Consider the following 63,751-nt stretch of genomic DNA (forward strand, 5'->3'; position numbering starts at 1 on the left):
TAAGCCCCTGCATTATTCCAACCCTGCTGGTTCCACAGCCTTTTTAGGTAAGATGCCCACATGCATTTGGGAGCTAAGTTTGCTCCAAATATTTTTTTTCAGTTCAGGTAGGCCTAACACGTGGACTCAGTTACTTAATAATTAGTTGAAACAACTAGACTGTTTTCTTCATTGTGTAGTTCTAAGTCTAATACTACCTTACTAGTACATAGTAATAACAGAATAGTACTTGACCAATAGCCTATGGATTGCCTATAGAAATGAAGTGCTATTTGCATGTGAAAGTAGGGCGGCAGGTCACCTAGCTGTTAAAAAGGTCGCTGGTTCGAAATTCCTGAGCTAACTGGGTAGGTCGGTTACGTAACTATAATTGCTCCAGTAAGTCAGAGCATCTGCTAAATGACTAAAATGTGAAGTGTCATGGGATACATTTGCTTCATTGTTTACCTTTTAATTAGGCCTAGTGTTCTACTCTTTGATGGTATGCACGTAGACTACAGACTGTGGCTCGTCTTCCGCGAAACAGAAGCTTCTATCCTATATTCGCTTTTTACGCCTAACCGCCATAGCCAATCAACGACTATATTCAGAACAGAAGCATAGGTTGTCCAATGGAAGAAAATCTGCAATGTGAAAAAAAGAGTGAACGTGCACGCACAAGAAGGGGGCGTATTGGAGGGTGGCATTACCGTCAATGCGCACAGCTGTCAGAATTCTAGTTCGCTTGGTCGACATTCTGTTTTAGAGCCACGTGCATGCAACTTTCTGGACTGCTTTTTGTGATTTATTTCTCAGGTGTTGAATTAATCTAACATCAAAAAATTGTTGCTATTCATCAACAATGTCTCTCATTGAGGAATACGAGGAAGGGGAATACGAGAGAGCGCCTAAGCGTCTCAAGACGATGGATGTGGAGGAGGGAGAGGATTTGGAGGAGGGGGAGGATTCAGATACAGCTTCCGCGGGGCTGCTAGGAGATGAGGAGGATGCTACGGGGACCGCCGGGGAAAACCGGGCCCGGTGGTCAACAAAAAAATATGGGTCTGGCAGAAAGGTGGGTGTAGACATAACATTTCCCATTGTCTTAGATGGATGCTTGGCTTTGAAAAAGAAAGTGAGCATCATCAATGACCATATTCAAAGAAACAAGTCAGTGTTGTTTTCTATCTCTATCTCTGGGCAAGTGACAGTCTTCAATAAAGTTTTTTTGACTTGGATTGACAGATGGGCCTTTGATCCAGCTGCAGTTCTGAGAATCTTTAGGCTACTTGATTATTTAAGGACTGATTTCCAATAATGACAATTTAGTTTTGTGTCCAATATATCTAGCAATTTTCTTTAGAAAGCTTACAAAATAAAAATGAAAGCTCTAAAATTGTCCATAGAAAGTGTGTGGAGCTGTGTAGCTCATATCTCTCAGAACACAAGACTTGGGAGTTCTCTGCCGAACGAAGCACACTATTTAACTTCGTTACCCCGTAATTTGATTTTACATTAGTGTCCCCGACAGTCTGGCGGCTTGAAATCTATTTTGTCTTAATAATAATGAGACAAATAATACGCAGGCTACCATCGACTTAGAGACTGCCCCCCGAAGAAATGTATCCGTGGGTGTCTTAGCTTAACTAAATTTAGACAAACGCTATGAACTGGGGCTTAAAATATTTATTCTAACATTTGGATGAATGTCACTGTGAAGAACCATATCCCATTTCTCACCCAAGGCTAACATTGTTTCACCAAAGAGTATGACAGAGATGCTCTGAAGTACGTACATTCACATTCACATTCGCAGTCACAACATAATATTATCCTCATAAATATGTATTTACACGGTTATATACAAAACTATGAACATATATGTTTATCCACAAGCTGAAATAGACTTCAAGACCCAAAGTATTCTATATCTAGATTTGTGGTCTAGGATCCTTTATGAGAAATACAGGAGGGTTAGTTTAGGATTCCAAATCACACATGCTGCATCAGGTCCGTCTCCAGAGAGAGCGTAAGAGAAATGTAACTATTTGAATACAAAGTGGTCATGGAGTCTGCCTGGTTGAGCACTGCTTATCTTGCCGTATTTGACATTTGCTGCTCCCTGTGAAGCCACAGATAGTGCTATCACTCGTCCAATCAACCGAAAACACACACTCTTGTTCAATCTTTGGACCAGTCAGTACCTTTGTGGGCTGCCAAGTCACAGTCAAAATAAATGAAACATTAATTTTAAACATTTTTGTCCTAGTCCTGGAGTAAAAAAAACATTCTCAATGGATATTTTCAATTGAAAGCACTTTTTAGTCCAAGACTCGGCCTAATCTGTGTCTGAAAAACTGTCCCAGATGTTCTCAATCTTGGATATTGGATATCCTTCCCCAAACTGTTGCTGTAATAATATGTGTTCTTAGTCAACCTAGTACTTAGTAAATTAAGAGTTAATAAAATAAAATAGATTTTGGCATTTCGCCCTGATGCCTCAAATTGGTAATTTAATAAAGAGTTAAATCAAGAGGGAACACTTTTCCTCTTTGGCATGCTTTGACCGTAAAGAGCGCCCTGAGAGTCGGGAAGCCAGTACAGGGAGTGAGTGTTTTAATAAATAAACAAAACAATAGCCACAACCAACGCACCGACATGAAACCGAGTCAGTAACACCTGAAAAAAGAACCAAGGGGAGTGACAGATATCGGGAAGATAATCAAGGAGGTGATGGAGTCCAGGTGAGTGTCATGAGGCGCTGGTGCGCGAGACGATGGTGACAGGTGTGCGGGATAATCAGCAGCCTGGTGACCTAGAGACCGGAGAGGGAGTATACGTGACATCGACACGTCACACACCTCCCCTGTGTTGAACTGTAGCACCGCTCCCCTTTTGATAGATTGTCCGTTAAAGGATTATCAATAAGAGTCCAATCAAGGGGAAACACTTTTCAACCATGGTATAACACATGACATCACACCCTCTCATGTGAGTAGCATGTTGCTACGGTTACCTCTGCTCCTCTTTAAATAGCCTGCCTGTTAATCGGATTATCACCATCACCCTCTGGTAACTGATTGTCTATCATTTTTTATTGGCACGAGGAAGGGGGAAGTGGAGACTTCCTATATGGTTTTATTCTCTACACTTTTTTATTGGTATATCAATCTCCTACTTGGCTTTGCAACAATAGCTCCTCAGTTTGGGCAATGGCAGCCAGTTGCCTCCCAAATGTCAGGGCCCTGGTCAAAAGCAGTGCACTATATGAGGAATAGGGTGCCATTTGGAATGCTACCAGATAGCGTCCCTTATGTGAAAGTGATCCGCAGCCCTGACAAGCACATCAGAAGAGCCTAGGTGGGCGGCGGTAGGCCTTATCGGGGCTCAATAGAACATTAACATTTTTATTACGTGCCTAACAATGAGCCTCGTGGGTGTGTTTGATAGGGAGAGATAGATCGAGGTGCAGTTTGCATTCTTAATCGTATCCCATTGGCATATGCAAAGAGGGAATTACATCGTGGTCTCGTGGATGGTAGTAATGCCACTATGGCGCGACGCTAGGCACTATCTCATAAAGCCAAGGGCCCTGGCTGATAAACATCTGGGTGCGAGGCAGAGCTTTGTTCAGATGCCGGGATGGATCTCCCAAATGGCAAAATATTCCCTATATAGTGCACTACTTTTGACCACAGACATATAGGCCCTGGTCAAAAGTAGTGAACTATATAGGGAATAGGGTGCCATTTGGGAGGCATACAGTCCCTCATGGGGTTTCGGTGTATAACCGTTGGCATTTTGTGGGCACAAAAGATGGCAATGTTTGCATTTTGTGACAAGGAATGAATCATTTCCACAGAATATAGCATGTTACAAACGGCGGCTCATACCAGTGTGACTAAAGCCTCAGCTTTGGGCTGCATGAAACCTGTTTTCAAAGCTGCGGTAGCTTAGCTAAGAAATTAGCTTCAGTGTGGATCTGGGTGACACAGCTCTGGAAGAACTTTGACTGGGACTATATTCCAATATCCATACTAACTGTGGACATTAGATCGAACGCTACAAACGTACATTTTCTCAATTCAAAACTTTGCTCTGCATATCCCCTTCCAATGTACATGTGTAATTATTTTACTGTAAATTAGTTTGAGTGCCTTGCTTGTATTTACATTTCTGCGAAAAGTTATTCTATTTTATTCTATATCGCATAAACGGATCTAGGACCAGGCTAATTTACCAGTGTCTGGTCTACTTCCTACACTAGATTTGGGAATTTTAATGTAAAAAGACCCATTAGCACTGACATGAGAAGTTCACAGGAGCACATCACATTGTGTGTCAAATGACATCTAAGAGTAAATACCTTTTGAGAAATTGAGGCATAAATAAATCTCTCTACATTTTCCATCTTAAAAATGAGGAATAAGCAAAGGCTTTGATTTCTGGTCAAACAGATGGAAAATGGATCTTAGAAAACATCCAGCAAAAACAGTATTAAAGGGTATTAGAAATACATCAAAACACAATAATGCTGAAGTAATGTCCCCCCTACCAACTAATATCATTTATATTTAGTTTTGCCAAAATGATTTGCCATCTGTAAGTTTAAGAAATATTGCCTAGTGTCTTGTCATTCTGTTACCAAAACACCACATATCTTTAAGATATTTTCTCATTTCTGTCCCTCATGAGGAGGGAGGATGATGAAAGTTCACAGAAGTAACAAGTACCGTAAAGGTAGACCTGCTAATTAGTGATAGTGTTTTTGCGGATAACATTTGGTTTATGATTTATTATGTGATTATAGCGTGTTATTCTGTTACCAAATCAGTAACAGAATGACTGAACTGAAATGGCTGCAATGAGCATGTATAGTAGTCTCAAACCACAGTTGGGTTACCTTCTACTGTCCTCCCTTCCACTGGCACACTGTTATGTTCAGCCCATTACTGTTTACTTTCTCCTTCTGTCTCATGGTCAAACCAAGAGTGTGAAAACAGTCTGGACACCACCTCCCTCTCTCTCTCCCTGTCTATCTACTCTCTCTCCAGTTAATGTCACCACTTCCAGCTCTTATTGACACTTAGGGCTGAGAATTACCAGGGACCTCACGATACGATATTATGATGATACTTAGGTGCCAATATGATATGTATTGCGATTCTCACAATTCTATATGTATTGCAATTCCATACTGTGATTTATTGCGATGCGATGTTCCAAACATATTGCTCACCACATGTCTGCTGCGGAGGGACAAGAGAGAGCCATGAGAAAAACTAGCTTTGATCAGTCATGGAAGTAAAAGTGCCGAAAACAAATTGGCTTCCTGTTTAAAAAGAAGATGGAGAACAAGCTATGAAGGTACAGCAAACTAGCGCAAAAAGTATATTGCAATATTGTCAAAACATTACTATACGATATATCGTCAAATAATATACCAATATGTAACTGTATAGATCTTTCCCCCGTCACCACTGACACCTACCCATAAGCCCCCTCTCTTTCCATGTACTGTAGACAGCCCTCTCACTCACTGAGCACTGACCGACACCGGACATCCCTGGACATTGAAAAGTAGTGAACATATGGTCAGTTCAAATCTGGACCAATCATAGACATCTGCTTCATGTTTGAACAGCACAATACACTACAGTAGAGTATAGTATTGGTCAGTGCAATAAAGTACAGTACTTTACTGTACAGTAGATAATGGTTTAGTACAGCACAGTAGAGCACACAAGTAAAGTACAGTATAATTTACTGTATTGTACTGTACTTTACTGTACTAAACTAGCTTATAGTCTACTAAACTGTACTGTACTGAACTCCACTGTATTTTACTGTACTGAACTCCACTGTATTTTACTGTACTGAACTCCACTGTATTTTACTGTACTGAACTCCATTGTATTTTACTGTACTGAACTCCACTGTATTTTACTGTACTGAACTCCACTGTATTTTACTGTACTGTGCTCTACTGTGTTGTACTGGGATGTCCAAACTTGTGAAACATAGACGTCTATGATTGGCACAGATTTGGTCCGTTTCGGACCAACCAAATGTGGTATTATTTGGGGTCTGAGCTCATTATAATAATAGCTAGTGTGTAGAATAATACCCAACCATGCAAAGGAGGAAATATCATTGTTCTAGCTTTGTGTACCTATTCAGGAAACACCACCATGCATCTCTGTATAGTACCGACCAGGGCTGGACCAATGATGTCACTCTGCTACCATCATTCTGTTACTGGGTGTTAATCCACTGCACTTACTGTAGTTCAATAACCCAAATAGATTTTGATCAAAGTCAAGGTGTCATATCATATCTGACACCCCATTCTTTATGCAGACATCTTTGAATATTACTTTGGATTAAATGCAGTATTTGATAGAGTTGTTGGAAAACGTCATTCTGTTACTCTTCACAGTTTTTCGATTAAATCTGTTTTGGTCAAACGTTCTGTTGAAAGTCCTAGAGTTGTATGGTTTGTTTAACTTTGAAATCAACAGTTTTTGTTTGGCATCCTTTTAAAGTGGAAAAGTCAGAGTCTTGGCGTCTTTCTGTCGCCGTAGAATTGCCCATTTTGTCAAAGATGGGCTGAGCCCACAGTCTCTGCCTCCTGACATCCTGTCATTCTGAGGCAGACTGAAGTATACCAATCAGTCTTTGTCTTGGCCTGTACCTGTATAAAGTATGATGGTTTGCATTGAAAGTGATCCAATCCCAATGTGTTGTCTTCGATCAAAATAAAATCTGAAATCGTATGCTTTTATCCTGTCATGAAGATGAGTGTCAGGGACAGGCAATCGGTAATCTAGTATTACACAATAAAAAAAGAGAATCATTCAGGAAATATGTTACATTCAAGGAGCGATGTAAAGTTGTTAGAAACTAAAAACCTACGGTTGAGCTGAGATAAAGGAGACTCCAAGGGGTTTCATGTTTGACGAACCAGCAATCAACACTGTCAAGGTTGAAGAACATGTCTGTGTGTTGCTAAGTGTCGTTCTGTTCGCTCATTTTCCACATTCCACCGCAAGGTAGTTACAACGCAAGCATCTGTTGACCTCTTAAGAAACACTATTACCTACGACAGATGCTGAAGATGCCAAAGATGGTTTATATTAAAGTGGTTGTGGCTCATTTTTTTCTTCTTTCCTTTTGACTTCCACGCACCAGAGGAAGTGTTCAACTGATGCTATCTTTCTTAGCTTCGCTGTTTGTGCTTTCCAGCACTCTGTGTCTCTCTCTCTCTCTCTGTCTCGCTCTCTGTCTGTCTCTCTCTATCTCTCAGTCTCTCTCTCCTAAATTCATTGAGCTGTAGTGGGAAGGCTTAATGCTCCCAGGGTGGTGTTTGAAGTGAATCATTATCGTCAGTTTTTTTTCTATCTCCTACCCTTCTTCTTCTTCTTCTTCGTCTTCCTTGCTGACAGGCTCTTGGGCAGATTCCCACTGTGCTGATGTTATCAGGAGTCACTTAGGAGCTTATGATTTAAACTCAGCCGAAGCCTGAGTGTAACGAAATTCTCCACCTTTCCCCATTCTCTTTCAGTCTCTCGATCTATTGTCTCTTCCTTTTCCTCCAGTAGCTTAGCTGGCCCCATAAGTGTCAAGCAGTGAGGCAGCGAGGCAGCTATGCCCGCTGTGAATGCCTTTCTGTGAACACTGTCACTATTGGACTGTTTTCTATTTGATATCATTTTGTATTGCTCCCAAATCAGTAGGGGAAATGAGGTATTGCAGTCTAATCCCAGAACTGTTTGTGCTCTGTAGCACTCCTATCACTAGAAAAGCAGGGCCTCGAGGGACCCCGCTTTGAGCCAATGAGCGGTCATTTTGACTGCGACATTCAAGTATAAGTCTAATAGACACATTTCATATATGCTATCGTATGTGCTGTTTGGTTGTGTTTGTGGAGGTGTTTGATAACATTAGAATAAATGAATACATAAATTCAAAGAACACAATGGCATTTTCATGAAGTTATTGTAGGCTGCCTGCTGCCACAGGTTCATTATGTGTAGTGCATGGAACAGGGGCTATTCTCTGAAAAAGTGACATTTTGAAATAGAGCTAATCTCTTCAATCTTGAGAGTTATTGTCAAAGGTCAGTGTTTTGGAAACTTCGGAATCTGCTCTTTCTGATAATATCTAGAAATCAAAACGTCTTACCTGCATGTGACTCTGCAAGAGGATTTGATGCTCTGCGGAACATACCTGCGTTAAATAGACTTATTTAGGAAAAGTCGAGGAAAGTGGGGGGGGGGGGGGATGACTTTAAAAAGAGAGATTTGAATTTGAATTGAATATGCAGTCAACCTTTCTGCCTCTGTGTTTCTTGTGATATGGCCGTTAGCATGACAGCGCAAAGAGATACGGGACCATGCTAGAGCTGTAATGCCACAGAAATTTTGAAACCTAGTCTGTAAAGATGGCCGTGATGTTGAGATCGCCTAAAGCTATTGTCCCTAAAAACAGGAAAACAGTACTACTGTCCAATTGAAGAGTGTAACAAGAACTGAGAGGCTAGTGCTGTGAAGTGTATTCCCATCGGAAATCACTGTGCAAACAATTGAAAAGGCAAACATTAACAGACGACTGTAGCAGAGGGAGAGAGGGATAGGATTTTTGCTGGTGGCTTTGTTGACCGTCCCTCTTCATTACCAGGATAAGGCTCTCTGTCCAACTCGCCCTCTCTTTTGCAGAGGCCTCCCCCTCTGCCTTGGGCCTCTCCCTTTCTCCCATTCTCCATCTCCCTTTTCACTCCCTCCCTTTCTCTATCCCTCTCTCCATCTCTCTCTCCTGTGAACACAAGTACAGCAGTAGTTGCAGCGTCACGGCCAGAGTATGCCAAGAGCTTGCGCTTGATGAAGCCACTGCTGTAAGACATGGGGAATAGTGTGAGTCCGAGTCCGTTCCCCCTTCCAAGACTGACATGGCGATGTGCTAGGAAATACTGGTTAAGATCTCTGATGACGGTCGGTGAGGCTGAAATGTCGGCATTCAATAAATAAGTGATACTCTGCAAGCGCAGTGAGAGAGCGCTTCTTTTCTTTGGACTGTTATTCAACATGTCCTGAGGCTACACACCTACAAAGCAATGCCTAGATGTAAAATTGCAGTGCATTTCCCCTATTTTCTACGGTGCCAGTCAAAACAAAGCAACATGGAAAATCTCTTGAGGCAATACTGGTACCCCAGATTTTTTTTTGAACAGCAATTCAATGGTAATATTAGCAAGGGCTGAAATGATATCGGTGGTGTTGGTTGTGGCCTTGCCAGTGGCCACCATCTTCTTCGAGACTCCCTTTATAAGCATACAGCGACTGGTCTGGCCAACTCTCTCAATGCAAATCAAATCCAATTGTATTTGTCACATGCTTCGTAAACAACAAGTGTAGCTAACAGTGAAATGCTTACTGACGGGCCCTTCCGAACAATGAAGAGAGAAGAAGAAAAAAAGAGAAATAATAAAATAAAGTAAAGTAATAACACGTATTAATAAAAGTAATAATAAATACACAATGAGTAACGATAACTTGGCTACATTCACTGGGTACCAGCCTGACTTCAAGGCTGTGCTGCTGAACTTTGGCTGCTCGTCATTGCACCGCAACCAGCCAGGGACCGGGGAGGGCAGCTCCATATTAACTCTGCTGCCCTGTCTGTCTTTATTCAAGTTACATTTTGAGACTCGAGTGGGGGTGGGGCACAGGAGGGAAGGGGATGGAGGTGGGGGAGTAGAATCACAGGCGCTTTATCTCCGCAACTCTGTGATCTCAGCATCGTCTTCAGAGGGAGAGCTTGAAAGCAGCAGTTCGCCCCCTTGCAAAAGGAGAGTTCTGAAGGCAGGCGGGCTGGCGGTGGCAGCTCCCGACATGCCCTACTTAGCTGGCACATCGCACTGCGGGACGTTATTTCTCCCAACCCTTTCTGACATCAGAGATACTGGCGGAGAGGCGTTCCTTAGTATTCCTTGGCTTTTGCGAGTCAGTGTTTTATGTAATCCGGCGCTGGAATTAATGGTGATCCCGACAGTTTTTTATTTTGTGTGGTTTATTGAAGTATATGTAAATGAGGCCTGTGCCCTCGCCTATTAATGCTTCTCCAAAGCTAACGTCAGGTGGAAGCCTAGAGATGAAATGTTGGTTTTTCTGCACCATTTACGTTGTTTTTGGTGTTGTTAACCATGGTAAACGTCACGCAGAGATAGGCACACTTACTGAAACAGATGTTGAGGACGTGTTCGAAGCAGAGACACATTTCTGACTAATTTACATTTTGAGGAGGCTTTATTTACATATAGTAGCTGTTGGCATTTTGTCAATACGATTTTTGGATTTTCCAACGTAAGAACACCAAACAGACGAGATGAGGATATTACATATGTTGTTATTGCTGCTGATTTATTTATACATTTTCATTATCTTCTTTGATTTCCTGTTTGGGGAAAGTACTGCATTCTTATTGTATGTGTAGAAGGAGATTCACTACCATTAGTAAGATGAAGTAAGATACACCTGGAGAAAGCTGTAGCACATCAGAGACGGACTGGCCATAGGGCAATTGTTTTGCCCATTTGGCTTGTCTAAATTGGGGGGTTTTGCGCAAAATGATCATTATTTGGCTAATAACGGGGGCCTGGAGGGAAAAAACTATCCCGGTGTGTTAGAAATGCTTGGCTGATTTCTGGTCCCAGTCTTCTCCGCACTAGATTAAAGCGGCAAGCAGCAGTTGAAACAATAACAAAGCAAACTCTACGCCCCTGTTTCGGTAAAAAGCTGAGGGATGGGGCAAGAGAAATGTAACCACTCCTCAGTGCATAGACAGAGCTATGGATGCAAGGACTGACCATCCATGATATCAAAATGATTCCCCCTCACACCGCCAACTTCTAGGAGAGCCTCGACATTGTAGTCAGTTATAGAAGTGAAAAAGAAAACTTATGGCATTTGGAGTATTGGAGACAATGAGCGAGATTCAGTCCAAAAAATAATAAGAATTCAGTATAAGGGTATATTGGCACTCGGCTAAATCCTGCTGGTCTGTCAGCATGATGAACAAGCCGGTGGCCTTCTTGAGATTCCTCAACCAGGTGTGACTTTGGTAGTAGTGGCAACATTCCGTGACGTAACCCACTGTGAGATCGTATGGCCGAGCCCTTCCCTTCACTATCACCATCACTCTCAAACGCATTTACCTATTTAAAAATAAAAAATAAATACGAATTGTTTTACTGGACAGAGATAGTGAAGGGAGACAGGAAAGTGTGGGTGCGGTGTGAACTAAATTCAAACGCCAACACCTGCGTACATACTGTATGTCATATCTTAATTTGACCAGTTTCTCACAGCAGGAATGTATACACTCTCTATTGTAAGTCCATCTGCATAAGAGTGTCTGCTAAATGACTAAACTGTACATTTAGGGAAATAATGCTGCAGTAACAGGAAATGTGAATTATTATGTGGATTGTAATTCATTTGTCATTTTGGTAGGGGTTGATAAATTTTTCACTTTTTAAAGTGGAAATGACAAACTTTCGAAGCCTTTTTTAAACCTCTAATACAAGTTCGCATTTCCCGCTGTGCAGGAGGATTCTCCGCAACAACAGAGTGATCAAGTGAATCTGTACATCAGGTACACCTGTACATGTGCTCTGAAGCCGACAGCAACAGTAACTGCTAGACCAATCCAGGCCACTGTCTTTACTGTTTCTGTCAGCCTCAAAACAATGGACCAACATCGTCAAAGTCTGCCAATCAATAATCAAGGAAATTCTTAGCATTTATTGTCGCTTTTCAGCTTGAAATGCAATCAGGCTGCATAATGGCACGTCTTAATGATGGCCTAAACTGAGTAAGAGACGGACACACCTCAATGGCCCTTCTGAAACATTTGGAACATTAGTTTATTTTGAATAGCTGCGTTTCAATGGCTGTTTCAGTATGGTTCCAACCATGGTTCGTATCAGGGTCTCTCGCGTGTCACAAGACTGCTAGCTCGCTGAGCTATAGCCAAGGCTGGTCATTAGCTCGTGAAGTTAACCCAAATCCTCAGGCCTCTGGCAAGGTTAGTCATCTCATGAGAATGGTTCCACCTCATTACACGTTCACTCATCTGGTAGTAAAGGTCCTCTTCACCTTTTCCTGTATGTTTTAGACAGCGTCTGATGAGAATAACAATAGTTTTGTTATCTCTTCGTGTGATTAGGGTGATTATGCGTTTGAGTGATTAAAAATTACTCGTCTGATATGTAAAAGATATGAGAATGAATATTCCACCACATCTGTTGACAAGTTTGGCCTTTTTTTAACGTTGGCATAATTATAGGACATTTGCATTTCAGACAGACCTGCATGCCAATGATGTTACCCAAATTAAAATTGGATGAGAATCTTTTTTCTTCTGCAATAATTAGAAGTCAAAGGCACATTCCAATGTTGAGCCACTGAGGCATTATGGCTAGTGTGTCTGTGTGTGTGTGTGCGTGTGGTGTTAGGATGTATGTAAAGCATGTTCTCTCTAATACTAAGTAGTTTATTAACCTCACATTCAAAAGATATGCTGATCAGTGGGGACATTATTTAACTTCGAGGTTGAAGGTGATGTTCCTCAAAGGAGCACTGGGATGTATTAACTCTGAATACATTGTAATCAACGAGAGGAAAAGCAATATGGTGGGAACTGCACTGCTGTTTGAATTAAACGAATAGAACAATTATCATATTCAAACAGCAATGTAGGGATATTTTCCATCCATGCAACTAGAATCTTTACACAGAAGAAAAATCAAGAAACCAAAAAGCATCTCGGCTCTTGGATCAGGTGCCCCCCCCCCCCCCCCCCGCCCATATAATCGTATCATGATCTAAAAAGCCAAACTGATCCTATATTGACACTCCCTGACCCTCTCCGAGGAGGTCTCAGGGGGAGAGGGATATGTCAAAAACCTCACACCTGTACAGGTTACCCACTTGCACATATAGTGAAACAAGACTATATTCAGTAAGCACCCCCAAATTATGATTATGATTATTATCATACAGGCCCTGGTCCATCAGATAAGATCTATGGACAGTTATCATGTTTTTCAAGCAACTTTCTGTCAAAGGCTGATGATCAATTTGAATATGGGGATTATCATAGACAACGACCTTGAATGATTTTCATCGCAGTCTCTTTAAAGCCTATTTTTTTTCACATGCCAAAAAACACATGATCATTGATAAGTTTTGTTGTGCACGCAACTACACAGAAACAATCCAAAAGCCTGCGGCCTTGTGAAAATAGGCTTCCCCTTTGAAGTGAAAATATAAAAGCAAGCTTCGGCGCGCACAACGTTAAAACAATATAGAGAAAGAGATGTGGGGGGGGGGGTCTGTGAAGATCATCAAAGCGGTGGAAAATTCCTCCCGAATGTCAATGTGTAACTTGAAAAGTAGGGCATAGAATCCAATCATATCCATATTAATAACCTCTGTGGCTGAATGGGTGAGAAGGAAAGGAGAGAGAAGGTGTACATCTCCAATGGCATCCTATTCTCTGCATCACTTTTGACCAGGGCCCATAGGCAGAAAGGGCACGGGAAGCTGGACGATGGGGATATTTTGTGCCTTCACCCCAGTTTCTGTTCTTTTATTTATTTTTAATTTACCAGGTTAGTCTCAATATAATTAAAAATCTATTTTACAAGAGAGACCTGGCCGAAGTAGTAGCACACAAAGTTTCCGACACTTTTACAACATAAAAAAACAAAGCACTACAGTTTAAAAGCATACATTTACACATTGAGCAGCAAGATGGTTTGGGGAGGTGTGGAGCAACTAGGGTTCAAATTATCGACAGCCCCCCACTTCATTTTCCATCAAAGTGTTTATCTTACCTTTAAACTCATTTTAAGGGATGAGCTCCTGTAACTTCAGGGCCTTTTGAAGCTCATTCCAAGCTGAAGGGGCTGATAACTGGAACTGTAGGGGCCTAAGGCACAGTCAACCAAACACTGTCATATGAGCACAGGCAATAGTTGTCTTTTGTCTGATGGACAGGTTAAATGGGAGCTGTCTCAGTTTGGCCTTATTAATAAAACCTTAGTTAGTCTGGCCTTCCTTAGTCTCCGAAGAGCTAAGGAAGGCCAGCCCACTCTCATATAGAGGAAACGGTGATGAGTTATAATTTATTGGATGGCGCGCTACCTTCGAGTGGGCAAAAGTCCAGAGTCCCGCTGGGGTTAGGTTGTCATTGCGCTAATGCTAGTTAGCATTGTCTTGTGAAAATACCTCTAACTTCCTTTATACAGGATGCAGAGACATAAAAATGGTATCCGCGGGTTTATGACTCTGGGGAGTAGATACAGAGCTTCATTGCCAAAATCATGAACTATCCCTTTAAGGCGCTGTGTGTGTGTGTGTGTATGGGTGCGTGTGTGTCTGTTACACTGCAGGGTCGTGTGCTCTCCCAATTGCCCTCCAGATGATTGTTTGAGAGAATAGCCATCTATTTAATGAAGAAGGATACAAAAATAGCCTCCAGCATCAACTCAAAGGGCATTAAGGATAGGGATCACACTATAGCCCTTTCTTGAGTTGTGTTTGTGTCTGCTGTGGCCTTAGCCTGATGACGCTAACACTGTTTGAACATTGTTGATTACCGTGGCTGCGGAGGGGAGTTGACATTGGCCAATGCAATGCAGTATTTTTCTGACAGCTGGCTTCGAAGGCGTCCCTAAGTGATGTATTGTGCAGGATATTGCTTGCTATGCCCATACTCTGCAGTTCTGGGTTGAGGAGTTGAAAAGATTGGGCCGTGTGTTTGTGGATGTGTGTGCGTGTGTATGTGTGTGTCTGAGAGGCACACACACACACACCAAAATTGATTGACAAATAGACGAGTGGAGATCTCCTCTCCTGTGTTCAAGGACTTTGGGAAATGATCTACTTACATTTTTTGGGGGAAGTGCCTTTAATTGAACCAAATGAACAATGGTCCATCTTTTCTCATATGAAAGACTTGAAGCAAACCACTGTTTTGTATACTCATCCTCAGTTTGTATATTTCATGAAGAAGTTTTAATGGAAGGATATTGTGCCAGAGTGCCTGAAACACTAGTGTCCACGTTCTCCCTTTACCTGAAAAAACACAGATAGGTACTGGCAGAGAACAAAAGCTTCAAAATGCTGTCTTGTCTCACCTTCTGGCCTCTGGAATTCTGCCTGAAATACTAATTTGTCCAAAGCAGGAAAGATGGTTGGGTTCAATATCATGTGTATGGTGCAGACCTGGGTTCAAATACTATTTGAAATCCTTTTAAATACTTAATCTGTGCTTGACTGAAACCACACCCATCTGGAAATCCAGGCAGGCTAGAGGAAACGCTTGAGGTATTTGACTAGACGTAATAATACTGGAACCCGGGTCTGATGGTGTGAGCTAGGCTCTCTTTATCTGCCTTGTCTGGCCTTGTCCATCAAATAAAATACCATTTTGTATTTGTCACAACCAACAATGCAGTTCAAGAAATAGAGTTAAGAAAATATTACTAAATAAACTAAAGTTTTAAAAAAGTCACACAATAAAATGACATAAAAATAACGAGTCTATGTACAGGGGGTACCGGTACAGAGTCAGTGTGCGAGGGTACAGGTTAGTCGAGGTAGTTTGTACATGTAGGTAGGGATAAAGTGACTATGCATAGACAATAAACCGCAAGTAGCAGCAGTGTAAAAACAAAGGGGTTGGGGGGTCAATTTAAATAGTCTGGGTGGCCATTTGATTAATTGTTCTGCAGTCTTATAGCTTGGGGTAGAAGCTGTTAAGGAGCCTTTTAGACCTAGACTTGGCGCTCTGGTACCGCTTGCCATGCGGTAGCAGAGAGAACAGTCTATAACTTGGGTGACTGGAGTCTTTGACCATTTTTTGGGCCTTCCTCTGACACCGCCTAGTATATACTGTAGGTCCTGGATGGCAGGAAGCTTGGCCCCAGTGAAGTATTAGGCCGTACGCACTACCCTCTGTAGCGCCTTACGGTCGGATGCCGAGTAGTTGCCATACCAGGCCTTGATGCACCAGATGGTCTCGATGGTGCAGCTGAACTAATGTGACATGGGGAGATCAGAGAAGAAGGGGATTGAGGGGGTTTGTTGCATGAGGAAACAATATAAAATATTTAACCAGGAATGTTCTAACAGAAATGGGGCCCTTCCGAACCCAAGTGGCGAGCAGAATAAATTGAATATGACGGGGGCATTTAATTTGTCGGCTAAACCACATGCTTGATTGGAGAACGATCCAGAACCATTTTTTATTTTATGTGATTAAAGTGTGTCAAACTTTAGGCATATGGGGACTTCAAAGCATCATTTTTTCATTGTAAACTGGTTTTCTGGTTGAGGAGACATCATATAACCATATTACAACCAATTACTAGAACTACGACAGATTATAAGAACTGCTACTACGCAATGGTATCTACGTTTAGGAACCAATTCATGTTGTATCTTTGTTATATGACTCTCTATATAATCTTCAAATTCAGTTTCAAATGTGGTTATGCAGTCTCTACTACCCGCCTACCAGGTTTGCTCAATAAAACAATGTTAATAGTTCATGACCAAAATATATTAATTCAAATGTGGTTCCCTGCAGTAGAAGAGGAGCCTTGTTTTCATGTCATCCCCCGAAAAGTAATCGCTTTTGACAAAAGAAAGCCCAAGATATTTCACACTACTTGCACCTCCTGATTTTCTTCCATTCTATCCGACAGCCTGAAGGAAATCTTCATCTGACATTGTATATTTACACACTATTCCCTATATAGCACACTACATTTGACTAGAGCCCTATGAGCCCTGGTTAACAGTAGTGCAATATATAGGGAATAGTGTGCCATTTGGGACGTGCAACTGAGACATTATCAGAATGGTTAAATTAATGACGACTCTCGAAAAACCGCACTAAAACAAATGTTCCCTCGTCAGATTGTTTGTTCTGTGGAACCCTGGCTGTTGGCGAGATAAATTATGCATTACTTCTGCCTTGTTAGCCCTGTTTGTGCAGCGTTTGACCTGGCAAATGTTTACCGCTCTCATTTAGCGGTAGCAGACAAGGCCAGGTTTAATGAGAAACATTCTGGAAGAGAAGGAGGACGAAAAAAGAAATGAGAGATTAGTTAATGGCCCTCGCTCGGCAAAACCAAAATGCCTGTTAGTTGCAAATCAACGGGTGCCTAGAAACTAAGTAGCAAGCACTGATGATGAATATGTATGTTAAAATTGTAATTATACATACATCCGTCCTTGATCGCAAATGTCACTGAAAGGGATGTGTCAAAGCTTGTCACCCCCTCACCCCTTATTCCTCCAAAAAAAAAGTGGAGATCCTGTTGCTATGGAGATGGAGAAAAGGGCAAGGGAGGGGAGCGGGGGGTGGTACATAATGCCCTTTGCCGCGGCTATGCCGCGACTATGAGATAGCTGTTCTCCTGTCATATCCACTCTGTTCTGTCTGATGGTGGTGGTAGTGTGTGTGTGCGCGAGGGGTAGAAACATAGTCGTCTCACATGGCACGAACGATAAAACCGCCGACCCCCTACTAACTTCATGTGAAACAAACTGCCACAATGATTAATGCCACAGGCTTTACGGTTGTCAAGGATGTTTCACTGATGACCTACAGCTAGCATCACCCTCTGCTCTACTCTGCTGCTCTGGTCCCAAAGGCTAAGTGCTAGTGAGCTAGCTAGCAATGACAACAAAAATAACCTGCTCTCAATTTAATTATAACTTTGTGTGGGGAACTGCTTTGAGACAGTTAATGCGTTATAAAAGGCCATGTTCCAACTCAGCCCAACCTGAACGGAAAGTGATGCGTGAAGAGACTGTCTGGCCCGAATGGTGACTGACTCAGCAGAAAACCACATCCAGCCAGAGGTCGTGCTTCAGCAGGCAGGGCATTGCGGTGAGCATAGAGCCAGAGCGAATAATCAATGCCGTAAGGTTTTCTCCATGCATTTGGGCTGGCAGGCTGTGCAGTTAGAGAAAGTATTGGATATTTGTAGCTCGAAGTTGATAATCTGTTGGTTTCTAGATTGGTTCCTCTCTAATGAAATCTCTACCGTAGATTTTATGGTGTAGATCAGCGGTTCCCAAATGTTTTGTTGTCCCCTACCCCTTCAAACATTCAACCTCCAGCTGCGTACCCCCTCTAGCACCAGGGTCAGCGCACTCTCAAATGTTGTTTTTTACCATCATTGTAAGCCTGCCCCACACACACTATACAATACATGTATTAAATATAAGCATGAGTTTTTGTCTCAACCCGGCTCGTGGCAAAAGTGGCAAAGAGCTCTTATAGGACCAGCGAACAAATAATAAGAATCAATAATGTTGCTCTTTATTTAGCCATCTTACATATAAAACCTTATTTGTTAATCAAAAATTGTGAATAACTCACCACAGGTTAATGAGAAGGGTATCCTTGAAAGGATGCACATAACTGCAATGTTGGGTTGTATTGGAGAGAGTCTGTCTTAAATCATTTTCCACACACAGTCTGTGCCTGTATTTAGTTTTCATGCTGGTGTGGGCCGAGAATCCACGCTCGCATAGGTACGTGGTTGCAAAGGGCATCAGTGTGATTTGCCAAGGCAGGATGCTCTGAGAGCAGCCCAATCCAGAAATCTGGCAGTGGCTTCTGATTAAATTACATTTTCACAGAGCATCCTGCCTTGTTGCAATTTTGATGAGGCTCTCTTGTTCAGATATCGGTAAGTGGACTGGAGGCAGGGCATGAAAGGGATAACGAATCCAGCTGTTTGTGTCGTCCGTTTCGGAAAAGTACCTGCGTAATTGCACACCCAGCTCGCTCAGATGCTCGCTGTATCATATTTGACCTTATCTGTAAGCTTGCGTTCATTTGCACACAAAAAAAAATCATACAATGATGAAAAGACCTGTGTGTTGTCCTTCTTAATCATAGCCTCAATTTTGTCCCGTACATTGAATATAGTTGCTGTAATTCTAGATTCAGATCATTCAGGCGAGAAAAAACATCACCCAGATAGGCCAGTTGTGTGAGAAACTCGTCATCATGAAGACAAGTGAAAGTGATGGTCGGTAAAGAAAACTTTAAGCTCGTCTCTCAATTTAAAAAAACGGGTCAATACTTTGCCCCTTGATAACCAGCGCACTTCTGTATGTAGTAAAAGCGTTACACGGTCACTGCCCATATTATGCAGAAAATACATGAGGCTTCAGGGGCCTTGCTTTAACAAAGTTAACCATTTTCACTGTAGTGTCCTTAACGTCTTTCAAGCTGTCAGGCATTAATTCCCTTGGCAGAAAAAGCCTCTCGGTGGATGCTGCAGTATAGGTGGATGCTGCAGTATAGGTGGATGCTGCAGTATAGGTGGATGCTGAAATATAGGTGGATGCTGAAGTATAGGTGGATGCTGAAGTATAGGTGGATGCTGAAGTATAGGTGGATGCTGCAGTATAGGTGGATGCTGAAGTATAGGTGGATGCTGCAGTATAGGTGGATGCTGCAGTATAGGTGGATGCTGTAGTATAGGTGGATGCTGCAGTATAGGTGGATGCTGCAGTATAGGTGGATGCTGCAGTGTAGGTGGATGCTGAAGTATAGTTGGTTGCTGCAGTATAGGTGGATGCTGAAGTATAGGTGGATGCTGTAGTATAGGTGGATGCTGCAGTATAGGTGGATGCTGAAGTATAGGTGGATGCTGCAGTGTAGGTGGATGCTGAAGTATAGGTGGATGCTGCAGTATAGGTGGATGCTGCAATGTAGGTAGATGCTGAAGTATAGGCGGAGGCTGCAGTATAGGTGGATGCTGAAGTATAGGTGGATGCCACAGTATAGGTGGATGCTGAAGTATAGGTGGATGCTGCAGTGTAGGTGGATGCTGAAGTATAGGTGGATGCTGCAGTATAGGTGGATGCGGCAGTATAGGTGGATGCTGAAGTATAGGTGGATGCTGCAGTATAGGTGGATGCTGCAGTATAGGTGGATGCTGTAGTATAGGTGGATGCTGAAGTATAGGTGGATGCTGCAGTATAGGTGGATGCTGCAGTATAGATGGATGCTGCAGTATAGGTGGATGCTGCAGTATAGGTGGATGCTGCAGTATAGATGGATGCTGCAGTATAGGTGGATGCTGCAGTATAGGTGGATGCTGCAGTGTACCCAAGTGGCGTCGGGAGCAACTGCCTGCACGCTCGTTACCACTCCACTATGTCTCCCTGTCATGGGTTTTGCACCATCAGTACAGATACCAACACATCTTGACCACCAAAGTCCACTTGATGTCACAAAGCTGTCCAGTACAACTCTCCTGTTTGCAGAAGAGGATTTCTTCCTTAAATGACCCCCCCATAAACGTAACGGACATATACCAGGAGCTGTGCCAGACGGCCACATCTGTTGACTCATCCAGCTGTAATGCATAGAATTCACTGACTTGTCCCAGCCATATCCACGGCAGCAGGAAGAATGAAGTCCTCCACAACAGTATGGGGCTTGCCTGTCCTAGCCACTCGGTAGCTCACCATATAAGACGGTTCTAGCCCCTTCTTATTAATGGTATCTGTTGCTTTTATACACATCTTACTACTCAAAGGTCATCATAATTCTCGCTCAAAAAACTCCTGTTTAGTTTCTAAATGTCTGTGCAAGAGTGGCGGTTTCATCGAGTTGTGAGATAGTACTTTTGCACATATAACACACTGTGGCTGAGGAAAGGCACTACTCCCAATATAAGTGAACCCCAGATCAATGTAGTTCTCATCATATTTACGATGGTCCAACGTCCCTGTCTGTTGTTGGGTGTTTTCCCGGGTAAGGGAGCAGTAGCTCTTCAGCTGCATCAGATTCACAACTGTCAGTGTCCATGCTAACTGGGCTAGCAACAAATGTAGAATTACTGATGCTAGCACTGAATGTGCTTGTGGAAGCAGAACAACTTGTGCAGTTGACAGGTGCAGGTGTAGTACTGCTGGTAGTAGCAGTACTACCAGTCGAGCTGGTATGAGTCTCTATGGAGGCGGGCCTTACTTTTTTTTTGACCATTTATCAATTTTAGAGAAAAGGGAAAGAGCAGCAGCTACGTTTGGCTACGTACGGACCGTTAGTGGAATTCCCGCGAGAGAGTAACGGTTAATGTGATTGAATGTTAATTATTTGACTTGGCTACCTGTATTTGACATTGTGTTGTTATTTTGCTGAACACTAGATGGTTTATTTTTTATTTTTGGCAGTGAAACGAGGCTACTCAGGCGAGACAAAAACATCACCCAAATGTATAGCACTGTTTTATTTGGCTTATCCCCCGACGGCATTGCGCATACCCCTGGGGTACGCATACCCCAGTTTGGGAAAAGGCGGTGTAGACACACATTCTCTCACCTACACGAACATACACACACATAACCTGGCACACATACATGCTCTCACAAATGCACACTCTTTCTCTCTCTCACACATACAAACATACACATACACACGCGTGCACTCTCTCTCTCTCTCTCTCTCTCTCACACACACACACACACACACACACACACACACACACACACACAAACAGTATGTCAACCCCTGTATCTAACCTACAGTTACACCACACTGTTAAACATGGCTAAGTGTCTATTCTCTGACAGAACCCTGTTTGCCCTAAGTTGCTCTTTGAGTGTCTGCATCATTCTAAATATAACATGTGCGAGTGGAGAAGAGATATCTGATGCTGACACCTGATGTTAAAGTGCACACTTTGCTTAGAAGGCTGCTGGAGAGGTTGGTTGATTTTGGGGATGGTTTTGTCAAATGATTCTATATTGAACCACAGTTCTATAACATCTAAAAAGGATAACAATCAATAATGTGTGTGTGTATGTGTGGATTGTAACAATGGGTTCTTGAGATGTGCTTTGTGGCAGGCTATGGTTATATCTACACTAGAATGGTTTTTAAAGTGTACTTTAAAGAGCCTTTAGCAGAGTTATCCCAAAAAGGTTGCTCAAGCAGCGACAAACCAAAGTGTGTGTCTGTGTGTTTAGTGTTGGCAGATGGTTGTCTCCCAGGTTTTGTACCGTATCGTGAGATGAGGTAGTATGGCCTCACAAAGCCTTCAATTCAGCTGCCGGAAACAAGGTCGAGGTCTGCATCGAGCAAAAACTGCACGCTCTCGTGCTTTTGCTCATGCTAAGGTGTTAGTGGCAAAGCTTAGGAAGGTTGACATTTTGTTATTTCGTTGTTGTTTTTACCATTTTGAGTGAGGTGATTTTCCGACCGCAACTGCTGACTGTTCAGATAAACCAAAAAAAAGGACTCCTGAATTAGCGGGTCTCTCGGACGACAGAAGAGGTACTGTTTCAACATCACAGGGAGTTAAGCATGTATCAAAAATTCAAATAATAAAAAAATAAAAAAAAACACTTTCTGAGAATATTGCTCAATAGGGCATTGTTCTGCAGGGTGTAAAGCCAGAGGGACATGGCTTGCATAGCAGTAGAGATGGAGTAAGTGGTGCAACAGCTTTTGATGTAGCTATGTCTCAGATCAAACTGCAAAACAGAGCCGGGGAGATGTGTATCCTGTTGTGTGTGTGTGGCCTGCTAGGGCCTCTGCTGCTGTGTTCGTCTGGATGCTGTTTCACAACAGCAGCAGCATAAGCCTGTCACTGCGGTTGAGCCTGAATCAGTGGGAATTGTCATTATCAGCTACCGTGGGAGAGGAGTGTGTGAACAATGTGAACAGGTACTGTTTACAAATACAAGAGTGCCTTAACCTCTTGTGACATTGCATTTTATCTCCTCGGCTGGCTGCACTGGATTATTGGCTGGATTCATGGGATGAATCGTTGCTCCAAGACCCCCTTTCTTGTGGGGACAGAACTTTTGCGCACGTTTCCTCAGTGCTATTTTTAAAGGAGGGAAGAGGCAGACTGCAAGTGTCAGTTGGTGAAAATAGCTTTGCACGTGGGACTGACAAAAGGGGCCAAGGTCTGTCTAGGTGTGAGAGAGACAGAGAGAGAGAGAGAGAGAGAGAGAGAGATGAAGGAAAGGAAAGAAAGAAATACAGACAGACAGAGTGAAAGAGAGGAAGGAGGAGGAAGAAATACAACTGAAGACAGGAAGAAAGTCTAGATAGTAAGAAAGAGGGAACAAGGAATGAAAGAAATGGAAGAGGGAAAGGCGCAGAGAGACACGTTCAGTTTTGAAGACACCCTTGAATGTTCGGGTAGTTAAAGTAGTGGTAGGTATGCCTGACTGTGTTCAAGTGCAGGCATCAAAAGAAGACAGCTCAGATATTTTCCAAACAAGCAACTGCTCGAGAGCCACAAAGCAGCTTTGAAATAGTTTCTATGCTTTTAATTTTACCCCGGCGAAAAGCACACCAGTTATTCGTCGTCTGTCTCGGCATGTCATAGAACTGCACAATAGAAACTGGAGTCTTTCCTTTACCACTGTGACAGGCGGCAGTTTTGCATGTCCCCCCCCCCCCCCCCCCCCCCCCCCCCCGTCTCTCCAATTTCCTGAGTATTACAAAGATCCTCAGGAAAGGGATATGAATATATCAACGTCTTTACAGGAGCTTGTTGAGCTACATGTTGCTTTCAGAATGAATTGACGCTCTACTTCAGACAAACACCGTCCCTGGATTGCGGTTGTCATTTCTAGGGCGTTTTTGAGTTGTTTTCTGGGACGTTTGCATGCGTCCTGATTCTCCACACTTTTCCAAAAGTGTGCACTCACACACTCCCCGTTATGGATTTGAAAGCTAATGATCGGTGTAAACATTGGCTGTAGGGAGTTTCCATCATGGTTAAATCCATGGAAGAAAGTGTGCAAGTGCATATTCCGGGAGAAGGGTGGTGAATCGGGACACAGCCTATCTGTCTCTCTTTCTAGATAGGCTGGGTGGTAAGAATGTGGTCAATTGTAAACGAATATCATCTTAAGCACAGCGCCTGTCGGCGAGGATTCAATTTGTGTCTGTGTCTGAAGTAGAGCCGTGCGGGGCTCGGCGTTGTCCCAGAGCGCATGGAGGGTTAGACTAGGTGGGAGGAATTCGTTGCGACGGACAGCTCCCGTAATGAACCATCCTGGGCTTCTGGAAGAGCTAGCTTCGAACAAAGAAGAGGGCCAAGTAATTGGTTGCCTCAGAAGTGCTGTGGCCCTTATTGATGCGGTTTCTCAAAACTGGTCTACGGTGGAAACAAGGCAGACCAAGTCGTCTGAAGAATACAGCGTCAAGACAGTCTGATTACAATTACTGTTAGCTTCTTTTCTTATGTATTGTAGCGCCAGTGTCATCGGGGTGACATGTTTCTTCATTCCCACAATTTGCATCCATTTGGAAGATATATATGAATGGATGCTGTAACCTGTTCACCGCAGCTGCTGCTTTTTTTAAAACGTTCATTGTGATTCTCAAAAAAAATCTCATTACTTAAAATTGGGCTGAGGTCATTCATTCAATCGTGAAGTGGTTTTAGAGTCATTTCATATTGGCCTTCCCAATTTCACTCCTCTTGTTTCATAACGGCTTTTAGTGGATCGTTATTTTAATTTTGTTTTGTTTTGTGTGTGCTGTTCATCATTGTTTGTAATCTGTTTTCCAATTTAATTGGAGAGAAAGAAAAGCTTGTTGCATGTTACAGCGTTCAATTCGCAGATGAATTGTGTCATTTTTAGGTATTGGCTTTTGGTGCTGTTGCCAGACTTGCATTTTCATGGTTGGTCTGTGAAGCATATAAGCAATATTGGCAATGACTCAGAACAGTTTTCTTTTATATTTCAACATACATATTTGAATGCCTGAATAGCCAGTCCAACATGGATGTATCAGTGAGTATTCAGATATGGTTTTCCTCTACTTTCAATTCCCCTTGTATTGTCGTATGTAAGCATTCAGGAATTTTCAAACAGCTCACAAAGGTGTTGTGCAACAGTTTACAAAGTGATTCTCCTGCTCTGCCAGTTGCTATTTCAGAAGTCCTTCCCCTAGAGGTTTTCATCATTAGCATATTTTCCTCACTTTCAGAAAAGTGTGAAGGGCGTGTGAGTTGTGAAGCCACTGTAAAACAGGTGTGAAGAACTACGGATTGCTGCGATTTAACAACATCCAGCTGCAAGACAAGGCTTTCAGTAGTGTTAGGTTTAAATTATGTTACATTTAAGTTGTGTGACAGACCAGGATATACAGTGCATTCGGAAAGTATGCAGACCCCTCTCTTCCTTCCTCATGCGTATATTTCCTTCCTTTTCTCTCTTTCACCTCTGCCGGACAACGAACCCTCTGAAAATCAGTAGTTCTACTGAGATTTACATAACTATTCAGACCCTTTACTCAGTACTTTGTTGAAGCACCTGTGGCAGCGATTACAGCCTCGTGTCTTCTGGGGTATGACGATACCCGCTTGGCACACCTGTATTTGGGGAGTTTATCCCATTCTTCTCTGCAGATCCTCTCAAGGTCTGTCAGGTTGGATTGGGAGCATCACTGCACAGTTATTTTCAGTTCTCTCCAGAGATGTTCAAGTCCGAGCTCTGTTTGGGCCCCTCAAGGACATTCAGACTTCTCCTGAAGTCACTCCTGCATTGTCTTGGCTGTGTGCTTAGGGTCGTTGTCCTGTTGGAAGGTGAACCTTCGCCCAGTCTGAGGTCCTGAGCGCTCTGGAGCAGGTTTTCAACAAGGATCTCTCTGTACTTTGCTCCGTTCATCTTTCCCTGAAAGACATCCCCTACAGCATGATGCTGCCACCACTATGCTTTACCGTAGGGGTGGTGCCAGGTTTCCTCCAGACGTGACACTTGGCATTCAGGCCAAAGATTTCAATCTTGGTTTTATCAGACCAGAGAATTTTGTTCTTTAGGTGCTTTTAGGAAAACTCCAAGCGGGCTGTCATGTGCCTTTTACTGTGGGATTTTCAAAAGGTTCTACGATCCTCGAAAGGTTCTACAGCTGCACCATCGAGAGCATCCTGACTGGTTGCGTCACTGCCTGGTATGGCAACTGCTCGGCCTCTGACCGCAAGGCACTACAGAGGGTAGTGTGAACGGCCCAGTACATCACTGGGGCCAAGCTTCCTGCCATCCAGGACCTCTATACCAGGCAGTGTCAGAGGAAGGCCCTAAAAATGGTCAAAGACTCCAGCCACCCTAGTCATAGACTGTTCTCTCTGCTACCACACGGCAAGCGGTATCAGAGCGCCAAGTCTAGGTGCAAGACAAGAGGCTTCTTAACAGCTTCTACCCCCAAGCCAAAAAACTCTGAACATCTAGTCAAATGGCTACCCAGAATATTTGCATTTCTCCCCCCCACAGCACACCACTGCCACTCTCTGTTGTCATTTATGCATAGTCACTTTAATTAACTCTACCTACATGAACATACTACCTCAACTAACCGGTGTCCTCGCACATTGACTCTGTACTGTCACTCCCTTGTACAGTGCCTTGCGAAAGTATTCGGCCCCCTTGAACTTTGTGACCTTTTGCCACATTTCAGGCTTCAAACATAAAGATATAAAATTGTATTTTTTTCAGAATCAACAACAAGTGGGACACAATCATGAAAGGGAACGACATTTATTGGATATTTCAAACTTTTTTAACAAATCAAAAACTGAAAAATTGGGCGTGCAAAATTATTCAGCCCCTTTACTTTCAGTGCAGCAAACTCTCTCCAGAAGTTCAGTGAGGATCTCTGAATGATCCAATGTTGACCTAAATGACTAATGATGATAAATACAATCCACCTGTGTGTAATCAAGTCTCCGTATAAATGCACCTGCACTGTGATAGTCTCAGAGGTCCGTTAAAAGCGCAGAGAGCATCATGAAGAACAAGGAACACACCAGGCAGGTCCGAGATACTGTTGTGAAGAAGTTTAAAGCCGGATTTGGATACAAAAAGATTTCCCAAGCTTTAAACATCCCAAGGAGCACTGTGCAAGCGATAATATTGAAATGGAAGGAGTATCAGACCACTGCAAATCTACCAAGACCTGGCCGTCCCTCTAAACTTTCAGCTCATACAAGGAGAAGACTGATCAGAGATGCAGCCAAGAGGCCCATGATCACTCTGGATGAACTGCAGAGATCTACAGCTGAGGTGGGAGACTCTGTCCATAGGACAATATTGCACAAATCTGGCCTTTATGGAAGAGTGGCAAGAAGAAAGCCATTTCTTAAAGATATCCATAAAAAGTGTAGTTTAAAGTTTGCCACAAGCCACCTGGGTGACACACCAAACATGTGGAAGAAGGTGCTCTGGTCAGATGAAACCAAAATTGAACTTTTTGGCAACAATGCAAAACGTTATGTTTGGCGTAAAAGCAACACAGCTGAACACACCATCCCCACTGTCAAACATGGTGGTGGCAGCATCATGGTTTGGGCCTGCTTTTCTTCAGCAGGGTCAGGGAAGATGGTTAAAATTGATGGGAAGATGGATGGAGCCAAATACAGGACCATTCTGGAAGAAAACCTGATGGAGTCTGCAAAAGACCTGAGACTGGGACGGAGATTTGTCTTCCAACAAGACAATGATCTAAAACATAAAGCAAAATCTACAATGGAATGGTTCAAAAATAGACATATCCAGGTGTTAGAATGGCCAAGTCAAAGTCCAGACCTGAATCCAATCGAGAATCTGTGGAAAGAACTGAAAACTGCTGTTCACAAATGCTCTCCATCCAACCTCACTGAGCTCGAGCTGTTTTGCAAGGATGAATGGGAAAAAATGTCAGTCTCTCGATGTGCAAAAGTGATAGAGACATACCCCAAGCGACTTACAGCTGTAATCGCAGCAAAAGGTGGCGCTACAAAGTATTAACTTAAGGGGGCTGAATAATTTTGCACGCCCAATTTTTCAGTTTTTGATTTGTTAAAAAAGTTTGAAATATCCAATAAATGTCGTTCCACTTCATGATTGTGTCCCACTTGTTGTTGATTCTTCACAAAAAAATACAGTTTTATATCTTTATGTTTGAAGCCTGAAATGTGGCAAAAGGTCGCAAAGTTCAAGGGGGCCGAATACTTTCGCAAGGCACTGTATATTTTGTTATTTTTTACTGCTGCTCTTTAAATACTTGTTATTTTGATGTCTTATTCTCATCCATATCTTTTGAAACTTTAAAACTGCACTGTTGGTTAGGGGCTCATTAGGAAGCATTTCACTGTAAGGTCTACATCTGTTGTATTCGGCGCATGTGATTAACAAAATGTTATTTGATTTATATAGACAGGTGTGTGCCTTTCCAAATCATGTCCAATCAATTGAATTTACTACAGGTGGATTCCAATCAAGTTGTAGAAACATCTCAAGCATGATCAACGGAAACGGGATGCACCTGAGCTCAATTTTATTTTTCTTATATTTTTATTTCACCTTTATTTAACCAGGTAGGCTAGTTGAGAACAAGTTCTCATTTACAACTGCGACCTGGCCAAGATAAAGCAAAGCCGTGTGACAGAAACAACAACACAGAGTTACATGGAATAAACAAGCGTACAGTCAATAACACAATAGAAAAACAAGAAAGTCTATATACAGTGTGTACAAATGGCATGAGGATGTATGGCAATAAATAGGCCACAGTAGCAAAGTAATTACAATTTAGCAGATTAACACTGGAGTGATAGATGAGCAGATGATGATGAGCAGATGATGGTGCATAAGTAGAAATACTGGTGTGCAAAAGAGCAGCAAAGTAAATAAAAACAATATGGGGATGAGGTAGGTAGATTGGGTGGGATATTTACAGATGGACTATGTACAGCTGCAGCGATCGGTTAGCTGTTCAGATAGCTGATTTTTGAAGTTATTGAGGGAAATGTAAGTCTCCAGCTTCAGCGATTTTTGCAATTCAATTTTGAGTCTCATAGCAAAGGGTCTGAGTACTTATGTAAACAAGGTATTTCTGTTTTTTATTTGTAGTGAATTTGCTAACATTTCTAAAAACCTGTTTTCGATTTGTCATTATGGGGTATTGTGTGTAAAATCAAATCAAATTTTATGTGCGCCGAATACAACAGGTAGACCTTACAGTGAAATGCTTACTTACACTGTAAGGTGTTGTATTCGGCGCACGTGAAAAATAAACTTTGATTTGATTTGATTTTACACACAATACCCCTTAATGACAAATCGAAAACAGGTTTTTAGAAATGTGTAGATTGATGAGGGCATTTTTTCATTTAATCCATTTTGAATAAACTGTAACGTAACCAAATGTGGAAAAAGTCATGTGGTCTGAATACTTTCCAAATGCGCTGTATTTGCTTGCCGGTCTGTAGGTGGCCCTCGCGTCAAGGAATCTGAAGAGGCTGAATTTCCTTAGGCCTCAATAATGAGTTAAAATGTAAAAAAAAAATTTATTGAAGTCATTCAAACCAAACCAACATTGCTACAAAACACAAACAAATGAACTATAAACATGCAGAAAACAGCGTTAAGGCATTGACAAGGGAACATTCTGCAATTCCGTGCACTCCAACAGCATGACAACGGTGCTCAGTGCCAGTGCTGACGAGGGCTTTGGCGTTTGGTTACATTTCCGTTATGTTAAACCGTCTTTGCTGTGAAAGCGGCCTTCGTATGTACCTTGTGGTATACCTCATTTGACCTTTGACCTTTGAACCCCATTTGACCGGTGTCCCCCCTCTCTCCTCCAGGACAATGGGGAGGATGCCCACAGGATCGCCCCCTCTCCGGTGGTCCACGTGCGGGGGCTCTGTGAGTCAGTGGTGGAAGGGGACCTGGTGGAGGCCCTGGAGAAGTTTGGCAACATCTGGTAGGTGATGTTTCTTGTTGTCTGTTCTGCTTTGAGGGACATGCGGCAATCTTTTGCCTCATTTCTATTACATGGATGCCTGTGCATATGATTATTTTTAATGTGCTATAGAACTGTAGTGCATTACAAAACTGTATTCATAGTTCAGAGTGGCACTTTACTGTGAGTTTTCACTTACCAACTATTATATTACTAAAATCAAATCAAATTTTATTGGTCACATACACATGGTTAGAGGATGTTATTGCGAGTGGAGCGAAATACTTGTGACTACATTTGAGTTAGTATTCTAATACTATTATGCTTCTGAGCAGCTCACTGATTGAAGGCATCAACAGAATGTATTGAGATGCATATTTCTTCCCTGTGTGCAGTTTGATTGTTTTTCTCCAACATACAGTGCCTTGCGAAAGTATTCGGCCCCCTTGAACTTTGCGACCTTTTGCCACATTTCAGGCTTCAACCATAAAGATATAAAACTGTATTTTTTTGTGAAGAATCAACAACAAGTGGGACACAATCATGAAGTGGAACGACATTTATTGGATATTTCAAACTTTTTTAACAAATCAAAAACTGAAAAATTGGGCGTGCAAAATTATTCAGCCCCTTTACTTTCAGTGCAGCAAACTCTCTCCAGAAGTTCAGTGAGGATCAAAAAAAAAACAGTTTTATATCTTTATGTTTGAAGCCTGAAATGTGGCAAAAGGTCGCAAAGTTCAAGGGGGCCGAATACTTTCGCAAGGCACTGTAGCTAGTCGGACTGGACTCTTTGTCCTGTTAGAATACAACTCCCTTTTTCTTGATTTTATTTTTTTAAATCTCCCATTAGCCATTTCTTGGGGAATCCATTTTGAATCCATTTAAATCTAATAACAATCTCCCAGTTATCATATTTCTCGTAGAACAAGGGACATTAAGGGCTTGGAAAACATTAACGTGTGCCATTTAGGACCTGTATTTTTAGCTCATGTCTGTCCTCTAAATTGCCTGCTTTTAACATCAGACCACACATGTTTACTCAAGAGTATAGCTGCTCAGGGGACAAACATATGATATTCTTGTTGCATGGACTGCCTGAGGAAGCCTCATTTGGGGCACTCACACAACGGGGAATACACAGCAGAGGCCTATTTGCAGAGCCCCTTCATGTTCACTTAGAGAATCTAGAAAGTTTTGAAGTTTGAAGTTGGGGCTGAATTTGGGTGAGATTTGGAAAAAGACAATGACCCCGTAGACACATTTAAGTTGCACAACTGAAATACAACGCATTCGACGCAACGGTTGTGACACAAGGAAGAGTTTTTCTGCAGAAAAGTATTGATACACACGTTTTGCGGAGACACCGCACAATGGTTGTGTAGACTTTTTTTATGCAGACAAACTATCCATTGTATCACAAACATAGCAGTTGTCTCACAACCATTGTGTCAAATGCGTTGTACATCAGTTTTACAACCATAGTGTGTACGTACGGGGCCAATATGCCTGTGATTATTGTAAATATCTCTCTGCCTCCATCCATCCCAGTGTCACTTGATATTTCCGTAACTCGGAGGGGTCACCGCTTTGAGGATATTATGGGATGTGGATTTGATTGCAAAGGACTTGACTTGCGCACTGGTAGAGTAGGTTTCCCGGTGCTGTAGTTGGAATTGAGATCAGGCGAGGTTATTTTTAGGTCGGTGCAATATCGATATACTGCAGACCCCTCCGAGAACGCCTTAGGCAGACATATTGTGACACGTTGAACGGGAGCTGTCAGCTCCACTCAAACAGTAGCCTCAAAGACAGCATTCCGATTAGAACGATGGGGAGGCTTTATTGTGCAATGTTATTTACGGGGGTGGAGTGTGCTCTGTCTGCAATTTAAGTAGCGCATTCTCTGGTACTTTTTGTTGTTCTTTCAAAAATCAATAAGGTATATATTTTTGGGCCTGCGGGTATAATGCATTATCATGCGTTTATAATGCAGGGATGACCACCTTATAATGTCTTATAATCACAATCATCCAATACCAGCCATTCTTAGTATATATTGTAAGATACTAGCTCGATGAATAGTTGTTGCCTGTAAAATAAAGCATAACCAGAGGGACATTTTATTTTAACTTATGTTGAACTCTTTCTAGTTCAACAGAAATAGAATGCACGGTGAACAACAGCACCTCCGGAGAGGCGAGAACTAGAAAAGAGTTTGGTTTCTATCTGGGGTCTCTTCACAAATGTTGAGTTACAAAGTGTGTTTTGGGGTTCTGTTAGACGAGACAAATTCTCACACGCGCATCCAGTTTTGTTTTACCATCTCTGCATGGAGTCTGTATAAGAAAAACATTGAGATGTCTAACTAGGGAACTGGGGGAGCTAAAATTGAATATGGGCCACTGAGTGAAACACTGGCTAGGTCTTCAGTGTGTGGAGACGCTTACTGTGTATGAATGCTGTCTCTGTTTCCTGTGGCAGGATGTAGATGATTCCCGAATGCTGATTCTGATCGATATGATTGTTGCCAAAGGAGAGCAAAGAGAAAAGAAAGAGAAACATATTAGGTGTAGGGCTTGTTGCTTACTAATTCTAAAGTTGAGGACGATAGTATGGTTATGGATTGTACATCAATGGAAGAGGATGTCTTCATCCTAAGGAGTTTTTTCCTTTTGCTTGCTTTTTGGGGGACTAGGCCATGTTACTGTAAAGCACTTTGTGACAAATGTTGTTATAACACCCCCCCCCCCCCCCCCCCCCCCCAAAAGAAATGTGGATTGTTGTTTGACAGTCATCAAATGTCTGTAACATGTTTGTTGATTGATTTATTGATTGATTGAATTTATTAGATCATTAAAAGTAGCTGCTCCAGCCAGATACAACATCACATACATAAAACATGATTGAGGATAAAAACACATTAACGCCCTGAGGTTTATTTCCATTCTGGTCCTCTTTGGCAGCAAGATGGCAGGTACTGTAGACTCCAGGTAGTTTCCACTATCACTGTTTTCAACAGATATTGCAGTCTGATTATTTTGGTCGAGTGTTGCACAGCATCTGGCAAAAAGGGAAACCGTTTCTCTGTCATGAGACAAAAGGACAAACCCGCACGACAATCGTGTGCCGTATTCCATAGATGAAATCTCAGAACCCATAACCACATTCATGCTAGGTAACGTAAACTCACGTAAACTCGTCCCGTCGGGTCTTTTTAAAAATGGCGGGTGGGGAAGCTAAACTAATGCGTGATAGTGAGAAGGAGAGATGTGTGGGAAAATGGCTTTTTTTCACTCGATCTGTCCAACTTATCACCTTATCGCCTCTAAAATGTAAATAAAACACTATAAAGAGTTTATATAATGTGTCATTACATACCTATTTGAAGGTTTGTGTCGAATTTGAATCGGGTTTTTAGCACGGTGCTAAAGTGATCTTAGAAGTAAACAGCGACTTTGAGATTGATGATCGCATGCAAAGATGACGCAAAAAAATTACTAGGTATCCCCCCTTACCCCCGTCACTGTCCATTTCTTGTTTTTAAACGATGATAGAAGTGCTACACCTGGTGGAGAGAGATTGTAAGACAGAAATAGTTGCTTTATGGCATGACACGTCACGATGTAACGGAGGGTCCGTTTTTTAAAACTTTTCTCCAATACTATAGAGCCATTACCATGTCGATCAACGCTTGAATAGAAACCTAGTTTTGAAGTCAACACAGTCGCTACAGTCCCATTAGTTTTCTTTGTAGCCTCGTTTGAATGTTGCGGTTGCGCACATGTGTACGGAATGGGGTGAGTTTACGTTAGCTATCAACATTTTCTAAATTTCGTCAGTCACCAGAGGTCAGCCTCGATGTTGCGGTGGGTTACTAATTGTGTCTTTGTCATTGGGTCTTCCTTTGACAGCTACGTCATGATGATGCCGTTCAAGCGTCAGGCGCTGGTGGAGTTTGAAGCCATGGAGAGTGCCGACCAGTGCGTGACATGCGGTGCCAACGAAGCGGTCTACATTGCCGGCCAGCAGGCCTTCTTCAACTACTCCACCAGCAAGAGGATCACGCGGCCAACTAACGCCGATGACCCCAACAGTGGCAACAAAGTCCTGCTCCTCTCCATTCAGAACCCCCTCTATCCCATCACCACTGTAAGTTCATGAACTTCATGCCAGTTCAGTGCAATGGTTGAGTTTACAATGTTGACAATAGTTTAGTTCACTATGGTTTAGTTTACAATGGTTTAGCTTTCAATAGTTTAGTTCACTATGGTTTAGTTTACAATGGTTTAGCTTTCAATAGTTTAGTTCACTATGGTTTAGTTTACAATGGTTTAGCTTTCAATAGTTTAGTTCACTATGGTTTAGTTTACAATGGTTTAAATTACGGTAGTCAACCCACTGGGCACAAGCTGGTTAAATCAACGTTGTTTCAACGTAATTTGTCAACATATTGTGATGTGGAATCTACGTGGAAAATACATTGGATTTGAAAAAAGTAATCAACTGTCATCAAATGTTGTTTTGAGGGGTGTCATTTCAACCCCAGGATCATGTCATCGTGGTAACCAAATTATAACAACGTCATATTTTCAACGTAATATCCACTATAAGAAAAAAAACTATAGGCTGGGCAGCACCTCCTACTGGACAGTCGATCTATCTACAGCTATTCCTTCAGTCTCCCATCCAGGGTTTTAACCAAGCCCTGCTTAGCATTGATATATGTCACTGACTATTAACCATAATATAATAATATATATGCCATTTAGCAGATGCTTTCATCCAAATCGACTTACAGTAATGCATGCATACACTTTACTTGTGGGTGGCCCTGTGGATGGTCCAGGGACTCGAACCCAAAATCCTGGCTTTTCAAGCGCTATGCACTACTGAGACGACCCTAGGTTTATAAGCGCGGAAATCGACTCTGCCGCTCGAGCATGCTTTTGCGGCACAGTCGATAGCGCGCCGGGCTAGAAGGTTGAGGGTTCGAGACCTGCTCACTGCTGTTTCATTACATTACATTTATTACATTACTTTACATTCATTACATTACATTACATTCATTACATAACTGAGCCATACAGGACGACTTCGTTGGCGCCACATGTCGGACACTGGTCAGCACTGTCCGTGGCTTTAAACTCCACCAGCGCCTGGCGCTTGAACTCCATCATAATGACATCGCTGTCAAAGGAAGAACCATTGACAAAGGCACAAATTAGTAACCCGCAGCAACATCGAGGCTGATCTCTAGTGACAGACCAAATTTAGAAAATGTAGATAGCTAACTAGCATGGAACGTGGTCATAGGTTCAGAGATTACACCTACAGAATACGGCAAATTGAGTGATTCTATCTTTGCCAATGTGCTATCGTGAGAATGATTGTTGAGAAATCTCATTGTTGCTATGAAAGTCATTCCAAAGGGTAGGGTCACAGGTAGGGTCACAGAGCAAATGGAAAGTAACCATACTTTATCGATCATTCTGCGTATCATCAATGCCGCTATTCAGGCCTATGTAGCATTTGGGATGTAATCAACAGCTGTTGTTTAAATTTAGCCCAGGATTCAACAAAAAAAGACAATGCATGTACGCCTAGGGTTTCACGCTTTGGTTTATTTTGAAATGGAATCTACGAGTTAATAGTGCTATCCAAGCAGAAGATGCATCTCCTTCAAATGTTGATATTTAGTTGTGTTGACAACCAAACACAATTCAATATCGCTTTGGCAACACGGGAAAATAGCCTATTAACTTGTCGACAAGTTAACAAATGATATGTTGGATTCACGTCTCCATCGCAACCAAAAATACAAGTTAAAGACTAGAATAAAGCCAATGGCCCAGATGGAACTATCCAAGCAGTAGATACATATCCTTTAAATGTTGATATTTGATTGCATTGTCAACCAAACACAATTCAATATTTCCTTTGTAAGACAGTAAATAGCGTAATGTTAAGGCTATCTTTACATACTAAAATAACAGTATTTATTCAACCTCAACATGAGTAACACATCCAAGACTACATTTTGAGTTTACTGTAACTATACATGTATTCTTCAATATCTGACATTCCAATTTGAACATTGGTGTGCTTTTAAATGGTTGAAAGCGCAGTGATAACACGTTGGGAATTCAACAAACTTTTGGCCGTCTTTTTGAGTGTGTGTTAATAGGTTGGAACCACATTGATCAACGTATCTACCAAATATTACCCAATTCTCCACGTTGAAATGACGTTGTGTGCCCAGTGGGAAGCTTGCAAGGATTTTGTTCACAATGGTTTAGTTTACAATGGTTTAATTTAAAATAGTTTAGTTCACAATGGTATGGCTTACGATAGTTTCGTTCATAATGTTTTAATTCATGATCGGTTTGCTTATGATGGTTTAGCTTACAGTATTTTAGCTTACGATGGTTTAGTTCACGATGCAATGGTTAAATTTCTGATAGTTCAGCAATGGTTTTGGTCACAATAGTTAACAATGTTTAAGTTCAGAATGGTTTAACTTTACAATGGTGTTGCTTACGATGATTTAGTTTACAGCGATTTAGCTTGGGTTTCCCGAAAGCCTTGTAGCTAATGTGGCATGTTATTTATCTCGACAACCCAGCTGCTCAGCCACAAGAGAGTAACGTAAAGTCTAAAATGTATGTTTAACTGACAGCCAATGAACAAATATAATCAATATGAACAAATATGAACAAATATAATCAAAATAAGCCAGATTAAATACTTTTCGACGTGCGTTGTTGGTCTGGGTCATCTAGAAAAATACCACGTGAACTACTAAGCTTTCAGCAAACTCACCCCTGAATTGCGACTTATTATTGTGTTCAGTTCGGCATTAGTCAGAACCCTGTCGTTGCTCTTCTGTCTTCTAGGATGTTCTGTACACAGTCTGCAATCCCATAGGCAACGTACTGCGCATTGTCATCTTCAAACGCAATGGAATCCAGGCCATGGTGGAATATCCTTTCTGGAGTCAAGCTGGGCTACTGCAGGCCTGCGTGTGTGTGTGTGGGTGCGTGTGTGTGTGTGTGTTCGTGCAAGCACGGGTGTGTGACGAGGATGCATCTACTGTGGATGCATGTACATGTGTGTGGATTCAGGAGTCTGTCTGTATGAGTGATTTTTGCGTGCATGTCTGTGTATGTCTCCCTGTGGGTTTGTGTGAGTATGCACACCTGCATCAGTATGTCACTTTGGAGTGGGAAACAAGCTGTCAGTCAGTGCTGGCCCCACACAGAAACACAGAAACACACACATGCACGCACGCACACACACACACACACTCAGGCTGTAAAAAGCTTCAGAATAGAGGAGCAGAACCCACTCCACTCGACCGGGTCCTCGAGAGCGCTGGAGCAGCATTCCAGCGGACGAGATGGCCCTTCATCAAATATGGATCACTGTCTCTCGGCATCACACACACTCCTGGCACACACACATCTAGCATGAATAAACACCTGACAGCATCAGCGCTCACTTATATGTCGGAAGTAGTGTATGTGTGTGTGTCTATTATGGTTTGCACACCTCCAGTATGTGTAGTGGGTTAGAGGCCATATTTCAACACACTTTTCATTATGCAAGCCTTATATCAACCTTATAACAACCTTATATCAACCTTATAACAACCTTATATCAACCTTATAACACCCTGGGTAATATTTAGCATGTTGTAGGTCAGTCAGTGCATATAGTTCTGGAGTGTGAACCACATTTGCGTTCAGTTTTTGTATCTTCTTGGAAAAATAATCAACAATGGGAAGTACTTTTTAACTGATATACTGAAGTACTGATATACCTAGTTCATAGTAGACTGTTAGACTGTAAACTCTCCTTCCAGACTCACATTAAGCATCTCCAATCCAAAATTAAATCTAGAATCAGCTTCCTATTTCACAACAAAGCCTCCTTCACTCATGCCGCCAAACATACCCCCGTAAAACTGACTATCCTACCGATCCTTGACTTCGACCATGTCATTTACAAAATAGATTCCAACACTCTACTCAGCAAACTGGATGTAGTCCAGCACAGTGACATCCGTTTGATCACCAAAGCCCCATATACTACCCACCACTGCGAACTGTACGCTCGTTGGCTGGCCCTCACTACATATCCGTCGCCAAACCCACTGGATCCAGGTCATCTATAAGTCTTTGCTAGGTAAAGCCCCGCCTTATCTCAGCTCACTGGTCACCATAGCAACACCCACCCATAGCACATGCTCCAGCAGGTATATTGCACGGGTCATTCCCAAAGCCAACATTTCCTTTGGCCGCCTTTCCTTCCAGTTCTCTGCTGCCAATGACTGGAACGAATTGCAAAAATCTCGGAAGCTGGAGTCCTATATCTCCCTCTCTAACTTCAAGCATCAGCTGTCAGAGCAGCTTACCGATCACCGTACCTGTACACAGCCAATCTGTAAATAGCACACCCAACTACCTCATCCCCATATTATTACTGAACCTCTTGTTCTTTTGCACCCCAGTATCTCTACTTGCACATCATCATCTGCACATATATCACTCCAGTAGTAATGCTAATTTGTAATTATTTTCCCCTCTATGGCCTATTTATTGCCTACCTCCCTACTCCTCTACATTTGCACACACTGTAATAGATCTTTCTAATTTTCTTTTCTGTTGTGTTATTGACTGTACGTTTGTTTATGTGTAACTCTGTGTTGTTTTTGCCGCACTGCTTTGCTTAATCTTGGCCAGGTCGCAGTTGTAAATGAGAACTTGTTTTCAGCTGGCCTACCTGGTGAAATAAAGGTGAAATAAAATAACATAAATAGTCATTTGATAACTAATTCCCATATTGTTCCCTTATTTGTAGTTACATTGTAACACAATGGGCCTCTGTTTATATTTACTGTCTAGCATTATAAGACATTTCACGTTGTCCCCAAGTTGGCTCATTATGTGGATCATGTACAGATATCAGTCCAGAGATTCTTGCTAATGGTACCACTAGGAGCAGAGATTGGCCAATGGAAACTCAGGAGACAAGGGATTGTTGTCACTGTTGTTTCAGGTTCGGGGCTTTATGGGAGATGGATGCTTAAATCCCCTGTTTTATTGCCACTGGGAGGTGGTTGCTGCGGCAATGGGGGTTTCTAAGGCGCTCTGTGTTGCATGTGTGTTTGATCTGATCTGTGTGTGTGTGTGTGTGTGTGTGTGTGTGTGTGTGTGTGTGTGTGTGTGTGTGTGTTCCAATGGGAGTACCATCACATACTGTATTTTATCATATAACATTGAAGACATTGGCTCAACAAGCGAGAAACAGAAAGACAATTTGGCCCGCCTCAATTAGATTTCAATTAGATTATATTACCACAGCCATTTTGGACCTTTTTATGCTCTTAGGTTTTTACACTGCATTTTACTTTTACTACCAAATTTGCATAAAGATCTAGCCGTCTGCATTTTACTGGAACCAGAGCAGCTTGATCAGATTTCATGATGGTTAGAGACAAGAGTCACTCAACCCAGTGCAACTGTGCTTTAGAGTAGCTGGAGTCAGCTCAGTCACTGCCAATACGGACATAGAATAGGGCCTTGTTCAAACACTCTTAAAAATGAATCCTTCCTTCCTACCTTCTTCAGCTAATTACTGATCTGACATGAATGGATTGACGTAAGCAAGCTTTCCATTGTATTGCATCAATTATGCCATGTCAGATGAGTGATTGCTTACAAGGAAGCGAGGGAGGAGAATGCTTTTTAGGAGGATTTGAACCGGGCTCTATTCTATAAACAAATCTGCAATTGCTGAGCTGATTACAGCTTCGCCGAAGCATAACTTCATTGGGCTGAGTGACCTAAAAGTATGCGAGCAGCCTTAGTCATCTGCAGGTTTGGCTTGTGGTTCTTGCTCCATCTCCTATGTTATTGCCTTCTGGTCATTTGTGATTCTACACCAATCTATTCTGTTTGCCACACAATATTTTGAATTATTCCACTGAGATCCTCCTAGTTGCTCTTCCTTAATGGTGTCGCCACGTTCGAAACTGTCAAAAATGCCCAGAAGGCAAAATCAGCACTCAACGGAGCAGACATATACGCCGGCTGCTGTACCCTGAAGATAGAATACGCTCGGGTAAACACACTCACAAACCCACATACACACACAGTGCTCACACACACTCCACCAGGATTCCTGTGGACCCCTAACACACATGCACCGGTGCTCTGCTCTCTCTCCCCATGCAGCCCACGCGACTCAACGTCCTCCGCAACGACAATGATAGCTGGGACTACACCAAGCCCTTTCTCGTCAGGCGAGGTACGACATCCTTCCTTCCTGCTGAATCTCTTCATGTACTAGGGTCGTATTCATTAGGTAGCAAATTGAAGAAAACGGACTAGAACAAGGAGAGACTACCTGGACGTGTCCAATAAGAAACGCATATTTTAGTTCTCTGTTGCAAAATGTTTTAAACTATTCTCCCGTTGCATGCTCTATTGAATACGACATTTGTGTGTGTGCGTTGTGTGTGTCACTTCTGTTTTACAAAGAGCTGAAATTAAAATATGGTGAGCAGAGCAACCCTCAAATCTGTAGCCGTGGTTGTCAAACCATTTCAAAACCATTTCAACCTTCACACTCCTACAGACACATAATCAGTTGAAATGGGCTGTGACAAGAAATGAGTTCCGCCATTGTGGTTTTACATTCGTTCCTTAAAGAGTGGCCATGAATCTCAATTTGCCAGTTCGTCTCTTGATTTCTCTTTAACATTAGGCCTCAGTCTTTGTCCCTGCCTAGTCTTCTTCATTGCCTAACTAAAATGAGTCAAAATGACATTTTCTCTTTCAGTCATCCCCGCACTTGTTCCATCAGAGAACCTTGGTTACATACAGATCCTTCTGTTTTATGCATGAATTGTGTACCACTTCCTGTGCTTATAGTGCTGTAGCTCGCTGTTGCTTTAGCGTCCCCTACTTCTCAGTGCTGCAGATCAGAGCGGGTACGGCCCAGTCGTCACTGTCTAGAACAGAGTTTCCCAAACTCATCATCAAGATTTGATTGTTTGAATCAGCTGTGTAGTTAGTTCTTGGGCAAAAAAATAAATGTGCCCCCAGGCAGGGCCCCAGGACCGAGTTTGTGAAACCCGGGTTTAGTAGTACCTTCATTTTTGAATCACAAATGGTATTTTATCCACTAACCCCAACCTTATCTTATCCACATGTGTTTATGTATATAGTTAGGAAGAGAGCCATCTGATTGAATCAAGTCCTGATTGTGTACACGTACTCAAATAAGTATTTTATTGCAACCAATCCATCACATTTATTTTATAAAGCTCTTTTCACATCAGCAGTTGTCACAAAGTGCTATACAGATACCCAGCCTAAAACTCCAAACAGCAAGCAATGCAGATGTTGAAGAACAGTGGCTAGGAAAAACGCCCTAGAAAGGAAGGAACCGAGGAAGGAACCTAGAGAGGAACAGGCTCTGAGGGGTGGCCAGTCCTCGTCTGCCTGTGCCAGGTGGAAATTATAACAGTACATGGTCATTTAGGCCAGATCGTTCTTCAAGACGTTCACAGATGTAAATGTAAATGTCAGTTGGCTTTTCATAGCCAAGAAATGATTAAAGTGTCTGTGAAAACAGATAAATAACATATGTTCATTCGTCGTTTCGTCACAATATTGTTTTGAACTGTCCTTTTTAGGACTGATGCACAGCTGAGCATTCTGCTCAATGCAGTCTCAATGAATGCTGATGCAGATTTTGTCTAAAGTGCATCACTGTGGCTTTGAAACCCGATGACATTTCAAAAGGAGGCAAATCATTTTTAAGACAAGCTTTTGTCATTGTGATGTCGCCATATTTACTTTAGATACAGTATAACTTCAGCTAGCTAGCTAAGATTGAGGGGAGAGCGCTGACATTTTAGCTAGCTAATGTTAGCATTGCTAGCTATTTCTGACAAACTTTTGTAGCTGAGGGCAAAATTGCCATCTCTCTGAAATAAACTTGATGGCGAAGTTGTTTTCCACAAATGATTTGTCTACTTTAGCAATGTCATTGTATTTCCAGGTCACCATAGTGTACATTTGACGAAACAGTCATTAGCCCCCATTCAGACTCAGCATTATAACAACCAGACATCAAAATGCTGCAGCATCTGGCAATGACGCGACTGATGGAGGTGCATCCCATGAATATGCCTCCACTTCTATCAGTCTGTCCTTGAACAAATCTTCATGGAAACATTGGATGTTTGTATCTAATACAGCCCGTCTTTGAAAAAGAAAAAACATTCATCCCTTTGCCGTGGCCATGGTAGCCTACATTGCAGGGTACAAATGCTGACAGGAAATATTGAAAAACAATAACGACGCTCGAACCCTTGGATTTGTCAGTGTTGAGTAGGTCCAGAAAATAAAGCAACTCAGGTGAAAGGGCTATTGCTAACCCCCCCCCGCCCCCCCTCTCTCCTTTAATCTTTCATTTTCTTATCTATCTATCTATCTTACTACTCAATCGGTGAAAACATCATAGAATCTGTTCATAACAGAGCCTATTCCCCTGTCCCTTTGCTGAGCCCATACCAATGAATTGATGCATATTCATTTGATATACAGATACACAGTGCATTCGGGAAGTATTCTGACCCCTTTCCCTTTCTTCCACATTTTGTTACGTTACAGCCTTATACGTAAATGGATTCAAATGTTTTTCATTCTCAGCAATCTACACACCTACACCTACCCCATAATGACAAAGCAAAAAACATTTTTTGACATTTTTGCACATTTAAAATAAAAAAATAAAAAACAGAAATACCTTATTTACATAAGTATACAGACCTTTTGCAATGAGACTCGAAATTGAGCTCAAGTGCATCCTGTTTCCATTCATCATCGGTGAGATGTTTCTACAACTTGATTAGTCCACCTGTGGTACATTCAATTAACTGGACATGGTTTGGAAAGGCAGACACCTGTTTTTTAATAAGGTCCCACAGTTGACAGTGCATGTCAGAGCAAAAGCAAGCCATGAGGTCGAGGGAATTGTCCGTAGAGCTCCGAGACAGGATTGTGTCGAGGCACCGATCTGGGGAAGGGGCCCAAAAAATGTCTGCAGCATTAAAGTTCCAAGAAGTTCCAAGAACACAGTGGCCTCCATCATTCTTAAATATAATAAGTTTTGAACCACCAAGGCTCTTCCTAAAGCTGTCCGCCCGGCCAAACTGAGCAATCGGGGGAGAACGGCCTTGGTTAGGGAGGTGACCAAAAACCAGATGGTCACTCTGACAGAGCTCAAGAGTTCCTCTGTGGAGATGGGAGGACCTTCCAGAAGGACAACCATCTCTGCAGCACTCCACCAATCAGGACTTTATGGTAGAGTGGTCAGACGGAAGCCACTCCTCAGTAAAAGGCACATGACAGCCCGCTTGGAGTTTTCCAAAAGGCACCTAGGACTCTCAGACCATGAGAAACAAGATTCTCTGGTCTGATGAAACCAAGATTGAACTCTTTGCCCTGACTGCAAAGCGTCACATCTGGAGGAAACCTGGCACCGTCCATACGGTGAAACATGGTGGTGGCAGCATCATGCTGTCGGGATGTTTTTCAGCGGCAGGGGCTGGGAGACTAGTCAGGATTGAGAGAAAGATGAACGGAGCAAAGTACAGAGAGATCCTTGATGAAAACCTGCTCCAGAGCAGGACCTCAGACTGGGGCTGAAAATAGCTGTGCATCGATGCTCCCCATCCAACCTGACAGAGCTTGAGAGGATCTGCAGAGAAGAATGGGAGAAACTCCCCAAATACAGTTGTGCCAAGCTTGTAGCATCATACCCAAGCAGACTTGAGGTTGTAATCACTACCAAAGGTGCTCCAACAAAGTACTGAGTAAAGGGTCTGAATACTTATGTAAATGTGATATTTTGGGGGGAGGGGTATTTATACATTTGCAAAATGTTCTAAAAACCTGTTTTTGCTTTGTCATTGTGGGGTATTGTGTGTAGACTGACAAGGGGAAAAAAACGATTGAATCAAATTTAGAATAAGGCTGTAACGTGACAAAATGTGTAAAAAGTCAAGGGGTCTGAATACTTTCCGAATGCACTGTGCAATAGCATTGTCCCCACACCAAATATTATAGCTTTGGAATGCTCAATAAAAGAGAACCCTTGGTCTCTGAATTTGAAGCTTTCATGTACTGGGGCTGCTTTAACAATATGAGGTGCTGTAGATAGACTACAGCCCATAATCATATTCATATAAATGGGAGCATGGTTTTTAACCAAGCAGAAAGCCTGCCTTGTGTGACTTGGGCTTGATTAAACGTCCGTCGGACGGTGTGATTGACACGCCAACCCCGATTCCAATTCTCTCGCCACAAATGGAGGGTAAACAGTGTCTTATCACCCACAAGCCAGGGCTGCTCTCCAATCGATCGCCTTGCCGTGTATTGGATTTGAAGGTCTGTTTGACTTTGACGGCGTCAAGGACTTTTTTGCCGTGGAGTTGAAGATGTGTGGTCAGCTTCCAATTGTTTCTATTGACCCGGAGGAAGGAGACAGACAAGCAACTAGAAAAATAGCAAGAGGCTGAAAATAAAATGCTGACATGAAAAAAGGCGGAATAATAATGGGTTGGAAGCACTTTAGTGCAAACAGAGAGAAATTAACATAAAACAGCCCCACACGATCCTCTCGAGCCACAGACGGTAAATTTAAATCCTAATCAGCTTGCATTTTGGGGAAATTGAAATGCTATATTCGCACTTGAGGCCCTTACCATATCAGATGCTCTTCAAAAAGGATTTGTTCGGTGTCTATACAGTAACTTATTATACAAACATAGAGAAGGACAGTGTGTAAATAGATGTAATTCTTCTCATCAGAATCACATAGTAGTTAATGGATGTTGTCTTTCAAACCTCTCGTTCGTTCTTTTGTGTACATTGCCTCGAAGGTACTCAAGATCATTGCCTCAAAACACTTCCAAGTAAAGTTTCAAAGTGTATTCACACCTACAGGGGACGTGCCTTATCAAATATTTTGATAAGACACGAGGGAAACACGTCAGGAGTGTTCCACACATCTCTTACCCCTTATCTGTAAAAAAAACAAAAAAAAAACGTTTCACAGTGTAATTTTTGCCGCTCTATCGTTTTGTAAATGTATTGATCCCCTATGTACTGCCAGGTTTATGTGGGCAGATACAATTTCCATAGATTTATCCCAACTACTTGGATGACGTCATTGTCAGAGGCCTCTCTGTATCTTCTCGCTCTCTCTCTCTCTCTCTCTCCCCTCCTCGCTCTCTCCCACCGTCTCTCTCGCTCTTCCTCCCCCCCTCTCTCTCTCTCCCCTCCTCATTCTCTCCCGCCGTCTCTCGCTCTTCCTCCCCCCTCTCTCTCTCTCTCCCCTCCTCGCTCTCTCCCGCCGTCTCTCTCGCTCTTCCTCCCCCCCCTCTCTCTCCCCTCCTCATTCTCTCCCGCCGTCTCTCTCGCTCTTCCTCCCCCCTCTCTCTCTCTCTCCTCCTCGCTCTCTCCCGCCGTCTCTCTCGCTCTTCCTCCCCCCCTCTCTCTCTCCCCTCCTCGCTCTCTCCCGCCGTCTCTCTCGCTCTTCCTCCCCCCCTCTCTCTCTCTCCCCTCCTCATTCTCTCCCGCCGTCTCTCGCTCTTCCTCCCCCCTCTCTCTCTCTCTCTCTCTCTCTCCTCCTCGCTCTCTCCCGCCGTCTCTCTCGCTCTTCCCCCCCCCCTCTCCCCTCCTCGCTCTCTCCCGCCGTCTCTCTCGCTCTTCCCCCCCTCTCTCTCTCTCCTCCTCGCTCTCTCCCGCCGTCTCTCTCGCTCTTCCTCCCCCCTCTCTCTCTCTCTCCCCTCCTCGCTCTCTCCCGCCGTCTCTCTCGCTCTTCCTCCCCCCTCTCTCTCTCCTCCTCGCTTCCTCCCGCCGTCTCTCTCGCTCTACCTTCCCCCCCGCTCTCTCCCCCTTCCTCGCTCTCTCCCGCCGTCTCTCTCGCTCTTCCTCCCCCCCTCTCTCTCCCCTCCTCGCTCTCTCCCGCCGTCTCTCTCGCTCTTCCTCCCCCCTCTCTCTTTCTCTCTCTCTGCCACTCTGTCAGGCGAATGGCGAACTTGTCGGCTCAGTGCAGGCATCAAGGCCACTCCTCCTCTCCTCTCAGTTAATCCTTCTTCTCTCCCCTCTCTTTGGGGTTTCTGTACAAGTACGGCAACCCACCAATCCCACCGGTTCCTGCCCGCCTAACTGCTCGTTTTGTACCAATTAGCTTAGCTCTGCATGAGCTCGGTCCCCTGTGGACGACATGCTCTTTTAACTCAGCGCTGCACCTTCCGTTTGTGTCTGCGTGAGCAGCACCAGTTCTCCCTCGCATTGTTGAAATGAGACTTTGAAATTATGTTCAAATGATGTAGCGCAGGTTGAGTCATTGGTGCTTGTGTTGAAACAGCACGCGCACACGCAGTCTGGCACACACATTACTCTCAAATCCCCAGTGTAACGGGGTTCACTGAGTTGACGGCTGTGTATAGGTCATTGAAATACTCACGCCGTCCAACTCCCACCAGCACCTCGAAAATGTTACGGAATCCTTTCGTATTAGGTGGCGTTTGTTTGATGAGTGAGGGATGCAGTGAGATAGCCTGGTACCTATATCTGCTTGTGCTGTACAGACAAAGCCCCATAGAGGTACACAGCACAAACAGATCTGGGACCAGGCAAACAAAGACGGAGGCTGTTTCCAGCAATGCTCCATATGGTAGTCTGTAACTTCATTGGGACACCTTACATGAAAACAATTACATTACATATGCTTCAGTCTTAGTTCTGACAGCACCTAGAGTGGGTTTGTCTGCGACTCTGCCAGTAAGCTGCATTGGGGAAAAGAGGGGCTGAAAAGACTCTTATCTTTGTTCTGTTTGTCCCCTTCCTGGTTCACAGTAAGAGGATTAGGGTAGAAGGCTGCTTGATATACCTTTTTCCATGTCAATGCATTTTCCCTCCTATCTGGGTCAACGTTTCCACCCGAGGCCATTGAACTGTAACTGTGACATTTTAACTGTCATTTTCACACACCCCTCTTCCCGAACCCCCCCCCTTCCCCCCCCACACACACACACACACACACACACACACACACACACACACACACACACACACACTTTTTGATCGTTCCTCTGCAATTCACCCAGGCTCAGTCAGCCAAGGAAGAGAAATGTGTCATTTGAACTGAAAGGCCAAATGTGAACCAAACGTGTCTTGTTTTGCTGTTATGCCAATTACCACAAGTGTCAAGTAGTGTCTAGATTGGCTGTTACTAAATCGAATCTGCTTGCGTAGTGTGGTGTTATGGTTTTCAGTCATTTCTAGGCTGGCGTGCAAATGTGCCAATTTGTGTGTGTGTGTGTGTGTGCGTATATGTGCTTGTGTGTTAGACTTGTGTGTGTTAATCCCATGTGTGCGTGTGTGTGTGTGCCTGTGTCTGTTAGTCTCCATGTGTGTGTATCTGTGCGTGTCTGTGCATTTTGAGGGGATGGATGTGCAGTTGGCACCTGGTGGCATTGTCACTTCACATTTGCCTTACACTGTGTATTCTCTCTGTGTTGCAGAGCGGGGGAAGGGGAGGCAACGCCAGGCCATTCTGGGAGAGCATCCGTCCTCCTACAGCGACAACGGCTATGGTCAGTGTCGCTCAAATTAGCTGCCTCTCTTTACCCCTCCCTCCCTCCCTAGCCCGTTCTCTATTTTTGTCTCATGTCTCTCCCTCACACACACAAACACACACACGAGGGCACACTCCCTCTCTCTTTATCCCTCATTGACTCATCTCTCTCTTTCTCCATCTCTCGCTCCCCCTCTCAGCATCTCTCTCTCTCTAGATCCCTCTTTCAGTCTCCTCTCTTTCAGTCTCTCATCTTCCACCTTTCTTTCTCCCAGCCTCTCCCTTTCTCTGTATCCCTCTCTCAGACTCATCATCGCTCTCTTTCTCAGAATCTCTCTTTATCTGTCCATCCATCTCTCTCTCTCTCTCTCTCTCTGACTGTCATTGTGCAGCTGGGCTTTGGGTATCCTGTAATTAAGCTCCATCCCCTACAGACACTTACATCTGGAGGAGGTGGTGGAGGTTGGATAGATGGAAAAACAGGGGGAGGAGGGGTGGTGTCTGCGTATGTGTGTGTGTGTGTGTGTGCATGTGTCATATAGTCATAGGTGTGTGTGTGTGTGTGTGTGTGTGTGTGTGTGTGTGTGTGTGTGTGTGTGTGTGTGTGTGTGTGTGTGTGTGTGTGTGTGTGTGTGTGTGTGTGTGTGTGTGTGTGTGTGTGTGTGTGTGTGTGTGTGTGTGTGTGTGTCGGTAGTTTGGAAAGAGTGTGGTGATGTGAGCGGCTACTCTTGAAGGCCCTTGGTAATTAGCAAGATCTGCAGGGGAAACAGGGTGCAGTGGTGTAGAAAATGGTCTAGGACCTTTTTTAGTACTGCTGGAATTTTCTCTCCTTCTTTGTGGAGGGCTGAGGGCTGGGGGCTGAGGGCTGAGGGGGTGAGGGGCTGGGGGGCTGACGGGCTGGGGGCTGGGGGCTGAGGGGCTGAGGAATGGGGGGCTGGGGCCTGAGGGCTGGGGGCTGAGGGCTGGAGGGCTGCAGGGCTGGGGGGTTGAGGGCTGAGGGGCTGGGGGCTGGGGGGCTGAGGGCTGAGGGGAGAAGTTTGCACTGTCATCTCAACCATCCCCAATAAGGTCATCCTATGTCTATTGCAGCTTTTTCTTGTTCTTTCGCTCTCTCTCTCTCTCTCTCTCTCTCTCTCTGCCCCCTCTGCCCCCTCTGCCCCTCCCTCTCGCACCCACTCTCTCTCTCTCTCTCTCTCTCACTCTATTTATTTTTCTCTCCCACTTTCTTTCTCTCCCCTCATCTATATTTTTTTTCTCTCTCTCTCTCTCTCTCTCTCTCTCTCTCTCTCTCTCTCTCTCTCTCTCTCTCTCTATCCCCCTATCCTCATCTCCCCTCTCCTTCTCACTTTCTCTCATTGTCTTATTCTCTCCCTCTCTCTCTCCCACTCTCCAGGGCCACACTGCCCCCTGCTGCCCGTGCCCAGCAATAACAGGTACAAGAGGAGCTCTCTCCATGACGCCCAGGAAGTGGTCGCCTACCCCCTGCCCCAGACCTCCTCCTATATGGGCCACGCCTCCAGCTCGTCGGTCGCCATGGTGAGCGGCCTGCACCCCGCCAAGATGAACTGCACCCGCATCTTCAACCTCTTCTGCCTGTACGGGAATATTGAGAAGGTCAGTGTCAGCAACAGTTTTCACATGCGATTAAAGCTAGATTGGATTGTCCCTTTTAAATGAGAAGGTTGAGGGCAGTCGAGTGACAGCTAGTGTGACTAGGGGGTGGATACAATCAAAGTTGCCATGGCAATCTTTATGCAGTAGCTTTGGTTACAGAATCACTGCCAGCAACCTACCACTGTGAGGGGAGTACCTACCAGTTTGATTCAATTGAACCCTGAACCGTAATATGTTTTAGATTGAGACTATTTTCATTTGGTGTCTGTATTAATGTGGATTAAAAACAAAAGTGTGCTTAGTGATTAATTGACCAATTGAATCAAGTGTGCTGGTACTGGAGTAGTACTGGCGTAGTCGAAGAGAAGCCATCAGTAGAGGAAATGCAAAACTGACCCAAGATCAGTGTCGCCTAGTAGAATATCGGAAGGTCTGTATTGATTCACAGTGATGCCATTCGGTCTTATTTACGCCCCCAGGTGAAGTTTATGAAGAGTGTCCCGGGCACCGCACTGGTAGAGATGGGAGATGAGTACGCTGTGGACCGATCCATCACACACCTTAACAGCATCAAGGTGTTCAGCAAGAGGCTCAACGTCTGGTGAGGAGGTTACATGTTTCACCTTTGACCCCCACCCCTTGAACCCATAGCTTGATGAGCGTGACGTTCATCTTTCCTTGCCTCCTTGTCCAAATACGTTGGATGAACAGGTGTAAGGGAAGAACCTTGGATCTTCTCCTCAAATGCGTTTTGAGAAGGAGGCAAGAAGAGAGGGTGCAAGGTCATTTTTTGAAAGAGACGTTGTTTGAACACTTAGAACCTATTGGTCCCCTTGGTTTTGTCTAATTTCAGATCAATAATTACTTCTAGGAAGGAAGGAAAGGAGGATTTTAGAAGGATTTTAACAGGGCCTATACCATGATACTTAACAGCATGCGTTCGCTAAAGCAAAATGTATAGTTTGGCTTACATAACTTGTAACTCTTTATTTCAGCCTCACTTTCCTTCAGTAAATGTTGTAATTTATGACCTAAATATAACATTCTTACGTTTCGATAAAAAATGTCAGCATTTACTTAGAAATAGCTATTACCATCATCATTATCATCAATCTGTCGCTTTAGCAAGTTTGTGTTTTGGAATCTTCAAAAGCGTTATAGACAAAAGGACAGAGTTGCACTTATTTGTCTCGACAGCGTTGGCTGTTCAAAGCCTCTGTGTGGGTTGCGTTGCGTTGTCCTATCAAATTGGCAGCCTCCATCTATCAGAATAATGAATTGCCTTAGCTGCTAGATCCAGTTTAGATGAGGCTTCGTTCAGCTCCACTGGGCCTCAACCTCGCCGCAAGGAATTCAAATAGCGTTTCATTATGTTGGCGGACGGTCCACCACCAACCGACTGCATACCCAATCTGAAGACATTGCTGCAACATGTGGGGCGTTGTTTGTAACATGCTATATGTTGTGAAAGAAATGGATTTTGTGGCATACAACACATCGTTTTCCATAGCATGTTATAAACAATGCCCCAAAATAGTATAGAATGTTACAATACAAACAATGCCAGAATAATTATGGCATGTTAAAAAACTGTGCTGCAATAGCAATAGTTACAGTGGGGTAAAAAAGTATTTAGTCAGCCACCAATTGTGCAAGTTCTCCCACTTAAAAAGGACCTTGAAATGCTTCTTACAAAGCCACTCCTTCGTTGCCCGGGCGGTGTGTTTGGGATCATTGTCATGCTGAAAGACCCAGCCACGTTTCATCTTCAATGCCCTTGCTGATGGAAGGAGGTTTTCACTCAAAATCTCACAATACATGGCCCCATTCATTCTTTCCTTTACACGGATCAGTCGTCCTGGTCCCTTTGCAGAAAAACAGCCCCAAAGCATGATGTTTCCACCCCCATGCTTCACAGTAGGTATGGTGTTCTTTGGATGCAACTCAGCATTCTTTGTCCTCCAAACACGACAAGTTGAGTTTTTACCAAAAAGTTATATTTTGGTTTCATCTGGCCATATGACATTCTCCCAGTCTTCTTCTGGATCATCCAAATGCTCTCTAGCAAACTTCAGACGGGCCTGGACATGTACTGGCTTAAGCAGGGGGACACGTCTGGCACTGCAGGATTTGAGTCCCTGGCGGTGTGTTACTAATGGTAGGCTTTGTTACTTTGGTCCCAGCTCTCTGCAGGTCATTCACTAGGCCCCCCCGTGTGGTTCTGGGATTTTTGCTCTGACAGCTGATGCTCTGACAGCTGATGCTTAAAGTTAGTGAGGGAGATATGAGTCTCCAGCTTCAGTGATTTTTGCAGTTCATTCCAGTCATTGGCACCAGAGAACTGGAAGGAAAGGCGACCAAAGGAGGAATTGGCTTTGGGGGTGACCAGTGAGATATACCTGCTGGAGCGCGTGCTACGAGTGGGTGCTGCTATGGTGACCAGTGAGCTGAGATAATGCGGGGATTTACCTAGCAGAGACTTGTAGATAACCTGTAGCCACTGGGTTTGGCGACGAGTATGAAGCGAGGGCCAGCCAACGAGAGCATACAGGTCGCAGTGGTGGGTAGTGTATGGGGCTTTGGTGACAAAATGGATGGCACTGTGATAGACTGCATCCAATTTGTTGAGTAGAGTGTTGGAGGCTATTTTATAGATGACATCGCCGAAGTCGAGGATCGGTAGGATGGTCAGTTTTAGGAGTTTGGCAGCATGAGTGAAGGATGCTTTGTTGCGAAATAGGAAGCCAATTCTAGATTTCATTTTGGATTGGAGGTGCTTAATGTGAGTTTGGAAGGAGAGTTTACATTCTACCCAGACACCTAGGTATTTGTATTTGTCCACGTATTCTAAGTCAGAGCCGTCCAGAGTAGTGATGCTGGACGGGCGGGTATAAACCCCATTTAAAATGCTTCCTTTTTGTTCACCCACTAAAGGAGAGCTGGAAACATAGAATTACATATAGATGTTCTATGGCTGGAAAACTATCAGCTGCGTTCTGATTCCTCTCCTTTACTCATCTTCTTATCTCTTCCCCATCCCTCCCTTCCCCTGTTTATCATTCCTGTTACACATGCTCTATCTATCTATCTATCTATTGCTCTATCCATTCATCCCTCCCTTCCTCGATCTTTCCCTCCCTCCAGTGTGTCCAAGCAGCACGCGGTCATCCCCAGTCAGGTGTTTGAGCTGGAGGACGGCAGCAGCAGCTACAAGGACTTCGGCATGACCCGGAACAACCGCTTCAGCAGCGTGGGCCAGGCGTCCAAGAACATCATCCAGCCGCCCGCCACTGTGCTGCACTTCTACAATGTCCCGCCCTGCATCACTGAGGACGAGCTGCAGAGGGTGGGTGTGGAGGGGAGGGAGGAAGGAAGGGGTGGGTGTTTAGGCTGGAATGGTGACTGATGTCTAGAGAGGCGGGAGGTTGGGTTAAGGGGAGGTTGAACCCTTTCTATAGTGGAATTAAACGTTTGGATGAATGGGTAACAGGAGACTCTTGCCTATAGGGTAGAGAGGACACAAGCAAGTGGGGCGATTGTTCTTAACATTTTAATAAACAGGCATTAAAATGTTTGCAATATGTTTGCAATAAGTTATTTGGCATCAGACAGACAGTGGCCCAGTGGCCCTCCAAGACCAGGTTTGAATAACACTTGCCTGTAGTAGCCTATTTATTGTCCGGTGTTGAGATTCACATCATACCATCGCCATCTAGTGGATTATTTATACAAAACACCGAATGAAGCAATGTTGACGCAATAGCTGAATCCGTTCTGTTGTGTGCTTTATGTTTAGTTATGTACAGAGCATGAGGTACCCGGTTTCATCAAGTTCAAAGTCTTCGATGCAAAACGTAAGTGCTCATTCCATTCATTGTGTTGGACTAAATGGACGACATACAGCATGAGTCAATTCAGTAGAGGTACTTGTCATAGACATTCAGCTGTTTTTCTAATTGTGTCAGCAACAGCTAGGCACCTAAATGTAATTAACAAGGAATAAAATAAATAGATAAATAGTATTCTACTATGATTGATATGAATAGACCACTATGGATGCTTTTCTATAAATGTTCACAAATGCTTTCCAAATGATCATACATGTTGTAAATGCTTATAAATTGTAATGCGTATCAATGTTTACGAATGATGAAATACTTAATAAATGAGTATAACATATTGTTATTTATTATTAAGCACTTTCACATGTTATCTTTTCCAATCACTGTCTTTTCAAGATGGCCGATGTTTTTCCCTCTCCCCTCTAGCCAGCTCCAAAACGATCTCAGGCTTATTCGAATTTGACAACAAGACACACGCTGTGGAGGTTTTAACAGTCCTCAACCACCACCAGATCAGAATACCAAGTAAGTACTGTGTCTTACTCCGAAGAGAATGCTTGCTTCAATGACAGAAAAGTAGAGCGAGAGATGATGAGAGAATGACAGAAAGAGAATGGGTCACAAGGCAGTAGGCTGGATTCAAACCTCTGCCAGCACCATATGTGTGCCAGAGACTGCAACCACTAGAAAACCCATGCCAACTCCTCTGTCTCTTTTTAAATGACATCTTCGAGACATTTAACATGGTTCTGCAACTGTCCACCTAAAAAAAAAAATATATATATAAGGTTAACGTCCACACGGAAATCTAATTAGCACAATACAAATGCAATTATTAAGAGGCTAGATAAAAATAGCTAATCCTGGCGACCAATGTTCTAGCATGAATTTATTGAGGCGTGCAGCTCAGGGATGTGAAGGTGTTACAAGCCTGGTCTATGTGTTTAGTGTAATTAACAACTATCAAATGAAAAGCAAAGAGTCAATCAAATAATGACTCCGTAGAACAAGGAATGCATTTACTCAATTCAACTAATATTAATGTATTAGTCACGAAATCAATGAGATTCAAACAATTACAGTGTACATGAAATACGTGATACATCACAGCATAACGCAGAGTGAATGACTATCACCAATAGGCTAAGACTTCACGTGGTTACACACGTCTTCAGTTCAGAATCATCTCTTAAGAGAAAAAAAACTGTGTGTGTCTGATACACATAGGAGCTTGGTAGCAAGTTCTCAAAGTGTGAGCAAATTCACTTCTCTCTTAACCAAATTCAAGCGGGAACGCACCCCCAATCTGAATGAACACTTCTTAACACTACTAGTGAAAACAAAAGTTAGGAACAACACACCCAGATGCTTATATAATCAACTCAATTTTAATGTTTATGATGGACAACAGGAACGTGCATAATAACCTTTCAACCCAATATACCATTTTTTTAATTTATGTAGGCAAGTCAGTTAAGAACAAATTCGTATTTACAATGACGGCCTACCCCGGCCAAACCCTAACCCGGACGACGCCAATTGTGCGCCGCCCTATGGGACTCCAAACCATGGCCGGTTGTGATACAGCCTGGAATCAAACCAGGGTCTATAGTGACGCCTCTAGCACTGAAATGCAGCACTGCTGTGCCACTCGGGAGCCCAAAGACTCGTCCCCATACCGGGAGTCAAACCCAGGCCGCCTGGGTGAAAACCAGGAATCCTAACCGCTTGAATATACCGCCATCCATCCGGACAATGCCAAATAGAATCAACATGCCAGGCTAGCCGCTAGACGCCTGTTCATCACTGGCCTTCATCATCGTTCACATTCGTTCACTCTCTATTTTTCGACTACAATACAAGTTAAAGACATGTTTGTTTTATTCTTCCCTTGTGCTCCTGCCTTCACACTGGCCCGACAACGCAAACAAAAGCCAGTAGACTTTGGGTCCCTTTTTATTTTCTTTTTACTGTGAGGCAAAAACAAAAATGGAGCCCCCCTCAAACAACTCCATCTTGTGCTTTCATTATTTGTTTTTGTGGCAGAGGAGGAAAATTGCAGGAGAAAGCTTTGTTTTCTCTAGTAATAATGGCTTTCATACAGACAGCCTCAAGCCACAGTCTCTTTGTGGGTGGCAGGCGTTAGGTCCCCAGTTATCTGAAAATAGTCAGAATACAGAATATAAGGAATAACTCCTTGAGGCAACACAACACACACACAAACACTCACTCCATCATTCGCTCACTCACACATAATATGTACATACAGTGGGGCAAAAAAGTATTTAGTCAGCCAACAATTGTGCAAGTTCTCCCACTTAAAAATATGAGAGAGGCCTGTAATTTTCATCATATGTACACTTCAACTATGACAGACAAAATGAGGGAAAAAAATCCAGAAAATCACATTGTAGGATTTTTTATGAATTTATTTGCAAATTATGGTGGAAAATAAGTATTTGGTCACCTACAAACAAGCAAGATTTCTGGCTCTCACAGACCTGTAACTTCTTCTTTAAGAAGCTCCTCTGTCCTCCACTCATTACCTGTATTAATGGCACCTGTTTGAACTTGTTATCAGTATAAAAGACACCTGTCCACAACCTCAAACAGTCACACTCCAAACTCCACTATGGCCAAGACCAAAGAGCTCTCAAAGGACACCAGAAACAAAATTGTAGACCTGCACCAGGCTGGGAAGACTGAATCTGCAATAGTTAAGCAGCTTGGTTTGAAGAAATCAACTGTGGGAGCAATTATTAGGAAATGGAAGACATACAAGACCACTGATAATCTCCCTCGATCTGGGGCTCCACGCAAGATCTCACCCCGTGGGGTCAAAATGATCACAAGAAAATCACAAGAAAATCCCAGAACCACACGGGGGGACCTAGTGAATGACCTGCAGAGAGCTGGGACCAAAGTAACAAAGCTTACCATCAGTAACACACTACGCCGCCAGGGGCTCAAGTCCTGCAGTGCCAGATGTGTCCCCCTGCTTAAGCCAGTACATGTCCAGGCCCGTCTGAAGTTGGCTAGAGAGCATTTGGATGATCCAGAAGAAGATTGGGAGAATGTCATATGGTCAGATGAAACCAAAATATAACTTTTTGGTAAAAAACTCAACTTGTCGTGTTTGGAGGACAAAGAATGCTGAGTTGCATCCAAAGAACACCATACCTATTGTGAAGCATGGAGGTGGAAACATCATGCTTTGGGGCTGTTTTTCTGCAAAGGGACCAGGACGACTGATCCGTGTAAAGGAAAGAATGAATGGGGCCATGTATCGTGAGATTTTGAGTGAAAACCTCCTTCCATCAGCAAGGGCATTGAAGATGAAACGTGGCTGGGTCTTTCAGCATGACAATGATCCCAAACACACCGCCCGGGCAACGAAGGAGTGGCTTCGTAAGAAGCATTTCAAGGTCCTGGAGTGGCCTAGCCAGTCTCCAGATCTCAACCCCATAGAAAATCTTTGGAGGGAGTTGAAAGTCTGTGTTGCCCAGCAACAGCCCCAAAACACCACTGCTCTAGAGGAGATCTGCATGGAGTAATGGGCCAAAATACCAGCAACAGTGTGTGAAAACCTTGTGAAGACTCACAGAAAACGTTTGACTTCTGTCATTGCCAACAAAGGGTATATAACAAAGTATTGAGATACATTTTTGTTATTGACCAAATACTTATTTTCCACCATCATTTGCAAATAAATGTATTAAAAATCCTACAATGTGATTTTCTGGAATTTTTTTTCTCATTTTGTCTGTCATAGTTGAAGTGTACCTATGATGAAAATTACAGGCCTCTTTCATCTTTTTAAGTGGGAGAACTTGCACAATTGGTGGCTGACTAAATACTTTTTTGCCCCACTGTACATGTATACTGACTCTACACACACATCCTGTTGCCTATCACCTTACCCCTATACATATCTACCTCCGTCACTCCAGTATCCCTGCACATGTGAATATGGTATTGGAACTGACTTTTTAAATATTTCCTCTATATAGTATGCTTATAGTATGCATTTCACTGAACTTGTGACATTAAAACTTGAAACATGATCCTGACTAGTAAATAGCAGACATTCCGTTGAAATGTTGATGCATAAAGAGACATGACATGTTATAAGCATTATTAAAAAACATTATAAAGGCTTGTGCATGCTTATAACAAGAAGTAAACAATTATACCTGCAGGCTACCTCCCCTGTGATCTAGGAAATCTATAGAGCAAACACACAACTACACACACACACACACCCCACAAAGTAAATGTATTGAGTTAAAGGTGTGTGCAAATCATGTATTTTTTTATCTTCTCCTCATCCCTTCTTCCTATTCTGTCTTTCCATCTGCAGATGGTTCCAACCCTTACACCCTCAAGCTTTGCTTCTCCACTTCCTCACACCTCTGAGACCTGGAAAAACCAAGATGGCCGCCGCACTAGTACGCCATTAACAAGGAGAGAAGCGGATCGGGGAGAAAGGAAGAGCACCCAATGAAGGAGAGCGAAAGAAACAACGCGAGAGTGGAGAGTCAACACACTTTCTCGGACCTGAGAATGGAAAAGCGAGTTAAAAACACTCAAGATCCCCCCCCCCCCCCCCCCCCCATATGAACTATCTTAATGGATTATTTTTGTTGTATTTTTTTCCTTTGTAATTATTTGAAGGAGCTGCAAGTGGTTGGGCTGACAGTTGTAACTGGCAGAGGGAGAGGAAAGCCCAACTATGCATCCTGGCAGGGCTGCTTACTCTGCACCACAATTGATTTGACATTTCCTGTGCTGACTTGATGAGGGCCGAATTTGACTTCTGTCTTTTTGTTGCGTGACCTATTTTAGTGGTCAAAAGACAGTGGCCTACGGTACATTTTCATTCCTAAACTGATGTCAATGGCCAGTGGCCAGTTTTATAACTTTCAGAAGATTCCCAAAGGGCAGCTGGGATAAAAAATTACAAATTGAAACCAATGGAGGGCAAAACAATTTAGGCGGTAGAGGCCTGCTCTCAGCTAGGGGAAACACTGGTGGAAACTAGTGGAAATGCGTGTGCCTAACTCTGCAATATAAGAGATTACTCAGTGTTTGTAAATGAACAACCTGTTCACATTATATTGTACATATGTGTGTATAGCAGTTGAGTGTGTGTCCGGGCACTATGTTAATAAGAGCAGTTCCTTATGGAAAAAACTACATTTCACATGTGAATTGTTCCAAGAAAAAAAACATTTCCATGTGATTTCAAATCATATGATTTTCCACATGTGAAATCAGGTGGTTTTTCTGTAAGGGGTGTTTCTATACCTTTTCTGTCGATGGTCCTCTTCTTTGGAGGGCCATTTGAATTAAAACTAAAATGAACACTTGAGACTGTCAGCTTACTATCTGATGGTCAGCAGCAACCCGCCATGTCGGTCCCTGGATCTAGGGTTGGAAAATACTCAGCCGTTACGAGACGTCTGTCTTCTCTCAAGACTACATTTTTTTTTTGAAGAAGAAGAAGACATTTCAAACTGTGTTTCAAGCGTTCCAAACCCTGAAGGTCCATGCGGGTTGGATGTGTTTAGTGTTCCCAGTTATACTGTGTCTCCATGTTTGTACTTGGCCCACCACCACCACGTCTGAAGAATTCACTGTGAGCATGTGCAGTCATTAAAACATTTGCCAGTCGATACACAACGATGTCCTTTTATTCTTATTCCGATAGGCGCCTATCCAATTAGCATTCTATTATATATTCAGTTCTGGTAACACTTTGCAATAAGGTTACCTTTAAGGGGTTATCATTTGTTTATTATTTAATTAAACATTTCTAGAACATCATATTGCTACTAAATTTCATTTGAACAATGAGAACAGTGAGACTTGAGATTTCTGCTGCTTTGTCATGTTTCATGAAACAGAGAGGGAAATTCAGCAGTTTAGCTAGATCAAAGTTGGACTGGCAGTTTCTGACCAATATATTGGTGTCCTGACATCTAGGTCACAGGGTTATGGAAACCACCTTTACACTTTAGACCATCTGAAGTTATGTGGAAGCAATTGAGCAGGCAAATCATATTATGATTATGAGCAAAATGATTTGAGGATATAGTCGTCGTCGATTTTGGTCGCATCTTGGCATTCGGCTGGTCCCCACAGTGAAGAGGTTTGCAAAGCATCTTGCTTGGAAAAGCAATTGCCAAACTATCAATATGCAATACATTCGGGAAAGTATTCAGACCCCTTGACTTTTTACACATTTTGTTACTTTACAGCCTTATTCTCCCCTCTTCAATCTACACACGATACCCCATAATGACAAAGCAAAAACATGTTTTTAGAAATGTTTGCAAAAGTATAAAATGTAAAAAAATGAAAAATCACATTTGTGTAAGTATTCAGACCCTTTACTCAGTACTTTGTTGAAACACCTTTCGCAGTGATTATAGCCTCGAGTTTTCTTGGGTATGACGCTACAAGCTTTGCACACCTGTATTTGGGGAGTTTCTCCTTTTCTTCTCTTCAGATCTCTCAAGCTATGGCAGGTTGGATGGGGAGCATCACTGCACAGCTATTTTCTGGTCTCTCCAGAGATGTTCGATCAGGTTCAAGTCCGGGCTCTGGCTGGGCCACTCAAGTGTTGTTTTGGCTGTGTGCTTAGGGTCGTTGTCCTGTTGGAAGGTGAGCCTTTTCCCCAGTCTGAGGTACTGAGCACTCTGGAGCAGGTTTTCATAAAGGATGACTCTATACTTTGCTCCATTCATATTTCCCTTGATCCTGGCTAGTCTCCCAGTCCCTGCCGCTGAAAAACATCCCCACTGCATGATGCTGCCACCACTATGCTTCACCGTAGGGACGGTGCCAGGTTTCCTCCAGACGTGACACTTGGCATTTAGAACAAAGAGTTCAATCTTGGTTTCATCAGACCAGAGAATCTTGTTTCTCATTGTCTGAGAGTCCTTTAGGTGCCTTTTGGAAAACTCCAAGCAGGCTGTCATGTGCCTTTTACTGAGGAGTGGCTTCTGTCTGGCCACTCTACCATGAAGGTCTGATTGTTAGAGTGCTGCAGAGATGGTTGTCCTTTTGGAAGGTCCTCCCATCTCCACAGAGGAACTCTGGAGTTTTGTCGGAGTGACCATCGGGTTCTTGGTCACCTCCCTGAACAAGGCCCTTCCCCAATTGCTCAGCTCTATGACAAGTCTTGGTGGTTCCAAACTTCTTCCATGTAAGAATAATGGAGGCCACTGTGTTCTTGGGGACCTTCAATGCTGCAGGGGTTTTTTGGTACCCTTCCCCAAATCCGTGCCTCGACACAATCCTGTGTTGGAGCTCTACGGACAAATCCTTCGACCTCACGTCTTGTCTTTTGCACTGACATGCACTGTCAACTGTGGGACCTTATATAGACAGGTGTGTGCCTTTCCAAATCATGTCCAATCAATTGAATTTACCACAGGTGGACTTCAATCAAGTTGTTAATAAGGTGTTTCTGTTTTTTACAAAGATTTCTAAAAACCTGTTTTCACTTTGTCATTATGGGGTATTGTGTGTAGATTGATGGGGGGGGGAAATGTATTTAATCGATTTTAGAATAAGGCTGTAACGTAGCAAAATGTGGGAAAAGTCAAGGGGTCTGAATACTTCCCGAATGAACTGTAGCTCTGGGTTGCATTATGGAGAACAGTGTTTCCCAGACATTTCCTTGAGGACCCCCAGTTGTTCCATTTTATTTGATCTATTCCTGTACCAGCACACCTGATTCAACTGGTCAACTAATCGCGTTTTTAATTAGTTGAATCAGGAGTGCTAGTGCTGGACTAGACCCAATATGTGGAATAGCGGGGGGTCCTTGGGCAGAGGTTTGTTAAGCACTGATGCTGGTACTTTGGGAGAGGTTTGTGAAAAAATTATCTCCATCTGTATCTCTGCTCTGTATTCAACTATAACCACGGCAGCCCATGGTAGTGTCTCCTGCCCGGCTGCCTCTCTGGTCTTGGGGTCTTGAGAAGATGTGTGTGGGGTAAACACAGCTGTGTCCCAAAAAGACCAAACCCACTCAGCGTGTCATTGTGCTTCAGTGAAGCGTGAAAAGCAACCTTCTGGCCTCCCTTAATTCCCACTTCTCTTTTTTCACACTTCCCTGGCTGTAGCGATCCATGTTTTTCTCACCAGGGTCATATTCACTTGGCACAAACGGAAGAAAACAGACTGAAATCCTTTCCAACACGTTTAGCTATATTTTGCACTAATGTATACGACCCAGCTGTGGGAGCCTGAGATTGGATGATCTGGTTCTAAATTAACCTCAACCTGCTACCGTCGTCAACAGCAATAGGTCTTTGTAAATTTCTAAAATGACAAAGGCCTAGTGCCACAAATGTGTTTTTTTACACCTGCCTTGGCACTGGGAATCTTAAGTAAATCAGCAGCAGTCACGGGGAGCAGGTCAATTTACATATGGGACGAGTGTCAGACAATGTTTGTTTACAGTGCAGCGACATGCCTCGTCATCGGTCAGTTTCCATTACTGCGCTGGCTTTTGAGTTATAACCTGGGTTCCCCCTGCGGCAGTGAGAGAGTAGCCTAGCTAGCCTATAGTGTGAGTAGCCAAAATGGGCTACTAATGTGGTGTGACTTTGTAGGCTATGCCTGACCCCTTTGAGATGTAAAAATGTACTCAATGTACCGATAGAGAGAAGATGAGAAGTGCGAAGAGGTCCTCTTGAGCCATCAGAGAGAGAGAGAGGGAGAGAGAGAGAGAGCGAAGGAGATTATGGCCTTCAGTCACCCATGTCATAGAAGCTCTCCGCTGTAGAAATATGTGGTCTAGTTTTGCCAGAGTTGATTTTTTCCCTCAAGACCACACTGGAGTATCAAAAGCTCACTACACACAAGCAGATGAAGAAAACCAAGAATTCTCTTTTTCTCTGTTACATGTGGCACCTTACACGTAATATACAATCACAATGAATTCCAGAAACCATCAGGTTATTATTTCAGAAAACATGTTTATTGGAAGCTTTTTGGTAATATTAATTGTTGATGGTGGGTGTGTAACCCTTAAAGGGGCACTTTACTCAAAATAAAAAATATATACTGTACCAGTCAAATGTTTGGATACATCTACTCATTCAAGGGTTTTTATTTATTTGTACTATTTTCTACATTATAACTATGAAATAACATATATGGAATCATGCAGTAACCAAGAAAGTGTTCTACAAATCAAAATATATTTTATATTCTTCAAAGTAGTCACCCTTTGCATTGATGACAGCTTTGTACACTCTTGGCATTCTCTCAACCAGCTTCACCTGGAATGCTTTCCAACAGAGTTCCCACATATGCTGAGCACTTGTTGGCTGCTTTTCCTTTACACTGCGGTCCAACTCATCCCAAACCATCTCAATTGGGTTGAGGTCGTGTGATTGTGGAGGCCAGGTCATCTGATGCAGCACTCCATCACTCTCATTGGTCAAATAGCCCTTACACAGCCTGGAGGTGTGTTTTGGGTCCTTGTCCTGTTGAAAAACAAATTATCGTCCCACTAAGCGCAAACCAGATGGGATGGCGTATCGCTACAGAATTCTGTGGTAGCCATGCTGGTTAAGTGTACCTTGAATTCTAAATAAATCACTGACAGTGTCGCCAGCAAAGCACCCCCACACCATCACACCTCCTCCTCCATGCTTCACAGTTGGAACCACACATGCAGAGATCATCCGTTCACCTACTCCGCGTCTCACAAACACATTGTTGGAACCAAAAATCTCACATTTGGACTCATCAGACCAGATCTAATGTCCATTGATCGTGTTTATTGGCCCAAGCACGTCTCTTCTTCTTATTGGTGTCCTTTTAGTAGCAGTTTCTTTGCAGCAATTCAACCACGAAGGCCTGATTCATGCAGTTTCCTCTGAACAGTTGATGCTGCAATTTCTGAAGCTGGTAACTCAAATGATCTTATCCTCTGCAGCAGAAGGTCTCTGGGTCTTCCTTTCCTGTGGCTGTCCTCATGAGAGCCAGTTTCGTCATAGTGCTTGATGGTTTTTGCGACTGCACTTGAAACTTTCAAAGTTCTTGAAATGTTCCAGATTGACTGACCTTCATGTCTTAAAATAATGATGGACTGTCGTTTCTCTTTGCTTATTTGAGCTTTCCCAATGTGGGAAATAGTGAATAATAAAGAAAAACCCTTGAATGAGTAAGTGTGTCCAAACTTTTGACTGGTACTGTATATTTTTCATTAGTCCACTTTTGATACAGTTCAACATATCATTGTTATAGTTTTTAAGATATTACTTTCAGCCTACTGGGCCCAGTTTTCTAAAACATTTAATCCACATCAAAGTGATCCTGTGTTTTCTAAATCCTGATACCCCATTAAATTCTGTTCCCTGGACACAGAAATAAACTTGTCATGAGATTTTATAACATGATCTTTGTTGCAGAAGATGATGTAGTATGTTAGAGTTGTGGTTAAATTATCGCTTAAAATTGCACCAAAAAAACAAGGAGCGACCAAATCTGAAGGGGGAGCAGAATATAACACAACACAGGATCCTTTTGATCTGGTTTAAATGTGTGTTTTTTAAAACTGGGCCCAAAAATCAAGCAAGAGGAAAAAAGTCGTATGATGATTCCTTTTTCATCATCAAGAGACTTTTCCAGGAAGTAAACACAGGCCTGAGATTAATATAGCTATGAGGCTTGTATGTGCAAAATAATTGCATTTTGAGACCATACTGCTGGTGGACTGACAAGAAATATAGGGGGAAAAAATGTTTGAATAAAATGTCAAATTAATCATCTCTTACTGTATATTGTAGCGAATTTGGAGGTTACCGCTGACCGGGACTCAAACACTGGTG

At 43.1% G+C, this 63,751-nt stretch overlaps 1 protein-coding gene across 1 annotated transcript; it reads left to right on the forward strand.

Annotated features, from left to right (window-relative positions):
• The first annotated feature begins 571 nt into the window (after positions 1 to 571).
• On the forward strand, positions 572 to 58,577 carry LOC110493796 (heterogeneous nuclear ribonucleoprotein L-like). Its single transcript, XM_036949782.2, has 13 exons — positions 572 to 1,054; positions 29,678 to 29,796; positions 33,690 to 33,927; positions 36,672 to 36,757; positions 39,804 to 39,900; positions 40,014 to 40,086; positions 47,387 to 47,458; positions 48,833 to 49,053; positions 49,533 to 49,654; positions 52,198 to 52,399; positions 52,850 to 52,907; positions 53,322 to 53,420; positions 57,256 to 58,577. The coding sequence occupies exons 1-13, from the start codon at positions 842 to 844 to the stop codon at positions 57,309 to 57,311; spliced, it is 1,656 nt and encodes a 551-aa protein (XP_036805677.1). The 5' UTR covers positions 572 to 841; the 3' UTR covers positions 57,312 to 58,577.
• The last annotated feature ends 5,174 nt before the right edge of the window (positions 58,578 to 63,751 follow it).

Source organism: Oncorhynchus mykiss, chromosome 17 (assembly GCF_057628025.1).
Source record: "Oncorhynchus mykiss isolate SJ-2025 chromosome 17, ASM5762802v1, whole genome shotgun sequence".
NCBI classification, from domain to species: domain Eukaryota; kingdom Metazoa; phylum Chordata; class Actinopteri; order Salmoniformes; family Salmonidae; genus Oncorhynchus; species Oncorhynchus mykiss.

Coding starts and splice junctions, on each gene's coding strand:
- LOC110493796 (XM_036949782.2), top strand. CDS start 842: ATGTCTCTCATTGAGGAATACGAGGAAGGGGAATACGAGAGAGCGCCT. Junction 40,087..47,386: donor GCCCTTTCTCGTCAGGCGAG/GTACGACATCCT, acceptor TCTGTGTTGCAG/AGCGGGGGAAGGGGAGGCAA. Junction 49,054..49,532: donor TGTACGGGAATATTGAGAAG/GTCAGTGTCAGC, acceptor TTACGCCCCCAG/GTGAAGTTTATGAAGAGTGT.